The 72,089-nt window shown below is 33.3% G+C and overlaps 3 protein-coding genes across 4 annotated transcripts; 1 reads left to right on the top strand and 2 right to left on the bottom strand.

Moving 5' to 3' along the window:
• Positions 1-18,722: 18,722 nt before the first annotated feature.
• On the bottom strand, positions 18,723-19,787 carry LOC115717364 (dehydration-responsive element-binding protein 1E-like). The gene has a single exon (XM_030646332.2). The coding sequence runs from the start codon at positions 19,659-19,661 to the stop codon at positions 18,957-18,959; it is 705 nt and encodes a 234-aa protein (XP_030502192.2). The 5' UTR covers positions 19,662-19,787; the 3' UTR covers positions 18,723-18,956.
• A 10,956-nt stretch (positions 19,788-30,743) lies between these two features.
• LOC115712288 (uncharacterized) lies at positions 30,744-36,201 on the bottom strand. Of its 2 annotated transcripts, none has more exons than XM_061115624.1 (3): positions 35,973-36,201; positions 34,979-35,513; positions 30,744-34,695 (listed from the first exon to the last, which is right to left on the bottom strand). In XM_061115624.1, exon 3 carries the CDS (start codon positions 34,078-34,080, stop codon positions 33,133-33,135), a length of 948 nt encoding a protein of 315 aa, XP_060971607.1. In that variant the 5' UTR covers positions 34,081-34,695; positions 34,979-35,513; positions 35,973-36,201; the 3' UTR covers positions 30,744-33,132. The 2 variants fall into 2 exon arrangements, with proteins under 2 accessions (XP_060971607.1, XP_060971608.1); XM_061115625.1 differs by having other exon boundaries at positions 35,973-36,178.
• A 29,719-nt stretch (positions 36,202-65,920) lies between these two features.
• On the top strand, positions 65,921-67,407 carry LOC115717659 (L10-interacting MYB domain-containing protein-like). Its single transcript, XM_030646641.2, has 2 exons — positions 65,921-66,590; positions 66,678-67,407. Exons 1-2 carry the CDS (start codon positions 66,537-66,539, stop codon positions 67,266-67,268), a joined length of 645 nt encoding a protein of 214 aa, XP_030502501.2. The 5' UTR covers positions 65,921-66,536; the 3' UTR covers positions 67,269-67,407.
• The last annotated feature ends 4,682 nt before the right edge of the window (positions 67,408-72,089 follow it).

Below are 72,089 nucleotides of genomic sequence, written 5' to 3'. Positions count from 1 at the left end.
TGGACTAATAAACTGTTTTCAAGAGCTGGTAAGAATTCTTCTTAAAGGAGTTATCCAAGCTATTCCCTCATATGCAATGTCCTTTTTCAGCATCCCTGTTACGGTTTGTAAAAAAATTGAACGACTTATGGCCCAATTTTGGTGGGGCTCTTTCGGGAATCAAGCAAAAGTTCATTGGAAGTCTTGGGATAAACTCTGTCAATCCAAATTTTCGGGGGGAATGGGTTTTAGGTCTTTTGTGTGTCATAATCAGGCCTTACTTGCAAAACAAGCTTGGAGGGTTTTCACACTGCCTAATTCACTTCTTGCTAAGCTTTTAAAGGCTAAATATTTTAGGCATAATTCTTTCCTTGAGGCTTCTAAGGGTCATTGTCCTTCCTTTACTTGGAGTAGTTTGCTTTGGGGTAGGGATCTTCTCAAAAGAGGTCTTATTTGGAAGGTTGGGAATGGCAGATCTATCTCTATTGACTCTTATTGGATCCCTGGTTAAAGGTTTGTATCTTTCAAAGATGGTATCACCCCCCTGAGTCTACTGTTTCTTTTTTTATTAATGCTAATGTGTAATACCCAGAGTTAAGAAAGGATTAGCAAAACCCTAATTAGATAATTATGAGTTAATTGAGGAATTATATTATTATATAGTTCAATATATGTGAAATTATATGAATTTTAATATGTTAAGACCCCATTGGTGAGCAAGGGGCATTTTGGTAATTATGACCCGAGAAGGGTAAAACGATGAGATTAATTTAATTGCGTGCTTAATAGAACTATATTATTATATAGTATGCCTGTGTTGTCTTTTCAGGTGTGTTCTGACAGGTTGGCGCGGTATACTCACAACTGGGTATTTCGGGCCGAACGGGATTCGGGCCCGAAATGCAAATTGGATTAAATTATTTGGCATTTTAATATTAGTGAATAATCTGAAATTAATTGGGTTTTAATTGTGCATGAAATGCTATTTTTGCCCTTGTATGTTAAAGTGAATGTTAATTGGCCCTAAGGGCATTTTGGTCATTTGACCTTTTTCTATTACATTTGGAAAAATGAATTTTATTAAGAAAAAAATCAAAGTAAATTCTCGGTTATTCCTCTTCTTCACCCGACCTCTCTCTCTCTCTCTAGCTCTTTGAATTTTCAAAATTTCTTTGGTGAATTGCTTGGGTTTATCTTGAAATTGAAGTGAAAGTGTTGGTGATTCTTGTGCTAGCCTTTAAAGTGATTCTTGAGGTAGCTTTTATAACTCTAATTCCTTTTATGTTGCTGGTATTAATTGTTGAAAAAGCATGTTGGGATTTTGAATTTGCATGTTCTTGATGATGATGATGATGATGATGATAGGTTTCATGATAGAGGTTTCTTTGATTGGTTTGAGCATGTTATGCTTAGATCTTTAAGGTTGTGCTTGGTTGGGCTCTAGATGGAATTTTAGGGCAATTCTCTTGTGTTTAATTCTGGTTGTTTCTTGTGATTGATTGCTGGAAATTAATTGAGAAACTTGACTTTGAAGTTCTTGAGTATGAGCTTGATGTTTGCTTAGTTTAAGCATGAGTTATGTGATTATTTGCAATCTGAATTTTTGGTTTAGTATGGGATTTTGATGCATGAAATAGGTTATTTTGACCCCTTAATAATTGCTAGCAACCTTATTTGATGATTTGAGAGTTTGGTTATGAATTGGGGTGATTTGGATGAATTTTGGGCATGAAAATCGTTGCTGGTTTTTGAGTTTTCTGGGTTTTGAACCCAGGTGCCGCGGCATGGTATTTAGCATGCCGCGGCGCGCCCATTTCTTTCTGGGCAGACCCTTTTTGTAAACTTCAAATAGCCATAACTTTGTGATCCGGACTCCGATTTGGGAGTTCTATATACCGTTGGAAAGCTCTTTTCGAGCTCTATCTGAATATGTGAATTTTAAATGCCATATGAATATTTTATGAAAATGAAATCAGGGGTTAACCCTATTTGTGAAATCCCGGATTGTGTGACTAGGATTACCGGCACCTGATCAGGAGCACCCGGGGATTTGGAATCTCTGTCATTGCGGGACATCAGGTAAGACAGTAGTTTGCACGTAGAGTATGCGCAGTGGCGCTTATGTGAATATGATATGCATGAATATTTTGTAACCTGGATTAGGGTTATTACCCTAATAGGAACGGTCTGTTAGCCTAGGGTTATTACTCTAGTGGAATATGTGTATAATGCCATGCCATGTTAAATGAAATGAAATTTAAGGATTATGCGTTCAAGGCATAATCAGGTTGGACTCGGTACTCATACCCGAGATGAACCACTTCTAAGGCCTTAATGTAATTAGACGTGTGAGAGCAACACGTGGGTCTACGTCACGTAGATTTAATTAGATGTGTGAGCGCAACACATAGGTCTACGCCACGTAGACATAAATGGGCATGTTGATATAGTGATCAGGTCTGTGCTATACAGACATATATGTGAATAAGCATAATATATGTGTTATGATTTATACTGTCTTGCTGGGCTTGGCTCACGGGTGCTCTACTGTGCAGGAAAGGGTAAGGTAATAGCTGATCAGCCATGAGTTTAAGGAGCAGACGAAGAATGTACATGTTCACGCCACTTCAGACCAAGCGGGTTATGGGTCTAGCAGCGTTGACTTTTGTATTCTGTTTTGCCGCTTAGGTCGGCTAGTAATAAAGAACTTGTAAAAATATTTTGTAAATATTTTTGGGATCCCAACTATGTTTGAAAAGTTTAAATATATTACAAGTTTATTTTCAGTCTGTTTAATATAAAAGTTTAAATTCTGCGCTATTTTTAATTAGTAATCCCGGTTAGGGGATTAGGGTTTCATAATCATTTTGGGTAGCGTGCCTAATTATTTAGGGCGTTACATAATGGGTGTTGGGATAGAGAGAAATTGGCAATATTTTTTGATAAGGAAGTAATCCAGGGTATTCTGTCTGTTCCTCTTGCTGATATTTCTTTAGATGATACTCTTGTTTGGGAACATCATTCTTCGGGTTTGTTTATTGTTAATTCAGCCTATCATTTGGCCAAATCAGCTACTTCTTTACCTTCCTCTTCTAGCAGTAATTCTCTGGTCAGGTGGTGGAAGACTATTTGGAATTTAAAAATACCTCCTAAAATGAAGCATTTTATCTGGAGGGCCTTTCACCATAGTCTTCCTACAGCTCTCAATCTTTCCCATAAGAAAATCTTGCCATCCCCTCTTTGTTCTCTCTGCTCTAAGGGTCCAGAATCTGTTACTCATTCACTAGTAGAGTGTTTCAGAGCTTCGAGAGAGTGGAAAGATTCAAGGTTTAAAGATTTCTACCGAGTTGCTAGGACTTGTGATATTAGGGAGTATCTGTTAAGAGGTTTCCATGATTTGTCTAAAGATGATTTGAGAGTTTTCATTGGAATTTTGTGGGAAATTTGGAATCGTCGAAATATTACTTTGTTTAACAAAAGAAGGATTCCTTCTCTTGTACTGAATTTCAGGTTGAAGGTATGCTTCAAGATTACGATGAGGCTCAAATTTTCAATAATCAAAGCTCATTTGAAGACTCTCAAGAAGGTTCTTGTAACAATTTCATCCCAGTTTCTCCTAAGGAGGGTTCTTTTAAGCTTCTTGTTGATGCTGCAATCAGTACTCAGTTGCAGAAAGTTGGAATTGGGGCTTCAGTTTTTGATAATAAAGGTGATATTGTCGCCACTATGTCTTCGCCATGTGATGGAGATCTTTCCCCTTTATTAGCTGAAGCGAAGGAACTACTTTGGGCGCTCAGATGGTGTATAGCTATTGAGTTTCCTTTGGATCGAGTTGAAACTGACAGCCAACTTCTTGTGAGAAAGGTGAGGCATCGTTGGAAGGACAAGTCTCCTTTGTTTGATTTGGTGAACCAGATCAAGGTCTGTCTCTCTTCTTTTCCTTCTGCAGTGGTTTCCTATGTTCCAAGAACTTACAATATTGTATCTCATAATTTGGCCAAAGCTGCATTAAGGCATGAGAGAGAGGTGCTTTGGAACGGAAAGAGTCCAAGGTCGATTGGAATATATTGTAACTTGTACTCTCTTTGTATCTGTAGTTGCAATATATTTTTCTTCAAAAAAAAAAAATTGCTAAAATGCAAAGTTAGCATCACTGATTCATTATAAATGTACTACTTTTTATATATTTTTATGTTATTTTTATTATTTTATTAATATATTTAGCTATGATATTAAGTGATGGACTATTTATATAATTTTTTATTATTTTACATAATAAAAATTAATAATAAAATTATGTTTATATGTATATTTTTAATAAAAATATTAATTAAATATTAAATTTTGTACCAAATTTCTTTGTGCATTAAGTCCAATACTGAAAATTAATTAAAATATATAATAAAGTTTTTTTTTATGCTAAATATAATACAATTTACATGGTCTAAAAATAAAGAAGCCATAAAGTTGCTTAACAGTTGAAGTTTAAAGGCTGTGGTGACACTATGGTATTGAAGGTGGGGCATGCAAATTGGCCTAATTCTGACCTAGCAAATTATAGTATCTATCATTGCAATCAACATCTCTTGAAATATTTATCAAAAAAAGAAAAAGAAAAATCTCATGATATGATTTAAAGGGTACGCTCAGTAGTTTTGAACAATTGGTTGGAGTATCGACCAGTACTCCCATCTAAGTAAAGGTAGCAAATCAATTTGTAGGTCTTACTCCATTTAAAAGGTACATTTTCTCCAATGTTTTCTTTCACGTCTTCTCCAATGGTATCATTATTTCATGTTTTGTTTTATCCTTCAAGTTGATTGTGAAAAAAATTGATACTCATACATACGTACTAAAAGAGAATGAGAATCACATCTATTCTAATGATTTTAATTTACTTGTTTACTATTATTTATTATTAGTTAGTAATGCGATAATTTTGTCCAACCTACTTAAAATGGAATGACATTTGATACTTTTTATTTCTTACTTTTCAATTATTAGAAAATAAAAAAAGAAAAAATTACTCCTTTTTTTTACACATAAAATAATAAAACAATTTCATTAAATCAACTCATCCAAAGTTATGGATGCAATAGCAAGAGGTAAAGAATCTCCAATAATAATACAATCATCCTTAATAAGAGAAGCTCGCGCCAAAAAAATGCACAATCTTATATTAGCAAACTTCTACAAAATGTAAAGATAAGGAGCTCACAATCGACATTAACACTATGTTTGGTAGGAGGGAGAAGTGGAGGGATGGAGAGGAGAGGAGGGAGAGAATTGGGAGGAGATAACAAATCTCTTTGTTTGGCATGAGGAATTGAAAGAGAGAAAGGAGATTTGAAAGGATAGCAAATCCACTCAAATCTCTAATTTGTAATCCCTTTAATAATAGAAGGATCGGAACTCTCCTTCTTCAATTATTGTAAATTACATAAATACCCTCAACAAATATTATTAAAAAATAATTATAAGGATAAAATAGTAATTTTATAATTTAATGATTATCTATCCTTCAATCACTCCATCCTTCCTACCAAACAATATAAAAGGATTATTACTCTCCTCTCTCTCCCTTATATTCTCCATCCTTCATCAACTATCCATCCATCCAGCTCTCTCTTCTTCCTACCAAACATAGCTTAAAGCCTTACAATCTAAAAGAACACGACCATAAGAAAAAGTAACGTGTTTACACTTATTCAAATCATTAACATTTGGCTGGCTCTTAGATTTAATTCAACTTAAAACTTCCTACTTATCAATGGCTTCAACAAATATGTGGCTGCATTTACTTTTAATAATCTATCTGATCATATAATAAAATAAAAATAATATTACATTTTCTAGGATGGGCAATTTAATAAATAGATCATTCTTATACTACCTCCTTATATTATGATTGAACAAAATAAAATAATTTAATTTTTTTTTTGCCTATTTAGTGTAAAAAATAATGATTTTGATTTTTTTTATATATATAATTAGCCAGGGTCTTAACCATAAATTAACTTTGGTAATTGTCTAAGATCTCGCAAAATTTAAGACCTATATTTTAAATGTAATATACATTTTTTTAAAAAAATTGGGTGATATAATTATAATTAAAATTTAATACATTTGAACATTAATATTTACTACAACATTACATTTCAACTAATTTAGAATTTTTGAACTATTAATTAATAATTAATAATTTTTATAATAAGACATTTTATATTAAATCACCTTTAAATAATATTATAATGTTTCTTTATAATTAATTGTAGTTATTTTATTGTGATTAATATATGACGGTTGGTTTGTTTTTGTATGAAAGATTTTTAAAAGAAAATAATCATAGAGTGGTGAATAATATTAATAGAATATGTAAAGAATAAAATGAAATTAATATAAAAATGAAAACTTGGCAGTAAGAATTAATTAATTGATGTGTCTTTTAACTAAAATTAAAATTTAAATTAATTTTGATATAATTAATAATTTAGTCAAAAAAATAATTAAGGTGCCGTTTGGTAACACTATTTAATCAGTTTTCTATTTTTAAAATTGAAAAAGTAAAAACATTTTTCAAAAACATGTTCTATAAAACTGTTTTTACTTTTTCAATTTTTTAATTAAGAATCAAAATTTTAAAAACAAAAAAAATCACTTTCAATATTTTTTTAAATAGTTTTTTTTAATCAATATCTTGGACTTTGATCAGACTCGAACCCAAATCCCCCACGGCTCTGGCACTAAACCCGACCTCTGACTTGAACCCAAATCCGACCCCGAACCTACACCCGACGTAAATAAAATCAAAAAATAAAAATGAAAATAATTTTTACAGAACACACTTTAGTTTTCTGTTTTTAAAATTGAAAAACAAAAGTGATTACAGAACGTATTTTTATTTTTCAAAAATAAAATTTTTGTTAAAAATTTTACTTTCATTTTGTGATTAAAAAATTAGAAAACAAAAGTGTTACCAAACGACACCTTAATTTCGCAGACCTTGTTCAAGCTTTGCCTAATATTTTGCTGTTATTACCAATACTTTATTTCAATTTTAATTACACTTTAATATTGCACTGTTAAATTCTTAACGATTTTGTTGGAATGTCATCAAATAATATTGTCGATTATTTGTAACAACTATCATATTAGATCGTAAGCATTATCATCACTTATATTTAGGTCTATAGACTCATTTATAGGCGATAATCGTGTGCAGAAATTTATTTTTTTTTTTTTGCAATGAAAAATCGTGTATAGAAACTTTTTTGTTTTTTTTTTAAAACAATCATCATCTTTATTTAAATGCACTCCATATTGATTATATGGCTTAAATCTAAAGTAACATCACTACTCCTGATCACACGATGATCAACAGCAACTAAATAGGATGTTCTAGCTAAGAAGTGAGCAACACTATTCGCAGACCGTCTAATAAAATGAACAAAAATATCACACAACTCATTCAACAATAACTTACAATAAGAAATAATATTCCCAATAAAGTAAGAAACCATTGGGATTGAACTCGGTAAAGCTTGTACCACACTGTAAGGCTATCAGTTTCAATTACCACTTTCTTCCATGACTTCTTTTTAACCCAACTCAAAGCTTCTTTCACTCCCAACGCCTCCACCATTTCAGGTTGCAGCACACCCGATCGGCAACAGCTAAAAGCTTCCACCATATCACCTGCAACATCTCTAGCCACCCCAACAAAGTTGTAGGTTGCAGCTTCAGCAAAAATGGCTGCATCTACATTAATCTTCAAGCAGTCGGCTTCAGGTTTTACCCATTTTTCCAACCCGTCTACAGCAATAAGGAAAGCTACAGTGGGGATTCGACTGTGATCTTGAGCACGGGTCCAGTCAGTAAGAAGAGCTTGCGCCAAAGAAGAAACACTTGTAACAATAGAAACTTACTATTACATATATAAGAGATAAATGTCAATCATCAAATTTTCCATTTTCTATTAAATTTTCCATTTTAGTGTCTTTTATTTAGGTTAATGTACTTGATCTTGTCTCTGTAACGTAATTTTGTTTGATTTTATTTCGTTGTTGGTTTGTCTTTTTGTTCTTCAATGTCTCGCAATCAAATTGTTGTTAGTGGTTGAAAATAACAAGTTTTCTGTGGCTGAAGGAGTTGTTAGTAGTTTAATTATGTACCTTTCACAATTAATGCAATGCTCAAGCTAAGAAGTTGAATAAACCTGCTGCAATCTTTACTGAATATATGTGTCCTTAAGGCTACAATCTTTTTCATGTAACTTTTTTTTAGAAGGAAATTAGACTCTATACCCTTTTTATATTGTCCTCTTTTACCTTCTTTTTTAAAGTCTGTCATTTTTACTTCTTTTATTAAACACTTTATCAATTTTTCCCCTGTCACTTCAATATACTTTCCATGTGACTCTCTTATGTCAGGGTATTTTGGGTATAGTACATATAAAAAAATGTGTGTTTCAATTAAATATAAATTAGAGGTAAATTTGGTTAATTGATAAATAAAAGAGGTATTTTTCAATTAACCCCTTATTTGAGTTTGCTTTGTAAAACGATCTGAGAATCAGACGGCCGATTAGTTGACTTTTTTTTTATTCTAATCTTGATTGTGTTTCCAACAAGAGAGATGTTCCGATTAAATTTGATATTAATAAAATGGCATGATTTCTTAAAATGAACAAATATCACATATATAAGATGAAGATATAACATATTCATATCATCCTTATCCAATATTCTTTGAGAAATTTTCAAAACTATTTTATGTATATATATATATATTTATTTATAATTTTACGGTCTAAAATTTTTATTTAAAAAAATACATTTGTAAAATTTTAGAATTATATCAAAATATACTTTATTCAGCAAAAAATATAAAAATAATAACAAAAAATAACGAAAAATCAACCTCATAGCAACTATAAATCAACTATAAATAAATTATTAAATATCCAAAATAATAAAAAAAAAAAAATATCATGAGAATTATAATACAACTATAAATAAATTATAAAATAAGTAAAAGAAGTTTATTATTTTTAAGGGTAAATTGAAAAATGCCTCTTTTATTAATCAATTAATCAAATTTACCTCTAATTTTTTTTAATTGAAGTATACCTCTTTTTATATGTATTGTACCCAAAATGCCCTGACATAAGGGAGTTACATGGAGGGTATTTTGAAGTGAAAGGGGTAAAATTAGTACAATATTTAAAAAAAGAGATAAAAGTAATAGATTTTAAAAAAGAGAATAAAAATAAAAGAGTACAATATAAAAAGGGTATAGAGTCTAAATATATTTATGAATAAAAATGTTCAAAACTTAGAAATGAAAAAAAAAATCCCTATTAATTTTTTTTAAAATTTCTTTTTTAAAAAAAATTGGCCAATTATATAATTTTTTCCATACATTTGTATGGTCAGTGTTAGTAGAGACATCAGAATTGGGTTGTATATTTATTATAAAGTCTTCATGATATTTCAAACTTATTACAAAAAAAAAAACCCCAAACTTTAGTAACAAAACAAAAGCATACAATCTTGTAAAAGATTCAATATATTGATTGAAGCAATATACGTAGATACTCAATATTCCTCCTTTTCACGTTGACAAAAGCAAAACCCATGGTGGGTGGAAATCTTAAACCCATAATTAATTAATTAATATCGAGTACAGTAGACTAGAGTAGTACGTATAGTAGAATTACACTACAAAATCAATAGAGATAGAGATACTGTAAAAGCTCAACCACATAATAAAGGAGTCCTGTCCTGCGAATATGATTTGAGATCACAAGTTGTCTTTAATGGGCCCCCTCAAGTGGGGAATTTAAAGCCCAAAACAAAAACAGGGCCTCCAATAAGTATTTTGTATAGAACTAGTCATTATACGTGTCAGTCTCTATTAACGTGTGATACAGTAGGGTCAGGTGTAGGTGTTGGCCGTTGGACTCCACCAATCAAAAATCGACAACCCTTTACCAGCCAGCGTGTTAGATGGGATCTCACTTCCAATACTACACTCTCTCTCACACTATGTCAGTGGGGTTCAGAGACAAAGACACAGAAACAAAATATGTTTTTCTTTTTGATTGATCATCATCACATTACAAATAAAGTTTTGTTTTTTATTCCACTTCCTTCCAAATTATTATATTATAGGATAATGCTTCTCGTCTATTAAAAATAAATAAAGAATATAGTATTTTTGTGTTAATATTATTATTAGTTTAATTAAAATATTTGGATTATATAATTTAATATAATAATTTTTAAAAAATATAATTAACTAATTAAAAAGCGACATATTTAAAATAACAATATATAAATTTATATAGAGTTTTTTATTTAATATATATCATTATTTTATTTTTATTTATATTTAATGTTATTATTTTTTTTATATATATAATTACTTATTAAAAATACAATTATTCTTCTAATCACTTCTCTTTTCTTCTTCTCCCTTATTTTTTTTTTATAAAAGTGCTCTTTAAAAGACTCAAAGTTGTAACCAAAACTAAAGGCCCATGATATTTCCTTTTAAAAGAAAAACAGAAATTCAGACTCAAAAATTCTTTGAGGGACTGTTTAGAATGGACTAATGCTACTAAGGGAATGATAATGTGAAACATTAGCTTATTTGTTTTGAAGATCTAGCTTTGAAATATTATTCCCTTAGTAATATAACTACCCTTGAGGATAATTTTGATACCTTAAAAAAGGTAGAACTGAATTATTAGCTTCTATTATATTAATTTGAATAGCATTTTTCAATTAATAAATAAATTTAAATACCAATAATATTATCATTTATTATATAAATAAAATATTACGATATATATATTTAGTCTGTGAGATCAATTTTTTTAACTGGGTTATTTTTATATTATTAGCAATAATATATAGGCTAGTTAGGATTTTTGTCCCCTGAACTTTGACATGTACCAAATCATGCCCCTGAACTAACTATAGACATTAAATATGAACATTATAACATATAGCAATGATACATATTAAAAAAAATGACTCTACATAAAATTATTTTTAATACCTTGAAGCATTATCTTATATTATATATCCATAAAATTATTATATTAAAAAATACAAAAGATTACACAAATATAAAAGTAAAATAAGTTTAGTATATAGTAGAAACTAACTATTATTCCTTAAAAGCAATACAATTACTAAAGTTAGTTCCCTTAAAATATATGATTTAATTTGATTTAATTACGGAATTTAGAGAATAATTTATTGAACCAAATATAATTAATTTCTCTAGTTTCATGTCTAAGACAAATTTAGATGTAAATCAATATTGGTTTATCATGATCTTGTCCCTCTTATTTTAAATTATATTTTCTATTAATTTGAAAGAAAATATCAATATGATAAACAAATAGTACTTTTTCTATGTTTCAAATATTATGAAATTAGATATATTAATGAGATGGGATGATTAACCTAACAAGCACTAAAAAAAATTTACTTTTAGTCACAACAAAATTTGTGATTAAAGATAAAAAAGTTGTGGCTAATTATAAATTATCATTATTGTGTTGTGACTAAAAGGTCCGTGGCAAAAAATATTAGTCACAAAAAATTACGATTTGTTGTGACTAAATGTGTTTTTTAGAAATATTGTGATTAAAACTAAATTAGTGATAACTTGTAACTAAATACTATATTTTAGTTACAAGTAACTTTTTGTTTTGACTAAAAGTCACATTTAGTCACAAAAAATTTATAATGACTAAGAGATTATCACTAAAGGTAGCAGTGTTTTGTTTTGTAGTGACGAAAATTAAAATACTTTAGTAATTTAGTATATATATCATTTGAATATTTTAGCATATTCGAACGTCCTTTAATTTTATATATATATATATAGATAGTAAATAATATATGAACTCATGCATTATTTTTATCATCACTTTTTAAGATTATTTATCTTCTTATCTTATAATCACTTATATATTATAATTTATAATATAAATATAGTACATTAAAACACAATTTGATCATAATACTGATGACTATTATGTATATATATTGTGGTCATGTTAGAAATTTTACAGTATATTATAAATCAATTTAATGATAATTAATTAATTTAATATATCAAAGTTAATATTTAATAATGACTAAATATTCTAATTAATATAGTTACTTACCTATTTAATTTTTTAATTATTGATTGTCAAATATTGTGATAGGTCATAATTATAGACGTAAACTATATATTCTCCTCACAAAAGATAAATGTGCAAATTTAGAATCTCCCTTGTCAATTTATGTACATATACAAATAATCTTAGTAATTTGTTTTAGCAAAAAACAGAAAAAAAATCTTAGTAATTTACAAATTAATGCTAAAAATTTGTACGAAAGTTACTTAAATATTTAATTTCCAACAGAAAATTTTTAGTCACGAGGCCCATAATATTTTTCAAAATATATCAACTTAATATTTTTTTAGTGTGGCATAATACTATCACTTATTCATGGTCTTTGGTTGGTAGTTGGTACCCATACCCTTTTCTTTTTTCTTAATATTTCTATGTTGAGCTCTACATTCTTTGGTGCTTTGGTTATAATTTAAACGTTTACATATTATTTTTGATTGGTTTTATGGTCGTATTTGAAAAAATTATTATGTAATTAAAATTGAGTCTAATTATAAGTAATAAAAAGGTTTGACTTCAATTAAATAATTATATAGTAACTATATAATTAGAAATAATGGAAGAATTTTAATTATACTTTCTAATTTTTATAGCTATAGTTAAAAAATATTATCATTTTTATATAATTAATAGTATTAATTAAGCTGTGTATTAATAATTATTTGTCACGATATTAGAAATTTATATATAATTATTACAGCATAACCAAATACATCTTTTATTTTAAATTAGAGTCTAATAATTATTACATATATAGAAATTACTTCGTATACTGTTTTTTTAATTTTCTATTTTTAAATTTACGGATTAGGTTTCTAAAATGTTGCAGCGCTAGTTACAATAAGAGTTTCAATATAAAATTCAGTAAAAATAAAAAAATCCCCTATAATTATTTCTAAACACACCCTAAATAACAAAATATATACAAATTTGTTATAAATATTAATAATTATGTGGATGTCCAAATCTTTTATTTATTACCATGAATTATAATCAACATTCCTCTTTTCCTTAGTTTCCCTTTTTCTTAATTTCTTAATATCTCACTCTTGTATTTGTATAAATAGGGGTTCACCCCATTGGAATAAACAACTCAGAAATTCTCATTCACTTTCTCTTTCTCTCTTCATCTTCTTCTTCTTTCTTCTCATCTACTTTATATTATTTTATATTATTTTATAACACGTTATCAGCACGAGTCTCTGCCCAAGCTTCAAGCATGAGTCTCTGCCTAAGACCCAATGTAAGTATTTTGTTAAAATTCTTGAATTGTTTCAAAGTCACGATACACTAAATATATATTTATATATATACTTATCTGACTGAAACAATTTCAAGAATCCTTTGGTTTTCTTTTTTCTTTTTATCTATATATATATATATCTATATATTATATATATATATGTATATGTTTTTATATATTTATTATTGATTCATATATATATATTACATATTATGTTCTTATGATTCATAATATTTACAATATATGTTTGCCTATGATATGATAGAGAAAATCTATATAAATTATACATATATCCAAAAGATTATGTATTATCGATAAAAATATTGCATATATCCTAAAGATTATGCATCATCGATAAAATATTGCATATATCCTGAAGATTATGCATCATCGATAAAAAATTGTATATATCCTGAAGATTATGCATCCTCGATAAAATATTGCATATATCCTGATGATTATGCGTCCTCAATAAAATCTTGCATATATACTGAAGATTATGCAAATGTAATATTCATTATATAGTTGATGGATATATAATGAAAGAGATGAATACATATTTATATATATGTTCTTGTATTCTTTGAGGACAATGAAAAGTAATCTAATATCGATATAGATTTTGTCAAACATTTCCTGAAGTAAATGTTTTATATTTGTCAAAAAAAAAAAAGATTGTATTTATGTGAATACAACTAATGAATCATTAAAAATGATTATTATTGATGCAATTTTATAGTGGGTTTTGAATATCCAAAAAGAATGTTAAGAAAATTGCATTGAAACATCAAAGTATAAGAATAACAATGATCATGACTAATGTTATTTAAATACAGAGGCATGTATTTATTGTTCATCATTCCCTGCAGAGAATGATACGAATTGAAGTCAATTACTTTTAAAGATTCCTCGTATTAGTCATGTTATTACACATTGTTATTACTTGCAATGTTAGAAATTATTGAATCTGACATATATTAAAGATTAAATTCTGCATACATCTTGGAGACTATGCAAAAATTGCATTCATATATTCTTTGAAATATCGTAAAAGAAATTGTTGAATAATTTCTTATATTTTTATGGATGAACAAGTAATAAATTTTTAAGAAATTTATAATAATGTTCTACTTGTTCAACGTCATTCCCCGAAGTGAATGTAGTGATTTTAAATAATCAATGACATTATTTACTACTCAAATATTTCCAGAAGAAAGTGGAAACAACCAAAAGATGAGATGCCACACAAAGTGCATGAAATTTATATATCATGTGTGGAATTGAATAATAGTGGTCGCGTACCTGTAGTACGGACATAATTATAATCAAGATAAAAGTATACTTGATTATTGAATAGAATGTGAATTGTACAAATTTATTGTACATTTAGAATATTTAAATATCATTCCCTAAAGAGAATGAATAGACATGAAATTCTATTTCAAAGAATATAGATTTCACATATATTGGCAATGCCAAAAGTAAATTAATATATACATATTTTATTATTTCTTGAAATCAATAGTTTCAAACTATTGTTAGTACAGGATATGTATATATATAGTTACTATATAATTCAGTTTGCATATTCCCAGAAGTGAATATATAACTTACTAACATTTGTTAGTGATCCAATATAATCAAAGTGATAAAGAATCACAAAATGATTATTTGAAAAGCTTCCTGAAGAAGTCTTACATACAATTGCTACTTGGAGTAGTAAAATATATTTGTATGTACCTAGATGTATAACTTTTATCTAGTTATAAAAGTGATAAGAAATAACTTATTATATGTACTGGTTGTACATTTAAATATATAATATATCAAGTCATGATAATTAGACTGATGAATAGTCTATTAATAAATTAGACGACTTGTTAAAAAGATACCAGGAAAAATGAATGATATATTATGGTTATATCTATTTGACCATTACAATAACATGATGAAGTTGTCATGTATCTTTTAAATTATACACATCATTGAATTGATGATAGTGATTCCTGAAGAGTGTATATGTTTTGGAGAATAATATAATTATATTATTCGTGTATATAAAAATGAAACTTATAATGATTATGTTGTAATGAATTTACATTACATTTTGAAAGTTTCATTGAAATACAAATTATAGTGAACCTGAAGTTTATGAATTGAATTATTTTGACATGATCAATCATATGCAATAAATTGTCAAAGAATTTGACTAAATTTTGTTGAAGAACCAGAAGATTCTTCTCATTGTTAATTTATAAGGCTCAAAAGAAGAATGTGCATATATTTGCACATAGAAAATATTTAAATTATATTTTCTTAACAATCTTGAGCCATTGTTAGATTTTTATTGCATAGTTTCTTATCGATGTGATAAGATTATATAATCATGCATTTACAAAATGTGTAAATTTATGTATTTCTAATTATACATGTATGACTCATTCTTAAAAATGAATTAAGTTCATAAGGATTGAACTTGAAACTGAAGTTTATTGAACCTGAAGTTCAATGTCATATAGTATATATGAGTTTAAACAAATATTGATTCATTGTGATATACTGAAATCCCTACAGGTATATTAATATTATTAGATATCACAATTTTTAAAATTTCTCTCGATCAGGGGGAGAGAAGCAGTTGGGATCGATGATAATTTTTGAAAAATGATCCTTGCACAAAGTATATAAGAACAATATAGTTCAAAATGATATATACCAACTGCAAATCAATATTATTCAAAGTTGAGATAGAATGAGTTGAAAACGCCTGAAGCGTAAATGAACAATGTAGAAATTATTAATAAATGTTCATTTGATTTGCCCTGAAGTTGTTAAATCTAGAGGTACTCATGGAGATACCTTAATGTTATAAAGTATTAAAATGATAACCGTGATGAAAACGGTACTCGAAAAGACTCCCAAGAAAAGTTAGACATAACACATTTGATCATAATTGAATCCCTGAAGTGATTCTATATAGGTACCTATAAATGATAAACATATTTGAAAAATATGTAATTTAAAGAGATCTCTATAAGTTATGTCAATATGGGAGGAAATTATCATATAATGAAATTTTTGTCGACAATAGATGTTGAATGTTTGCATATGCAATAAACTAACATGAGATAGCAAGGATCATGGTATTAGATTTGTCGAGAATTATCGACATACATTTTGATTTTTGGCCAAAATATTATGACGCGGATCCGAGGGCAAGTTTACTCGCATAAAGTGAAGTAAGACCTGTAGGGTGTGCAAATAAATATTTCTAATGAGAAATTTGCATATATATATTTGTACATAATGAATTGCTGTACAAAGTTTGCATAGACATGAGATTGATTGAAGTAAGGCTTAAATATTGATAAAATATAATCATAATTTGATTATAGCCTGGAATATATTTTATAAGGATTTATAAGCGTCACATAAATGTTGCAACAAAAGGTTATTTATTTGGAGCTCCTAATATAGTGAGAATTTGAAATAAGCCTTATCTAAAAATTCTAGAAGAATTTAATACATGTCTTAAGTGATATAAATTCAAAGTCGCGCGCACTATATGACAAAGATCTTTGTATGAAATAAAGACATGTAAGTAAATTATTATTTGAAAAATACCTATGGTTGTCTATGCAATATAAATACGTAAATTATACGTTGTGATAGACTCTTGAAGAGTTTTTGATTAATTGAAGAACAAACTTTTATTTCTTTTGTATTTCGAGAAATATTAATGTATAAAGTTTGTTCATTAGTATTGAAGTCCTGAAGTACTTCATATGTATCAAGAATTATAGATATATGATCATTTGATATAGAAATTAAGATCATAAAACAAGATGGAATATATATATGGTATTGGAGTACCATCATTGTCACAAATGAAATTTATATTATCATTAATGTGTTATGTTCATATCTACTTGAAATTTTAAATTTTCGTATGAACAAAATTGTGTACACACATGAATGATACAATTAGTTGGATAAAGACTAATGTTCCACGAACCCCTCATCTATAATTTAGAAAGTCCATACATACTCTGGAAGAGTTATAGAAAATATATGATCAAAGATTATATATGGTGATATTTTAAAAGTGATAACAATAATCTTATGAGATATATTATCACCAAAAGAATTATGGATCATATGTGCATGAGGGGGAGACATATTCATGTTGCACTCTTTTTTCCTTAGTTCAGGTTTTGTCCCTATGGGTTTTCCTGGCAAGGTTTTTAACGAGGCAACTTGCAAATAGTTATGAATATGAAATATATATTGTACTCTTTTTCCCTTTGCTCAGATTTTGTCCCACTGGGTTTTTCTGGCAAGGTTTTTAACGAGTCAACTATAAATCATGTTAACATACTTGCATTTTATGAAGCAAGTAGAGAATGTGTGTGAGTGAGATCATTGGCATAGCATATTCGGGAAACATATGGATTGCACTCAATAAAGAAGTATCAACCCAAGCAATTCTCTATGGATAATACTGCTTGCATCGTTCAACTAAAAGGAGGTACATTGAAGGAGATAGAGTTAGAACACATTTCACGAAATTCTTCTTTATACGCTTTAAGAAAATGCATATTGGTGTTCAACATATTCAATCAAGTGTCAATCTTACAAACTTATTCACAAAGTTATTACCAACATCAACATTTGAGAAGACGGCAGACAAGATCGAAATTCGTCGATTAGAAGATCTCCACAAATGCCTAAATGAGGGGGAGGGAGTTAGTTTACACTATACTTTTTTTTTCCTTTGACCAAGTTTTCAGCAAGATTTTTAATAAGGCAGCTATTATGGACATCCAAGGGGGAGTGTTATAAATATTAATAATTATGTGGATGTCCAAATCTTTTATTTATTACCATGAATTATAATCAACATTCCTCTTTTCCTTAGTTTCCCTTTTTCTTAATTTCTTAATATCTCACTCTTGTATTTGTATAAATAGGGGTTCACCCCATTGGAATAAACAACTCAGAAATTCTCATTCACTTTCTCTTTCTCTCTTCATCTTCTTCTTCTTTCTTCTCATCTACTTTATATTATTTTATATTATTTTATAACAAAATTATATTTCTTTTATTTTAACAGATTTCCTTACGCAAACAAAAGAATCATTATGTATATATTCTTTTAATTAATTCTTTGTAATGTTTGCTGTGAATGAATTTCATTTTAAGATATATTATATATATATATTCCGTTTTTTAATAGTTAATTATTGATCATACATAACTTATTATAGTAGAAGAAGATAACAGAAATTATTAGAAGGACGATAATATAAAATTTCTATATACATTGATCAAAGTGATATAATAATAAAAATTATTTTTACATATTAAATTCATTCCAAATCTATGTCATACTCATTAGACTTAGATTTGAAAAAATGAATAAAGGTTTTATGCTAAAAGACGAAGCAAGGAAGAAACAGAGAAAAAAAAGTCCTTCAAGCAATAATAAATAAATAAAAAAAAGGGAAAAAGCTAATACTACACTCTCGAAGAGTATCAGAACGAATAATTCCACAACGACACATCATCCTCGAATCTTTCCACGTCATCCGCGCTGAAATAATTGCTTGGCGGAGGAAGAAGCAGACCTTCTGCCAAGTCAGCAAAAAAGCCTGGCATGTCCAGCGTGGCATCCTCATCCACATAAAACGCTCTTTCACCATTTTTTTCTTCCTCACCACCACCATGACTCTCATCAACCGATTCCATCTGTTTCATCTCCATCGAAACGCCGCCGTATTCAACCGGCCTAAACGACTCGGCTCCCTCAGTCGCAGCGGCGCGTATGTCCTTGGCATCAAGCGAGACCGGCCTGGGAAGCCGCCAAGCCGAATCAGCGAAGTTAAGACAAGCGGACTTACCACGCAAAGCTATGGCTGCCACGTCATGAGCCCGGGCTGCCATCTCAGCCGTTGGATAAGTCCCTAGCCAAATTCTGGTCTTCTTATTTGGCTCGCGAAGCTCGCAAACCCATTTGTCGTTGTTCCTTCTCCTCACTCCTCGATAAACAGGGTGCCTGGTCTCTTTAAAAATCCTTCTACCAGCTCGCTTCTTGGGCCTGCTCGAGGCCAGAATCACTTCCTCGTCGGAGAGAGAAGCTCGTCGAGAAGCTTCATCTGATGAAAGAGGGGATAATGAGTTTTCCGGTTGCTTGTAACCCTCTGAGTTACTGCTTTCTACGACGTAGTGATACGTGTCCATTATAAGTTGAGTTCGAGTTTCGGAAGAAGAAGAAGAAGCTGAAGTAGTTACTGTGTTAGAGATTATGTTTTGAGTTCTGTCTCTGAGTTTTTGTTTTGGAAATAAGTTTGTTTGAGTTGAGTTTGTGTGAGTGAGTGAGAGTATTTGGGGGTATTTATAGGTTGGCCTAATAGATAAAGGGGAGACACGTGCGAATTCGACACGCCTTCGAAGAAGTGTGAAAAGGGTTTATTGTGCCAGTTATGCTCGAATATCCCACGGTTCCCACTTGTGATTGTTTTGTTTTGGAAAAAGACAAACTAAGCCCTCAACCAATGATATCATATATCCTTAATTAGTAAGTTTTGTTAATTGTTTTTGACTTTTTTGTTTTGTTTTTTAATTTTGACTCTCTACTACTCTTCTACTACTTCAGAGCTTTAAGTGTGTCCCAGCTATCCATACTTGTCGGGCCCACCCTATCCACGTGTCGCCTTTTCCATACAATTTTAACACGTTTGTTATTTTGGAGTGGATGATGTGGCCGCCAGCTCATCTCCCAACCTATATATTTCATTATTTTTATGTTTTATCTTTTTGTTGCTCCAACAGTCGTTTTTATAGTTGGATTTTCATTTGTGTATGTAACAATTGTATATGACTGCCTATATGACTAAAGTGGCCCTTGTCGAACTTTCAGAGACCAAATGTATTTTGAGGAATTTTAAAAATTATTTAATAATAATTAGTGTTTTTTTTTGTACTCGTGGATGGCTGATCTCAAATACTTTTTTAAATGTTTGATCTCAGTCGTTGGATTTCATTCTTAGCGTTACTGGAATCCGATATTCTCTCGATCTTTTTATTGGCCATGGATTTACACATTATCATATTATATTCATCAATTTATTTAATTTATAACTATTTAAATAGACAACAGTTAATAACATTTATATTTCCTCATGTTAAACATTTTCCTTTCAGGAGATTTCTCTATATAGGCCATCACTATCAAACAAAAGAATAAGCTTTCCCACTGGGAATTTAAATGAATATACACCAAAACATTACAACAAAAAATACATTCTTAAAGCTTGCACATAGGGACTTGGATAGGAAATCAATATATATTTATGATCGTTGTGTGAAGCCTCATTATTTTTATTATTTTATTTAAAATAAGTGATTGACTGTGGTTATCAATATATACGTACACTCCTCATTTTATTCCTTTTAGTTATTTAAATATTGGAAATAAAAGGCCTTGGTGCATGTGAAGTGAACTTTATTTTGCCGACTCATGGCTCACAATATGAATCTCTTGTAATATAATTCATGTCACATCTACTAATATTTTTCATAATGGAATTAACATTCGTAACAAAATTATAATAATTCATGGAGGGAGCCAACTTTATAATCTGTATTCTCAGGGAGAATTGAATTATTAAATTGCATTACATATTATATATTTTTATGAGGAGAATGGGCCGGTTTTACCTTTTATAAATTAATTATTTGTGTTGATTAATAAGTTTCTCTACTGACACTTTTTTAGCAAGGATGTAAAATTTAAGTAAAATGTATTCATGAATCATGCTTGGTAAGGGAACCTAAGCTACAATTAATTAGTTCGAGTTAGTTATTTCTGTTAGCGGTAGGTTTAGTTGATTGTAACAACTTTCTATTACTTTTGTTTCCTGGACATAGTATATTGAACTCGTTTTTCATCAATCAATGAAACAATTCTTTCTCTCTTTCTCTTTTTCTCTTCGTTCTGCTTCTTTCTTTGAACAATAAGTATCAGAGCAATAATCGTTCATCAATGATGCATTTTTCAGCTGTTAACAATGATGGTTCGTCGATCCCCCCAAGTTCGTCTCAACAAATTACTTTACCTAAAACTAATTTCGTTTCTTTCTCTCACTCTCTCTCTTTGTTCGATTGGACGAGTTCAACTACCTTCTATGGAAGCATCAAGTCTTGGCAGCAATCAAAGGTAGTTGCCTGGAAAAATATCTTGAACCGAATCAAGCTCCATCGCAATTTCTCACAGTGGAAGATCACATTGCAAACATAGTCAGTCTTGAGTTTGAAGACTGGGAACAGTAGGAAAACATTCTTGTTTCTTGGCTCCTTTCGTCTATGCCCAAGAAAGTACTCACAATGATGGTTGGATCTAATTCAGCTGCTCAGATCTGGACCAATCTTCGTGAATATTACACATCCCTCAATTGAGCCAATGTTTGACAATGCAAGACTCTGCTTCGAAATACGAAAATGCAAGCATTCTTAAATGACTATTTACTCAAAATAAAGAATATAATCGACACTCTGACATCGTTTGGTCACCCTACTTCAGCTCAGGATCACATTGAAGCTATCATCAATGGTCTTCCTGCTGATTACAATGTTTTCATCACCTCTGTCAACACAAGAACTGAAGCCTACAGTGTTGCTGAGATTGAAGCACTGTTAATGGCTCAAGAAGTTCATCTGGATAAGGCTGTCAAAGATCTTAATGTTGCCAAGATTGAAGCCAATCTTGCTCATGCAAAATCTCAGGCTGGTCGTGGTTCTTTTCCTTACTTAACAAATCCAACAGGTTATGGATCTGGTCAATCTCAAAGAGGCTCTGCCCCACCCTTCTCTATGAACAATGCTCCAAATCCTGGGTACTTTCCTCCTGGTTCAAGATCTGGTGCACCTTCCGATCGAGGCCAATTTGGAAATTTCAGGGGAGGATTATCTCGAGGTCGTGGCATTAATACCAGCTATGCCACAAGCTTGGACATATAGTGCATCAGTGTTTCTACAGGTTCGATAACACCTATACTGGACTTGAATCTTTTCAGACCACTCAAGGCAATAACATCACCAACATTGCTGAAGTCCAAGCCTACTATGCTTCACCAAAAGTGCTTAATGATCCAGATTGGTACCCTAATTCAGGTGCCACAAATCATCTTACACCTAATGAAACATAGGCACATAGTAGAGAGTGGTTTAACCCTCCTAGCACAAGCTAGCATGCCTCTAAAATTTTGGGATGAAGCATATAGGTCAGTTGTCTTTCTTATTAACAGAATGTCCTCACCCCAACTAAATCATCTATCACCAATAGAGGTTCTGTTTAATGTCGAACCAGTCTATTCAACTCTAAAGGTCTTTGGATGCTTATGTTATCCCAACTTGAGATCCTATAATAAAGTCAAATTACAATATAAGTCTCAGCCTTGCACATTCATAATTTATAGTCTTTCTCATAAATGCTAAAAATGCCTATCCAAGGAAGAAAGAGTGTATATCTCTAGAGATGTTCTCTTTGATGAACTCATTTTCCCATATGCTACTGAGGCAGCTCAAAATTAAGGTCAATACAACATGCCTAAACATCTTTCTGCAGCTATCCCCACTGCAAATTCATCTCAGAGAACCACTTTATCTTTCCCTCCTGGTTTTCATCATCCTACCCCTATTGCTCCTACTCCTGTTTCACAAGCACCCGTGCCCCTAATTCTCAACCTGTGCTAACTCAGACCAATGATCCTCCAAGTCATTTACCTGCTGCCATTGCTCCTATCACTATTTCTACTGTTGCTTCAAATAGCTCTTCACTTGAACATGCAGGCACCAACACTACACATGCACAATTAAATTCAAATGCTCAACAACTTGCTCACAGAACTACTGCTGTTGCATTTGATTTTACTACTGCAGAAATTCCAATTCTACCTGATGTTGCTCCTACTACTAGCCATATTGATGTAGGGACATCTCATACAACTCCTGTTATTGTCAATAAGCACTCCATGACAACTAGAGAAAAATCAAGTGTTCGAAAACCCAAGGTACTTATGGCGTCTCTAAATCATGCTTCTGTAAAAAGTGCTTTAAAAGATGCAAAATGGTTTACTACTATGCTTGAAGAGAACAATGCATTGAGAAAAAAACAAGACCTATACCCTTGTCAGTTTGCTTCCCAACAGAGAACCTGTAGGTTGCAAATGGGTTTTTAGAGTGAAAGAAAACAAAGATGGATCAGTTGATAGGTTAAAGGCTCGATTAGTTGCCAAGGAGTTTCAACAACAAGTTGGTTTTGATTTTCATGAGACTTTCAGTCTAGTGGTTGAGCGTGTAACAGTTGGTGTTGTGCTCACAATAGCTCTATCCAAAGGATGGACTATAAGACAATTGGATGTCAATAATGCATTCCTCAATGGTGACCTTCATGAGGAAATTTATATGGTGCAACCACTAGGGTTTGTTGATCCTGAGCATCCAAACAAAGTTTGCAAGTTACATAAGGCAATCTATGGCCTCAAACAAGCTCCTTGAGCTTGGTTTGAAAAGCTATCATTAGTTCTACTACAACCTGGATTCACTTCAGCAAAAACAGATCATTCCCACCAACATGTGTCATCTACATTCTCATCTATGTTGATGGCATCCTCATAACTAGTAGTGATTCACAACAAGTCTCAAAGCTCATCCAAGCTCTCAGCTCCAAATTTGCCTTAAAAGATCTTGGTGTCATTGATTTTTTCCTTGGAATTCAGATAATTCACACACCAGAGGGTATCATTCTGTCTCAACAAAAATATATCCAAGATTTACTTTGCAAAGCTGAGGGTGTCATTTTGTACTAATGCACATATATAACTATAAACACTAATTAAATCACCAATAAGCTACTAATATCTATGTCTAAATATGCGATCATTACAGATGCCTTCAAGAAAGTCATCTATGCATTGTAAATTAATGCTAAAATATAGTAATGCATTGTAAATTTAACATTTTATTAGAAATACTGTTAGTTAATTAAATATTAGATCGATATTGTGTTAAAATTAATTATGAAAGAAAAGTCCCGTTTTAAATTTCACCCTAGGCCCCTCACCAGCTTGAGATGACCTTGATCTCAACCATGCTCACCAAGTGACCATCTCGGCCAAGTTCATGCAAGCACCATCTCGGTAGTGTATGGAAGCACCATCTCGACCAAGTGCATGCATGCATCTCGTTGACGAGAATCAACCGTCAACAATGCCATGCTTATTCTTCTCTCCATTCTTGTCTTGAACATTCACTCTTCTTTAAGCTTTCTAACCCTCATCATTCTTTCTAATTTTAACTCAGGTTATTCTGACTTTGATTTTGTTAACAAGAATCAGCTATCAACAACACAACTGGACGAACTTAGGGTTAGGAGTAGCGGGTCAGAGACCATTTGAGCGGGAGCTTTCAAGAAAGTCATCCATGTGTGTGTGCCATATGAGAAAATCGATTCGGTCTAATTTGACAGAAAGGAAGTAATTCAAATTTCAAGGCATAAGATAAAGCCAAAAATTTTTGTTGTTTAGCTGTAAGTTTAAAGTAGAAGAGGGAGTCGTCATTATAGAACCAAAGAAAACTTCTAGAAGAATAATAGGGTTGAAGATCGAAATGGTCTAATACCAAATTAACACTTGAGAAATGAGAATGTAATGGTGTTGATTAATATGATCAGATGCACCAGCTGAATTTTGTATTTATAGAAATAGGAAATATAAGAAAAAGGTATCTACATATAGAGCGGAAAACAAGAAAAGAAAACTAACTAATGCAACTATTTAACAAAAACAGTTAGCTAACAAAGTTTCCTAATTATATTGGTTAGCAAATAGTATTAATGTGAATAATAACATTGTAATATTAGTGAATAGTACTTATTTTAATTAATAACTGATATTATTACAAAAATGTGAATGAACTCAAATAATATTGTTCTTAGTTATGCTAAATAACATCAAGTGAATAAGTAAGTAGTGTTGGCATACTACTATTATTTATCTGTTCACATGTGGAAGATTCTAAATTGTGAGGTCATGGTTACTACGTAATAAAATGGAAAAAAGAGAAGAAATGTTGGACTCATTCTTGGTTTTACAAAACAAAACATTGACAAGCTAAAGAAAATTACAGTAGAAAGTAGTAGTTGATGACAGGCCATAAATAATGGTTTAAAACGTGTAATATTAGAAAGAATAGTACATCAATTTAGTGTTAAGTCTACATTATAATATTTTAATTTTGGTGTAACAACTCTAATAATTTAAACTAAATATCACATCAAATATCCTACAAAATAAATATTTTTCACTTAAAAGCTCTCACATTTTATATTAATTATTTATATTAATAATCTAAAATAATTAATTTATAATATAATTATATCATGACTAATAGTAAGAATTTAAAATCTTAAAATAAATTAGTAAAATAAAATTTTATTATAGAATAAATAAAACACAAACATAAAATATTAAAATACTATAATTGATCTTAATATACGTCACCACTTTCTAAATGAGCAATTGTTAAAAAAAAAAATCACCAACAATATCAAGCATTTCATAAATATTAAAATTCTCAAAATACTTTAAATCTATATAGCTAATATTTTGATATTTTTCTAGACTAAGATTCTCAAGTAATCAATTTGACAATTAAATTATTAATTTTTTAATATTTATTTTCATTTATGTTCTTTTTAATTTTACAATTATATAGTTTTTATTTTATTAACTTTTATAATTATATTTTTTTTAGTATTTTCTTATTGTTATTTTATACTTTTAAATATGTTAGTGTTTTAAAATAATTATTTTTATAACAAATTTTAATTTGAGAGTTAAAATATAAAATTATTTTTTAAAATACAATAAAATAAGGGTTCAAATGCAAATATACACTTCTGGTGTAGATTTAAAATCTAATACCATTAATCGTGTAAAACAATTTGATGCATAATTTAGTGTGCCTAGGGTAAAATGGGGTAGAAATTCTACACTAATTCTCTTAGCTAGTTCCTTAATCGTGGATTTAGATATTTATTTGATTAAGCCCAAATATGATATTGGGATTGGCCTATTGGGCTACTTGTCAAGCATTGCTTACTGCCACCTTACAACTAACCGAGTAAAACCAATGGACTACGGAAGGCCACGATGACACTTTTCGTTTATTAGTTTTTAATTTTACAATTATCAATCATCATTCGTCACGATAAATAATTAAATATATTTTAATTCATCCCCTAAAAAAATGTGATAATAATAATAATAATAATAATAATAATAATAATAATAATAATAATAATAAGAACACTAGAAACACTAATAATATAATTTGTGTAAATCAAAATAGCATAATATTAAGAGTGTCACTAATATAATTTACTGAATGACTTAATATCTATAATAGCTAGCAGTTTATTTTTGTCACAGTTTGTAGAGTGTGAAACAGAATCAAAATATATCTTACTCATTACATGAAATGGAGTATAGAAGGTTGTGAATTGTGATGTAATGGGTTGATACGTAAGAGATTAGTCAGTCCAAAATAGAAGAAGAAGAAGAAGAGTTGAAAATTCCTTACGTAGACAAAGAAAAAAGAGAGTGGTTGATGACAACCTTTGCAAACGTGATATTTTTTGTTTAAAAGAAAAAAAAAAGCAAAAAACAAAAAAACTTAATAGAATTGTGTAATGATGTAATAATCCATATAGAAAAAGGTATGGACCGTGACACTTAACATAGTTATGGGTCGTAATCATATGTCATATTTTCCAGGCTGGACCGCGTACGTTTATGTCTCTACTTTTGGGCTCTTTTTTAGTTAGCCCAAGTCTTTAAGTTACTTAGTATAATGGGCTACTCGTTTACATCGCTTCTGCAACCGAGTAAAACAATTGGACTCAAATCACTCCAATCCACTACACGCACAGACAACTATACTGTTTTAAGAGACATGGCTCTTGCTCCAGTACACAGTACAATATATTACTGTAATAATAATAATAATAATATGTATTTAATTTAAAAAAATATATAAAAATAAAAAAATATTATAAAAATAGAAATTTTTGATATTTTTACCGTTTTTTAAATTTTATTTATATAAAATACAGTATTTTAGTATATTTTTATGTTGTAATTTTGTTATTTTATTGTTATTTGTATATTATTTTTATGTTGTTTTGATATTATTTTAATATTATTTATTATTATTTTTATGTTAATTTTTTGTATTTTTATAAAATACTGTTAAAATATAAAAAAAAAATCTTGAACATAAAAATGTAAAAAATTTACGTATTTTATATAACTATTTCTTTAATTAATACAAGAAATAATTATATAAGAAACTATTTTTCTTTTTCTTTTTTTAGGAGCAACTATTTTGATTTTTTTTTTTTAAAAAAAAAAAAATCAAGAATTTAGACGTGTATAAAACTAGATACCTCTATGATACTTTTTACTAAATTTTTTTATTACTTCGGTTTAATGTATGTATAGACTAATTTTCTACAAGTATTACTTCATAGTTATTACAAAAATTAATAACGCGGTAACATGGTGACTTGTTATAACAAGTATAAAAAAAAGATTTCAATCAATCAATAAATCAATTTTTTTTTTTTTAAAAAAATCAATCAATAAATTAATTGGAAAATTAATTAACTTTCCTTTATAAATTAAAACTCAGAGAATCAAAAAAGTATACTAAATTTAGTGTCAAAAATTATTTTCACTCCAACTACAATACTAAAAATTACACTAAACAAATATTCTTTATTATTATATTAATTTTAATAAAATAAAAAAAATATAGTATTCATATTTAAATTTAAATACAATAAATTTAAAAGTATTTTTACAATGCACCCCTCCAAATAAAAGAGTCACGCATGCAATAGACAATTTAAACTTTATTTTCAGCGTATTAAATTTTTTTGAATTTTTTGAAATTTTACAGGATGTCTTAAAAAACTATAATGTACACAACTATAAAAAATCTCTCGAATAACGAAACATGTAGGACTACATTAATGCACAGGTACATTATTTTCAGCGTGTTAAATTTTTTTTCTGAATTTTTTAAAATTTTGCAGGATATCTTAAATAATTATAATATACACGATTACAAAAAAAAAAAAAAAGGCTAAAAAAGTCTATCGGACGTCGAAACAAATAGAAATATATCAGTACATTATTTTTAGAAAGATGCATTGTAAAATTTTCAAAAATTAAATTCTTAATTTCATAAATACATCTAATAAAATAAATATATATAAACATTAATTAAAAAAAAAGACTAATACCGTCTCTACTGTAATATTAATTTCAAAATAGTGTGCAAAATGGTGTGTCTTTAGAGAAGAAATCTACGACATATATAAAATTGCTGTCTCCTTGGAGTTGGCCTAAGAGCATCTCTAATGGAGATGAAAATACAAAATATATTTTATTTTGTTAAAAATTAAAAATTTACTCTAATAGTGTGCTAAATTATTATGCAAACAGGGTCGGCCTTGAATTGAAATGGGCCATAGACAATTTTTTTTTGAGCCCTTACTATAAAGATAAATGGAATTTTTAAAAATTATTAAAAAATTATGTTTATTTTTTAAAAGATATTTTTTTGGTTTTCTCGAAATCAACGAGTGGACTTGAAATCATAGATCCATTTTGTGATCCACGCAACTCATACAAGAATCCTATTTCTTATTCACCCAGTGCTGTTCTGATTGAATTTCAAAGATCTCGCTCGCTGTCAAAGCGCATTTTGTGAAGTGTTCTCCTGCTCCTGTCACCTAAGAAAAAAATCAACTAGAAACTGTGATCGGAGTCGTGGTTTGAAGATCCATTCGACAGAGAAGGGCGTCTTGGTTGTTGATACCGAGGTTGATTATTTGGGCTCCTAAAATAAGTGGGCCCTAGGCTCAGGCCTAGCCTGCCTATGCCTAGGGCCGACCTTGGATGTAAATATATTACATAATAAAAAAGGATCCAAATTTAGATCTTAATACATCAAGATGCCCGAGAGTTTGGTCCCTATTGGATGCTGCCTGTATGGCTACTGTGGTGATGGTGTGTGCCTCCTTGTGGACAGCAAGAAATGATCTGGTTTGACGTAAGAAGCAAACGTCGATTGAAGAAATTATTGTGTCTTCTAATCTCTCCCTTGATCATTGGTTACATGCTCAAAATAATCCTCTCATTCCGTGGCTGAGTTTTCTTACTCTTGAAGATGGAGCTAAGCATTGGACTAAACCTGTTGATAATTTGATTAAGGTAAAAATGGACACAACTATTTTTTATAATCGTGACTGTCATAGCTTTGCTTGTGTGGCCAAAAATAGCAGTTCTCTTCTTTTAAGTGTTATTTCTAGTTGTTGGCTTTGTGTTTTTCAACTAGGTCTTGTTGAAGCAATAGGCGTGAAGGAAGCTTTAAGTTGGATCAAGAGGAACAATTGGAAAAAGGTTGTAGGAAAAACATATTGTCTTGTGTTGGTGCACGCTATTCGTAATCCTCATCCTTTGAATTCTTATTTCGGTGCTATTGTCAAAGATTGTCAAATGTTGTTATCTACTTTAAGGCATTGTTCAATTATTTTTGTTAAACAATCTTCAAATAGGGCAACTCATTATATTGCTAGAGCTTCTTATTTTCCAGTTGATCGTATTTTTTTTCTGAACTTTCTATTAGTTTTGCTTTTAGAGATGTACTTCTAAATGATCTTATCTAATGAAGTTTTCTCTTTTTTATATAAAAAAAAAGAAAAAATACATCATGATGCAAAATTTATATCACAATAAATACTACATTTTTATATTTACCATTATGTAATTTTTAATATTTTATTATTAATTTTTTGTTAACATTCTCTTTCACATTAAATGACATGTATTATTACTATTATTTCTTATCAAATTTTATATTGATCTTTGTATTATTATTATTATTTTATATTTTTTTAATAAATTATTAAGTTAGCGTTAGATAATATATTAAATTTTGGGGTAATTTGCGGCAAAACCCCTTTATGTTTTATTTTGTGTACAGTTAACCCCCTTTTGTTTTTTTTTTGGTGGCAATACCCCTTTTAGTTTTATTCCGTTTGCAATGTTACTGTTCACTTGGTTTAATCCCGTTATGTGCTAAGTGTTATATCCAACTCAGCAAAAAAAATGCCACATGTTAAATTAAATTATTTGTATCAATTAATATTAAATAATAAAAATATAATAAATAAAACATTAATCATTCAAAAGGAAAAAAAAACCCTTAATCAGATCCAAAAAAAAAACTATCGTGCAAATCTAATAAGAATTGGAGAGGGAAGCTCCATTCCATCAGTAAGAAGAAGGGAATGCAACAGATGGTTGAAATTTCACCCAGCAACTTTCGTTGGAGAGAGATTTGAGAAACTCGATAGGGAAGCTCCTTCCATCGGTTTTAATGGAGAATTTAGGGCATTTCGAATGTCGATGTAAGCCCCCAAAATCAGTGGTGGTGAAGACCTCTTGGACAACTTCAAATCCAGGAAGGAGATTTATAACTTGCTGGAAGTATCATGTGACTTTTTATTTTTTATATACATTTATATATCTACTACTATAATTTTTTTTAGCTCTACTGCTAATATAAATGGAGATGATGGGTTTTGTCAGGGTCCAGGGTCATGTAATTTCTGGCGTTGGTTGGATCCTAAGATGTGTGATCGATCAAGACAAGTGATACCTGGTCTTCTTAGGAAGATTAAGCAGTTAGAGAGTGAAATATCATCCATTACAGAGAATGAAGAAGAATCAAGTCGTAAGAGCTCAATGAAAAACCATACCTGGGCTTCATCAAAGAATGAGTCAATTCATAAGAGCATTCCAAGCTACAAAAAGCCTGTTGTCATCATTTGTGTAGTATTAGTTATGATAGTATTGTATTTCAAATAGTAAGTAATTTAGAACTATTTTGGTAAGAGAATTGAGAGTTGTATTTTGGATAGAGAATTGATTAATATTTTGTTAGATATTGTAATTTTCTGATTTTGAATGTGAGATTGGATATTATATTAGGTCCCTCTATGGAATCAGTAGTATTTTGAAATGGAATTTGGCATGGCTTTCTATTGATGACTGTTCTTCATTTTTTGTTTTTTTTTGGTTATATAAGCATCATGGAGCTAGTGTTCCATTGCTTTTATTTATCTGTCAACTTATGCAACTCTATAATCACCATTACACTTGCTTTTCAGCTCAATATAATTTGCTTGTAATCTAATTTTGGATGTTGAAGATCTTAGGAGACTTGTATTGAGTTGTATCTTTAATTATGTGCCTAAAATTTAAAGTTTTCAGCTCACAATCTAGCCAAACATAGGCTAGTTTCACAAGCAACTTTTGGGATTTGGTAATGCAGAGGCACTTGGAATAATTATATAGTCTTCAATGTCTATTGAAAAAGCTTTAGCTCCTTGACTTAAACCATGTCTAAAACTTATTAGGGAAGGAATCACAAATTCATAGTAAAGTGAAAAAAGAAAAGATACAAAAAGAGTAAATCATTAATACTTATGGTGCTAATTGTATGAATGGTCATGCAACAGGAAGATTATTGTGGAGCCTAAATAATTAGTTAAAAATTTGAGTGCTTAAAGGAAAGAGAATATATTCTTTATTTTATTCAATGGAGAATGTAAATAAAGATAAGCTATATACACAGTAGAATAATATATTGATTGTTTAGATCTATATACAGATAAGCTTTGCAAAAGTCAAGTACATGTATGTGAGAAAAACAAAAAGTCTAACAATAACAACAGAATGCTCATAAATAATAGTTCTCACTCACACAATTTTCCTACTATGTCATTATTTTTTAAACACTCACAAACTACAATGATAAACCTTATTCTTAGAGTAATCATAAGCACTTGGAATTAACATCAAAAAGTCAAAGAGAACTAAATAAGAACATGAACAATCTAAAGGAATGTGAGTACTGCAACCATAAACCATACCAGGTTGCAAGTTGCAGAGGACTGGTTTTGACAATCAGTCCCATTACAACAGCTAAGAAAAAACATACAATCAGTCCCATATTTTTCTCAAATATTTGCAACTAAAGATAATAAATCTGAAAAAAAAAATAAGAAAACAAAGATAATATATCTGCAACTGAGAAACCAAATGAGTTTACTACAGTAAGTAACATGTTGTCAAAGCTTACAGACTACAAACAGTTACTGTAACATGCTGTCAAATTATCTAACTGTTTTCAAAAAAAAAGCCCAACAGACCACAATAGCAAAATATTGTTTAAGGGCTGTACATCGAAAGGTAAAACACTGTACTAAATTCCTATTCCTTAAGTATTTTGCGCAGTAGAGTCTCGTACAATATTTGAGGTCCCTGCATCATGTGTATTTGAGCTGCCAACCCCATCTGCATGTTCTCTTGCTTGTTGTCTTTCTTTTCTTTTCTTTCGCTTTATTGTTTGTAGAGTAGGGTTCTTCAATGGTGGGCGACCTCCCTTTTTCTTTTCCACCTAAACGATAATAATGACAATTTTATTTCACACTAAGGAAATTAATCAAATCAATTCACAGAAGGAAATTAATCAAATCAATTCATAGAAGGAAATTAATCAAATCAATTATTGAAGTTCAATTAAATACTTGTGGTGCAGCCATATTTTTACATGTTCTCCTGCTATGTCCAACTTGCCCACAATTACCACACCGATTGATTTGTCCTTTCTTACTGTGCCTAGATGCATTAGCAGGGGGTGGCTCATCGGCATCCCTCTTTCTTTTCTTCTTTGGCCTACCTGGTAGGATGTTATCACTAGGAGGAAATGTGGGATTAAGTCCTTTGTTTGGCCAATTATCTGGGCTAGGCATTGGCTCCACAGAACCTTCATAAGCTGCTTTATATGCCTGTATATGGTACCATTGATGAATATAACCCCACTCTTGGTGCCTCGCAAACCAAATGGTGGCCAACGCATGTCCACATGGGATCCCCGTCAGCTGAAATCTCCTACATGTGCATGTATGTTTGTCCAAATCAACAGATAAACGCTTTCCATCGTTCATGGATACTTGAAATGTTGAAGCATTGGCACGTTCCACACAACAATATTTAGCAATCTCCTTTTGCTTCTTTAATATTTTTAATATATTGATATGCACTGCATAATTCCAATTCTGAACAGACACCTTATTTTTGGTAAACCTACGCATCAACCATTGCCTCAATGACTCCAACATTGTCACAATTGGCTTGTCCCTAGCTTCCATGATTGCATGATTGAATGATTCACAACAATTGTTAAGCAACATGTCACACTTTACTCCTTCTTTGAAGTGTGATTTACTCCACTCTGATGGGGTCTTTGCAGCAAGCCAGTTATAGGCCCTCTCATTTACTTCTTTCAAATCTTTCATTCTCCTCTCAAACTCAGCTGGTGTTGTGGCTCTTGCTGTAGCCCATAATAACTGCTTCAAAAGAAGGCCAGGGTAATCCTTCTTGAAATTACTATGCATGTGTCTTACACAAAAACGAGTATCAGCACCAATAAAAATCTTTTCAACAGCATTCTGCAACCCCATCACTAATCACAGTGTAAATGCAAACCTCTGTTGGATGTAAATCTTCCTTCAGCAACTCCAAAAACCAAGTCCAACTCTCTGTATTTTCTTTCCCAACCACTGCATATGCAATGGGAAAGATTGAATTAGATCCATCAACCCCAATGGCAGCTAGTAGTATTCCTTTACAGTATCCTTTTAAGTGACATCCATCTAACCCAATCAGCCTCCTGCATCCTCTGATAAATCCATCCTTACATGCCTTGAAACAAATGTAAACCTTCTCAAACACCCTTTTCTCATCAATTAGTTGAGTTTGTAGCTTTACAGTACTACCAGGGTTGGTTGCTAATAGTTGTTTGCAATAATCTTCTAAGATTGCATATTGATCAAGAACAGACCCCTCTAAAATTTCCCTTGCAGTTGCTCGAGCCCGGTAAAATTGCCAGTTTGTCACTTCTGAAAACTTTGAATTTTGTGTCATAGTCTTGAATGCTGAGTACTCCATGTTGGGGTGCATCCTAAACTGGTCAAGAAAATGCTTTGCCAACCATTGTGCATCAATGTGCTTATTATTCAAGACTAAACCACATGTATGAGTGTCCTTAAGACGATTGATTCGAAAGGTTTTTCCATCTGCAAGAACCAAAACAAACAAGACAATATTAACATTAGTAAACTATAATTACAACATGATGCCAACTATTGAAATAGAAGATATCCAAGTTACAACTTTTCTATTGAAATAAGAGATATGTTGTATATCCAAGTTACTGTACTTGTTTATTTATAATGATTTGATATGGCCTTCAGTATATAAACAAAATATATATTGTGATTTTTTTTTTGCTTAAATAAAAATATTCTACACAGCTATACAAAAACAATAACAAGAAATTAAATTAGAATAAATATATACCTCCTTTAACATGTCCATATACAAAGAAAGGACACCCCGGCTCTACACTTAGCCCTAAATTTTTCTAAATCATTCGCTAGCAATTTATATTCTGCATTAATGTGTATGAAGTACTCCTTTACGGCAGTCCTAAGTAATTGTACATTCCCAAATTCCAAGCCAATGTCCCACTTGAAGTCAGCTATGTTGGTGCTTGGATTATATTCTAACTTTGTCTTACTCGAACTATCCTCATCACTATCTCCACTTGCTAAATCAGATTCAGATTCGAGCCCTTCATCTTCCGCATCATTGTCGATATGCAAATCTGTTATAGCTGCCCACCAGCTGCAAACTTCTGGCTCCCGAGTATTCTGCTTCTCAACTTCTGGTTCACCAAAAAACTCTTCCTCTTCAAGCTCAAAGTCATCTGCAATAGGTTGTTCTTCACCAACCTCTTTTTCAGCCCGATGTACAATAACTGCATCAGTTTGGATGTTCAGTTGAGTAGTAGGTGCATCACCTTCAATTTCTTGGCTTTCTTGTTCATTATTTCCTGTACCATTTAAAAATTTATAATATTATAAGAAAAACATACCTCAACTTGAGTCAAAATATAAAAAAAATAAACAAAGCATATGTCATAGGTAAAATTCCCATAACTTTTTACCCTATCCCATCACATACAGACAACAAAAGAAATACATGTGAATATGTACCCCACTTAACAGATGACATCTCACTTAGATTCTCAAATATTCAAATGTAATTTAATACAAATGGACCAACCACATCAAAATTTTCCATAAAATAAATCCAAACAAAACCCACTACCTACTACCCACAGCCTAAAAAATTAAATTCCTACAATAATTATTTACATATTTATGAGAACCATCTTCTTCTTCAGACAAAGTAATAACGAACAAATGCCAAACAACTTTTTTTTTTCGAAGATGAAGCTCAAACATCTTTGAAACCACAAAATCGTTCAAACAAAGTAACAAATCCTTACCGTAATCAGGTGGACCATCATCTTCTCCATGTGCCTTCGACATTCTAATGGAGTCTTCGACCTTGTGTTGCGTTCCCTTCTTCTTAACGATGGGATGGAGCTTCCCTCTCCAACACTTATTAGATTTGCACGATAGGGTTTTTTTTCCTTTTGGGATCTGATATTTTTTTTTTTTTGAAATCAATTGGGATTTGATTAAGGGTTTACTTTTTTTAACCATTCATTTTTCATTTATTTTTTTTATTATTTAATATTAATTGACACATAAATAATTTAGTTTAACATGTGGCATTTTTTTGCTGAGTTTTTTTTTTTTTTTTTTTTTTGACGTTTGTAACATTGAGGGGGAGAAACAATAAGCTCAAGTTACAAAGAGAAAGCTTGGACAATTGTTTTTCCAAACTAATTCCTCATCAAGCCCTAAAGCTCCTTTTGCCATTTGGTGAGCATGTATGTTGTTGTCCCTTGGAGTGTAGGAAACTGAGGCATTAGGGAAGTGTGATAAGGAATTCTTGATGTCCCACACGACATCTGCCAGAGCCGAGAGGTCCTTCTTTCGGCTGGAAACTTTCCCAACCAACTGTTGGCAATCTGAGAAAATGTTGGAGAGGGGAAACTTGACACTGCTACACCAGTCTAAGGCTAGCCTAAGTGCCCAAGCCTCTGCCAAAACAGGTTGGATGTTGGCTGCCATAGGCACGGAGAACCCAGCAATAACCTGCCCATTCCAATCCTTAACTACTGCACCAAGCCCAATCTTACCATTTCTATTTTGAACAGCTGCATCTGTATACAATTGGTAAGCTCCTTCTCTTACTTGGGGGGCTGGAGTTGGAACATTCGGCTGATAGGCTGAATCCATGTCAATTCTGTTGAGCTGTGCTTCCTTGTACTGAAACAAAAAGGCATTGGCCCACTGAACAACATCACCTGCATTTGGGTTAGCATTCCTGAAAAGTTTTTTATTCCTGAACTCCCAAATAGACCAAAGTGTGCATATAAGTAAAGAGAAATCATCACTGGACAGATCAGTATATGCAGATAGTATTAAATCTTTAACATCAGAGTTCCTATGCAAAAGATAAAAATGATATAAAGGAGAGAGTTTCCAAACCTGTCTCGCCCTGGAACAGTCTAACAGTGCATGTGTTATAGTTTCTAAAGAGCAACCACAGAAGGAGCAAGAAGGAGAGGGAACAACTTTCCTCCTAAAAAGATTAAATGCATTAGGCAAAATGTGGTAGAAGGTTCTCCAACCAAAGTTTTTAACTTTGGGAGGAATACTTTGATGCCAAAAAAATTTCCACCAGCGATTGTAAAAGCTTGTATTAGAGGAAGATGGTGGTAAGGTGGAAGTGTTAGAGAGATGATAGGCTGATTTGACAGTGAGAAGACCAGAAGGATCTCCTTTCCAGATCAAGCAGTCATCTTTGTCATGACCTCCAATGGGAACTTTTAGAATGCAAGCAACAAGGTCATGATCAAAGTACTGAGCTAATCGGTTTAAATCCCAGGAGCCATTAGAGTTAATGAAGAAACTGACTTTATCTGAAGGAGGAGAGGAGTTATTCTTAAACCTAAGAGTCCTAAGATCAGGGATCCAGGAATCCTGCAGAGTTCGAATAGTCTGACCATTTCCCACTTTCCAAATAAGCCCTTCCTTGAGAAGTTCCCTACCCCAAAGAAGACTAGACCAGGAGAAGGAGGGAGAGTGACCTTTACTAGCTTGAAGGAAAGAGGACTGCCGAAAGTACCTAGCCTTAAGGATTTGAGAAGCAATAGAATCAGGGGTGGTTAGGACCCTCCAAGCTTGCTTGGCCAGTAAAGCTTGGTTATGATGAATTAAAGATCGAAAGCCAAGCCCCCCAAAGAACTTTGATTGACAAAGAGAAGACCAGGACTTCCAATGAGCTTTAGAGTGATTCCCAAAAGAACCCCACCAAAATTGTGCCATGAGTTTCTCAATTTTGTGACAGATAGAGACTGGAAGTTTATAGCAGGACATGGCATAAGAGGGTATAACTTGGATAACAGACTTTAAGAGGACTTCTTTTCCACCTTTCGAGAAGAATTTGTGACTCCAAACCCTGAGATTGGAACTGACACGGTCAAGAATGAAGCTGAAACTGTTCTTTTTAGATCTACCAAAACACTGGGGGACTTAAAGATACTTTGACATGAACGGCCTATTAGAAATCCCAAGAGTTTGATAGAAATGATTCGAGATTTGGGAGGAGGTATTTGGGGAGAAAAGAATGGAGGATTTACCAAAGTTAACACATTGATATGTGGCTTGATTATAAAACTGAAGGGCTGCTTGAAGAGCATTGCAAGAAGAGAAGGTAGCCTTGGCAAAGATAAGTGTATCATCAGCAAAGAGTAAGTGGGAAACAGCAGGGGCAGATCTGGCAATTGAAATGCCATCAAAATTCCCAAGCTGTTTTTGGATGCAAAGGGCAGCAGCAAGACCCTCAGAGCACAACAAGAAAAGGTAGGGAGAAAGAGGATCTCCTTGCCTCAAGCCACGAGTAGGGAAGATTTCCTTAGAAATGTTTCCATTAATACTAAACTTGATGGATACAGAGGAAAGGCACTGATGAATGAGAGTGACAATTTTGTTAGGGAAATTAAGATGGTTAAGGATTGCTGAAAGGAAATTCCATTCTACACGGTCAAAAGCTTTCTCCATATCAAGCTTGATTCCCACCCACCCAATTTTCCCCGTTTTCCTGTGATTAATGGCATGAATCATCTCCTGAGCAATGAGGATGTTGTCAAAAATAAGACGGTCAGAGAGGAATGCACTTTGAGTAGGGGAAATTACATCCTCCATTATAGGTTTGAGCCTATTAGCAATAGTTTTAGAAACAATTTTATAGAGGGTTGTACAGAGGCTAATAGGACGAAAGTCTTTTAAAGCCGAAGCATTTTGCTTTTTGGGGATAAGTACGATGAGAGTTTTGTTGATAGAATCTATGTTAGCATTATTATTGAGAACATTCAGGATTGCATCACTTAAGTCATTTCCTAAAATGCTCCAGTTCTTTTGATAAAAATAAGCATTCAGCCCATCAGAGCCAGGAGCTTTGTCCCCAGAGAGTTGAAATAAAGCAGACTTAACTTCCTCCACAGTGAAAGGGGCATCAAGAAAGGCAAACTGTTGAGGAGTTAGCCTTGAATTGATAGTGGAGAGGAGCAGATTAACAGCATCAATACTGCTGCCTTGAGACTGAAAGAGATTGGAGAAAAAACGGCAGACTTCAGCTTCAATGGCAGAATGATTGGAGATGATGGTGCCATCTTCAAGGGTGAGCTTCCTAATAAAGTTGGTTTTCTTTCTGGAGGAAGCTTTCTGATGGAAAAACTTGGTGTTCTTATCACCAGCTCGAAGCCAATGGACTTTGGATCGCTGCTTCCAGAAAATCTCCTGTTTATAGAGAAGGCTATCAAGTTGGGATTGGAGATTAGAAATCTCAAGCAACTGATCAGGGGAAGCAGGGAGAGAGGAAGAAAGGCTGCTAAGTTGACCATCAATTTCATTGATCCTATAAGATAAACTATTGTAGGATTTGTTCCAATTCTTAATGGCATGTATGCAGTTGCTCTGATTCTTAAGAAAATTCGATATAGGGTCAGTCCTAGGATTGTGATTGACAGAAGACCAGGAATTAGCAACCGTGGAGTAGAAGGAGGGCTCAGTGAGCCAATGGTTTTCAAAAAGAAACCTTTTATTTTTAACTTTATGCATACTATCATCAGATAGGACAATCTTTAAAACCCTATGGTCCGAACCATAAAAACCAAGGTGGTGGAGGAGAGCCTGAGGATAGTGATGAAACCATTTATCATTAGCTATCCCCCAATCCAACCGCTCATAAGTTGAACCATGTTTCCAGGTGTATTTATTACCAACAAAGTGAATAGGAACTAAAGAATGCTTATTGACAAAAGCCTGAAAATTTACCATAGCATAATAAGGAATATTAGAGGTACTACTTCTGTCATTAGCAGAAAGGTAGTCATTAAAATCGCCTAAAACTAACCAAGGAAGATGAGGAGCATTATCAAAAAGCCTATCAATGAGAGTCCATGTATGAGTTTTATCATGAGCATAAGGAGAACCATAAAAGCAAGAAAGGTGAGTAGCTATATTATCCTCAAAGGTAATAGTACAGTCAATGTGGCTGGAGGAGTAATTTAAAATATTTACATTAACATCATTAGTCCAAAATAACAGAAGTCCACCACTAAGACCACACCGAGGGACTTCAAAAGCATTATCAAAAGAGAGTCTAATTCTAAAGCTGTCACAGTGACCAGCTAAAAGCTTAGACTCCATAACAAAAAGTAAACTAGGCCTATGATTCTTAACTACAAGGGAGAGATTACGGAATGCCCGGGAACTCCCTAACCCACGGGCATTCCAACTCATAAGACTCATTTTTCTGGGCGGGTGTTGCTGATGAAAAGGAGAGTCAGCATCAGTGGAAGCTTCATTGATCACAGGTCCAGCACGTGCTCTTTTGAGGATGTTTCTGAGAGAATCCCCCACCATAACAGAGTGAGGAAGAAAAGCAGACCTTTTGGCTCTAGCAACAGCTTTGCCCTTGGACTTCTCAGTGATCCTTTCTATATCCTGAACAGTCTCAGGATCAGGTTCAGCATTGGTGTGCACAGCTATGGCTGTCGTAGGGAAAGCAGCTTGGTTAGCCTCACAGAAGGCATCCACAGGAGCAGGGCAAGTAAAGCCAGGGTTGAAAGTTGGGGCAATGGTATGTCTCTCAAAAGTTGAGAGTTCAGGAGGAGGAACAGGGTTGTTTCCAACAAAGCCAGAGGAAACAGTCTCATCAGTCCTAGGGATGGCACCAGAGGAAGAAGAGTCAGCCCCTGCATCTTGGGTGGTGAGAAACTGGTTCACGGCAGCAGCAAGACTTTGATCAACATTTCCTTGAGAGATTGGCAATTCATCTAAAGGATGAGAATTGGAGAGGTCAAACGGATTTCGCTTGAAATTGGTTTTGGCAGGAGCTTTCAAAGGGATTTTGTAGTGTAAAGGAGGTGGGTAGGCAAATTCATCACATTTCTTAAGGTAAGAGACACACTTTGTGAGGGTGTGATCAAACATACCACAGTGAAAACAGATATTGGGGAGATTTTCATACTTAAAGTTAAGCCATTTTTCCTTATGAATGTTTCGAAAATCAATTAAGATACCTCTAGGAATAGGCTTAGAGACATCAAGCAAGACACGGATTCGAAGGAATAAACCAGAAGCTTTAAGGAGGGTCATTTTGTCAGCCTCAAGGAAATCACCAACTTCATCCCCAATCATTTTGGCCAGTTTGTAAGACTTCATGCCAAAAGGAATGGAGTGAACTTGGATCCAAAAGGGAGAATATCTGATTTGGTTAGGAAGAAGAGTATCAAGTCCAGCAGGATTGGCACTAGTGACAAGAGAGTGATCAAAGTGCCACGGCTGGCCTTCAATGACTCTCTTCATGTCCCCTTCGCATCCAAATTCAACCATGAACATTCCATTTCCATATTCAGAGAAAATGATAGGAGCACGAGTGATCCAAGCATTTCTCATAGCTTCCTCAAACCATTCAATCTTAATAGTCCTAGTGGTGAAGACCCTAAAAACTAAGCAGAAAGCTCTCCCAAGTTCAACACCCCCTCCCACATCATCAATATGCTCATGAACAACAGCTTCTCTCTCAGTGAGAGAAAGCACATTTGCCATGTTATCTGCTATACCCTCCATGACCCAAGACAATAAAGATAAACAGAACTCCCAGTAATACTCAGAGAAAGATAAAAGAATCAAGCAAAAAAGTAAAGAGCGCCAGAGAACCCAGACCCTTAAATAGATAAATTTAGAGAAATACCTGCATGAATAAACCTTAACAGAGAAGGAAACATCTGCAATGATCGACCTACTCTGCAGAAATCCTAGCCCAAATCCAAAGCTCGTAGGTGTAATCATCGAACTCCTCCTTGAGAAAGCCAAAACGACGGCTTCAATTTATGAGGATGGGATATACGAAGAGAGAGAGCAGAAAAATCCAAGGAAAGAAATCCCTGGAGTTTGATTCTCTGAGAAATGCAATTAAGAGCGAAGAAGGAGAAAGGGGAAAAGGCAAAAAGAAGGAAGCAGAGGATTAAATGAGGGTTAAATCACATTAAATGAGGTAAGAGAAAGTATATACAACAAACAGATTATTGATGAAGGATTAAGCACCACACGGGAGAGATCAAGCTGGAAGCACCAGAAACGGGATGCAACCCTTAGAAGGTTCCAGAGAGAGAACTTCACATATTACTTGTTCTTGCTGAGTTGGATATAGTACTTAGGCACATAACGGGATTAAATCAAGTGAACAGTAACGTTGCAAACATAATAAGACTTGAGGGGGTATTACCACCAAAAAAAATCAAAAGGGGGTTAACTGTATACAAAATGAAACATAAGGGGGTTTCGCCGCCAATTAGCCTAAATTTTGTAAAAAAATTTATAATTATATTTTGAAGCACAAAAGTAAAAATTAATGTAAAAATATTGTAAAACTACTTGTTACCAAATATAACATAAATTACTGTGATGAATAGCGTTTATTATCTTTAGGTTCTATTTTTTTAATAATCCATATAGTTGCACCCACAAAATTAAATGTGGTATTATTCCTTAAACTCCCAACCAAGATTCGGTTAGTTAGTTAGTCTTTAGCTAACTTAACTGTCAATATGACAGCTAGCATTATTGGGTCCATTGGCCTATATAAAGTGAACTACTCCTCTTATTTCACAAGTGAAAAATAAGTCAAACACAAGAAGAAGAAAGTAGAGAGACACAATACAGTAGAGAGAAGTTAGAGAGAGAGAGAGAGAGAGAGAGAGAGAGAGAGAGAGAGAGAGAGAGAGAGAGAGAGAGAGAGAGAGAGAGAGAGAGAGAGAGAGAGAGAGAGAGCTGGGATTGGGACATTGTATTGAGCAACATTGTTGATTATGTTGGCTCATAACTAGTGAGTTGATGAGTGTTGAGGGATTACACCATGGATGACTTGATGTGATTATTTCCTTGTAGCTTCCTGAGATTGATATCTCTTATTCTCATTATCAATAAAGATTGGTGGCAATACTTTCAAACTAGGGTATGACCAAGTTCACATTGAACTTAGGATTGAAACCAGTATAAATCTTTATGTTATTGTGTCTGAAAACCATTTAGATTCATCTGTGTTATATTTTTCTGGTTTAATGTGTTTGCTGGTTTTTTGTTCTTGATTTGTTTATTTTGATTTAACTTTTGTTTGTTTAAGTGTGATCTTGAAGTTGGAATTACAAAGGTTAATTCTTATGTGTTAGAGTTAAATTTCCTACAAATCAGATTTTGGTTCTTCGATCATTAAAGGAGATTCAAAGATCACTTGCTTCCTCACCAAGAACTCATCAATGATTCATCAAGAAATTCTACAAGAACACAGATTGAAGGAGAATGTCGATGGCAAGGTTTGAACTAGAGAAGTTCGATGGAGCAACGGATTTCACACTGGCGAGAAAGTTTGAAGGGTATACTTGTACACTAAAAGGTGGCAAAGGTACTTGGAGATGAAAAGTTGTTGGCTGAGAAGAAGCCAGAGGAAATTGCAGAGATGGAGGAGATGGCATACTACACCATCATCATGTACCTATCCAATGGAGTTAGAAGAAAGCTAATCCAAGAAAAGACCGCAAAAAGATTGTGGAGCAAACTAGAGCAACTGTACATGGCACCATCAATATCGAGCAAGATTAATCTTCTTGAAAGATTATACGGATTTAGAATGAACTCTTCTCTTTCCTTAGATGATAATATTGATAAATTTAATGAAATAATTGTTGGTTTAGCTAACATTGATCATAAGGTAGACGAAGAAAATCAAGCAATCATATTGCTCAGATCATTGCCAATTAGGGGTGTTCGCGGTGCGGGTGGTGCGGTTTTTGACCAATTTTTGAAACAACCCGCACATGTAGTTTTTCTAATTTTCCAAACCGCACCTACACTGCAAAACTAAAAAACCGTAGAAACCACATCGTAAAAAATAGTGCGATGCGGTGCGGTTTAGACTATAACCAATAATTAAACTATCACAAATACAACAAAACTTGAGCAACACTTGTCAAAAATACCATAAACTTGAAAATAAATATGAAAAAAACATTTAAGTTTCATTAATACAATAATTAGTGGGTTTTAGGTTGAACATTCACATATTGGACCTAAATAAATATAAAAATTAGTATTTTTATAATGTGCGGTGTGGTGCGATTTGAACTGCATACGAACAATTTAAAACCGCAAACCGCACCGCACTGCGCAGTTTAGAAAAAATTGAAACCGCAACTGCACCGCAAATAATTTCAAACCGCATTTTTTTGTTGTGGAGTGCGGTGCGAGCAGTTTGAGTGGTTCGATGAACACCCCTATTGCCAATGGCATATCAAGAAGTTAAAGCAGCAATCAAGTATGGAAGGGATGTAATCTCTTTGGAGGGTGTTCATGTAGCATTAAAATCAAAGGACTTTGAATTGCAATTCTAGAAGGAGACTAGGAAAGAAGAAGTCTATCTTGCAAGAGGAAGAAGTCCAAAGAGAGGATCATCAAGGAACAACCAGTCACCATCAAGATCAAAGTAAAAGATCAAAGACAATCAACAATGTTATCAATGTGGAAAGATTGAACACATTAAAAGATTTTGCATTCAATTGAAGATGCAATCTGGTTTCAGATCAAACTACGAAGACAAAAGATGCAACAGAAACCCGAATCAGTACTCAAAATCTAATGATCATGGAAATTAAAGAAAAGACTGTGCAGCTGTGGCTGAGAGTAGTGGAGATGGAAGTTTAGATGGGGAATTATTCTCTATTTTAGAAAATAATTGTTGACTGGATTTTTAGCCAACCGTTACTTTTTTCACATTTAACAACATATCCCAATGATAATTTTTCCCTTTACAAGCAAAATTAAATTACAAGAAAAAATAAATTATTTTCAAAAGAAATAATCTAAATATTTACAAAGAAAAAATTATAATAATCCTTGGAAGCTTTGAGGTTTTCATCTTCATATAGGCTCTCCACACTACTCTTGCAAACTTCTTACTTGAAATTTGAAATTTGATGAAATTTTTAGCACTTCTTTTTGGTAGTTTCCTCCATGGCCGGAAATGGCATTGAATCCTTGGGATTTTTGAGTTTTTGATAAAATGTGAGTGTTTGACAATTGAATTTTTTAGCATAGGCTATGGTAATGTGTTTTTGGCTCTGGTCTAGTGTAATTTGGTGAGAAAATGAATAACTTTGAAACTTTTGGGTGATTGTGTTCTTGAATATTGAAGAGCATTATGAACATGCATAATTTCGAATTCCCTCCATTTTCCCCACTTTAATTTTCATGAAATTGGTAAAAAGGTATTTGTGGGGGTGTGATAAACTTGTATGATTTGTAGACTTGAACACACTTTGTGTTTAGAAGAGAACATGGAGCTCGCCCCCCCTTTTTGTTAACCATCAACCCTACACCTTATGAAGGGTCATGGGTGTACCCCGAGCTTGGACACTTGGGGGTCGGGGTGGCACCCATAGCTTGGACCCTTGAGGGTCGGGGTGGTACCCCTAGCTTGGACCCTTGGGGGTGGGGAGTACTCCTAGCTTGGACCCTTGAGGGTCGGGGAGTACCCCTAGCTTAGACCCTTGAGGGTCGGGGGGGTACCCCTAGCTTGGACCCCTGAGAGTCGGGGTGGTACCCCTAGCTTGGACCCCTGAGGGTCGGGGTGGTACCCCTAGCTTGGACCCTTAAGGGTCTATGAATGTCATAGATGTATGCCTTCTTTTTTACTTTGGAGCTATGTGACTCTATTACTATATGCTACTATGTGTTAACTTGTCTGGCATGTACCACACTATGCGTAAGCATTTTTTTTTTATAGTTAACCATGTACAACATATAGGTTGCTCAAGACATTGAGCAATGCACAAACACTTTAGAATTTGAAAAGAAAGTTTCAAAATTGCAAAATCTATTTAAATGAGTGTGTTTTATGCTTACTAGTCCATGTATGAGCATGGTTTCCCCCCAAGTGACTAAGTAGGTTCACCTCATGATCACTTGTTAAGTAACCAGGGCTTTCACATAGGAACTGTTATTGTCACGGGTTTTCCACTATAATTTCATACACTCTTGACCTTAGTTAGGCTTGCAATTTGATTCAATAACAATCATACAAGCTGCGTCGTTATATGAAAAATAACTTGCAATTTTTTCTTGATGAATAAAATGGGCAAATATGCCTTATTACATCAAAAGTGGGCAATTTGTGCCTTTACATTATCAAACTTTGTCGGTAGGTATGACGACCAGCTATAAAAATACACTTTGTAGGTACACCAACCAGCTTAAGTCATTGCTGAAAAGCAACTTATATTGGTAGTACTTTTGTAAGTACTTTTGTGTTGGCACTGTAACATGCTAACTTGTATATTCCAGGTGGGATGATCCCAACTACTCCATACTCGGTGGTAAGTCACCCTTTGGCAGGATGATGGGTTATCATACCCATAGGTAAGGACAAAGGGAATGTCGCACGTGGCTGAAGATTGTATCGACTAGAAGGACATAGTCATTCATGAGGATGCTTTGTTTGGCTTTTTGTTGTTAATAAAGTTGTTTTCACCATTATCGTTGGTTGTCCTCTTTCCATTGTTAAAGCCATTTTTATTATTACTCTCCTGACCATGGGAGCCTTCGCCACTAGTGCTTGCTCTGTTCTTGTTTCCCTTAGCTTGGTTGAGGCCTTTGGCGTTCCATTCAGCCTCTTCTAGTTTAATAAACTCATCAGCTCTGTCAAGGAAGTCTCTCATAGTATGGGTTCCACAGCCGACTTCCCACCAGAATGCCCACCATGATGGCGGCCCGCTTGCCATCATCGCTCAAATTTTTTACTTTGGTTGCCTCATGCATAAAGCGTTGAATGTAGTCTTTTAGTGGCTCATCGGGCTTCTGCTTGATGGCGACCAAGTCACCCAACTCCGCTGGTATTTATCGGGCTGAAGAGAATTGGGTATAGAATAACCCTTCAAACTCATCCCAAGAAGTGATTCTCCTTGGGGGTAGTTTAGTAAACTATTGTTGCGCCGTGTCCGTGAGGGTTGCAGGGAAGATTCGACACCTAAGGTCATCCCTGATTCCTTGAAGGTCCATTTGGATTTTGAAGTTCTCCACATGAGTTAGTGGGACTTCACTACCCATGTACTTGCAAGTGGGCATCTTAAACTTTGTTGGAATAGGGAGGTCATTGATCATTTGGGAAAAAGCAGACGCTCTCCTCCTTTCCAGATCCAAGCCAGTGGGTTTTGGTGCAGTAAGGTTCTTGACCAATCGGGTTAACTCGTCCAACCGAGCTTGGATCACCAGATTTGTGACTGTTTGAGGTTGAGCAATATTGACACCAACATTTGCTTGGTCTCTTTGGACCGGCTCAGGTGGGTTCACTATGTTGGAACCACGACTATCTCTATTTCTATTGAGGGCGTCTCGCAAGTCTCTACCCCCTCGGGGGCCTACCTGTTCAAAAACTGACCCGGTTCTTGGCCTTCCTCCGACATTCTGACTGTCAGCCCTTCCATTAGCCGGGGGTGGTACTTGGTCATTCCTACCCCTTTGGGGTGGATTTCCAGGTTGATGTTGCCTATTAGGGGCATACGGCCCTCTGGCTTGATAACCCCTATATCAGGATTTGGTTGGTTGTTAGCCCGACTTTCAGCTTCATCATCACCATGACCGTCATGGTAGTTTGGATGGTAGTCACTGTTGACCTCAGGGTCTTCTCTTCTCCCCCTGGACCTACTATTTCTTGGGAAATCATTGCCATTTCGTGGTTGGCCACGTTGATCGCGGGGTTGCCACTCCCTACGTTGGGGCGTCCTTCCACTGTTTCTGCCACGGTCACCATTGTTGTTTCTAGAGTTTCCTCCACCACTCCGCCTTAGACGGACATTGTGGGAGTCATCGCGTCCCATATGATGACCGGGTAGGACTTGCTCATCGGCCGGGGGTGGTCGATTATTATTGCGGGGAACCTTGTTGGAGGGGTGACTCCTAGTCCTCTCTTGGTTCCTTGGGCGCTCTTCAGGTCCATAGACCACCCTCTCCCTCTGGTTCTTTGGGGTAGGGACCTCCCGAGGATAGGTTTGAGGTATCTGTTGATTGTGGACATCAGTACCCATCCCTTGAGTGTTTTGGTTGAAGTAGCTTCGTATTAAGTCGGCAACCTCTTGTGTGCGACGATCTAGGTCGTCTTGGCGCCTCCTCATCTCACGAGCATTATCTTCCAGCCAAGATTGGAATTCTCTCCTTTGGTTAGTGAGACTTTCAGTCAAAGCCACTCGAGCTTGATTTTGCTCTTAGTGCACAGTTTGGAACTGGTCCTGCATCTGGCCTATTGTGTCTCGCAACTGATCCATCTCGGGGTCAATTCCATCAATGTCAACATGGGGTTCGTTCCGCGGCGTAAAGACGCCATGGCCACGACCAGTCTGAGCTTGGCCCACACCGTCTGTAGGAGGGACAAAATTTCTAGTATTACGTCTTTTGGTGGCGCCATCAGTAGCGCCGCCTCCTGCGGCAGTGGTGTTGGTGGTACGCCCAGTAGTTGTCTGTCTAGCAGCTGTAGTTTGACCGGTGGTGGCCGTGCCGCCGTTCCCGGGACGCAGGGGTCGTTCTCCATTGTTTCCAGCGAGGTTGCTTGCTGATGGAACTTGGTGGGCACTTTCCATCTCTTCGTCATGTCGCTCTTGACATCTTCGGGTTAACACCATTTTTTCTGGTGAAAAACTTAAAGATTTTGGCTAAAGCTCTCAATGAAAGCACCAAAATGTTGACTGGATTTTTAGCCAACTGACGCGGAGTCGTAATAAATGAGATTTAAACCAAAATCACAATAATAAATGCAATTAATAACACCGGAACTCGCAATAAATGTAAATAAAAGACATCAAAATTTAAAGAGGTTTGGCCCCGGATGTCGGTAATAGCCTACTCCCCTTGAGTTTTATTGATCTGAGTTGCAAAAGTCAAGAACAGGCTCTTGATTGCAAAGAATGAGAAGAGTTAATTTTTCTAAGTGTTTCCAATTGTGGATCCCCCTCCCAGGTCATGGGTGACCCCATATATAGGGGGGGGTCGGTGCTTCTCGCTTCAGGAGACGCGAGCAACGCGGAGCTATCTCAACCGTCTCCTTAATTTTCGGAGGCGGTTGGAGTCTGATTTTTAGGATAATATCCCGCTATTTTTGTGGGTTAACAATTGTCTTTGAGCCTTTCGTGGGATTCGAACATTTGAAGGAGATATTGATGACGAGGGTGCCTTATGGGGGTGACATGGTCGTCAACCATCCTCGTTAGGTGACCCCCCAAGACCCAACTTAAGGGGGGGGGGGGGGTGACAACCTCCACCGTTGGGTGACCCCCCAAGACCCAAGTTGAGGGGGGGCCCCCCCAAGACCCAAGTTGGGGGGGGGGGGGGAAATCACCCAAGTTGGGTGGGGGGCCCTCCCAAGACCCAAGTTGGGCACCCCCCCCCCCAAATCCAAGTTGGGGGGGGGGGTGTTGGAAATTATTTTACCAGGATCTAGATTTACTAACAAATATGTTTGATTAACACCCTAATATGAATTCTAAAACAATGAAAATAAACACATATAAATTTAAGAAAACCTTACAGTGGGTGCAGCGGAATAATATGACTCATTCCAATCAGATCTCTAGCCCTTGATTCCTTTCTGTAGCAGAGCATAATCAAGATCTGAATCTGGATCTTCTTTTCTCCTTCTTTGATGCAGAATTTCCATAGTCTTACATACTATGATTGAGATACCACTTGATGTGTGTGGGCACTACTCATCACTCAAAGGAATTCGAAAACAGAGAAGAAAGAATGAGAGAGAGTGGCGGCTTCATAGTGTTTGAGAAAATAAACAGTAAAGTGTCTGTCAAACCTGAAGCCTTTACCTTCTATTTATAGAATACCACATAGGGTTAAAGTTGAATTATTTGGAATTTAAAAATGAAAAATAAAATGAGAAATAGAAGCATAGGTGGCCGGCCATACATAGAGGAAACAAGCCTTCCACTTTTCCAACTTTCCTATTTCATCATTTCTAGTTTTCCATTTTCTCAAAGATTGCCAATTTTTCTCTTTCAACTACATAAATGTCAAATCTAATTATTTAATAACTATAATTAATTATTAAATAATATATTGTCATTTATTTTTATTTATTAATAAAACTAATCAAAGTTTCCCAATTAATAAATATACCCTTTAAACTCTCTATTTACTGTTTTACCCTTGCTTAGTGAAAATTCATAAAGCAGACATAGTCTAACTTTTAGAATTATAATTGATTAATTAAAAATCAATTAACTGAGTCTTACAAGCAGTATGATCTCAACTAGTATGGGGACCATGGGTCTATATAACCGAGCTTCCAATAAGTCGAACCGAATTTACCAAGTAAATTTCCTAACATATTAATTCCTCATTGAATCCACACTTAGAACTTGGAATTGCACTCTCAGTCATATAGAACGTTCTATATGTTCCATGATATAGACACGTCATTAGTTATTCATTGTTATAACCCTAATGTGATCAATGATCCTGTATATAGATGATCCACATTGAAAAGGCACTACTGTTACCGCTACACCTTCAATGTATTTTATCCTTAAAACACTTAACCCTGTATAAATGATATTTCAGCTAAGTGAAATGAGATCTCCACCATTTATTTTCGTTTGGTTAAGCTCGAAGGAAATCATCCTTTACTTTCTATTTGCCAGATAAAAGCTATAGATTCCATATTTATGTTAGCGCTCCCACTCAATTGCACTACCGTGTTCCCAAAATGTACGTATCACCCTGACCAAAAGTAGGCTTAACTAACAAATCAAAGAACACGAATAACACTCTTGAGATTGAACCTAACCATATCAGGATTAAGATCATTTGATCTAGGATCAACAGGTGATATTGAATTGAATATATATTACGGTAAGTTTTAATATATCTAATCAAAGTTCAATATCGGTCCCTTCCGATGTATATTCCATACATCCGATACTGGTAAACTTTTCCAATGTCTTGGAAAGGACATAAAACTTTTCCAAGGTGTAAGAATACCTATCGCTGATTATACCATGCCACTCTAAATCCAGTGTTCTGACAAATTAGGGAATAAACTTTTGAACATATAATTAAGATTATATTCCACTGTGCTGACAACACTACAATCTTTAACAAACTCATATGTTCTGGACTTAAAAAGAATTCATACATTATATACATATAATCATGAAATAAATCATGTGAACCATGCAACATAAAATGTTATTTCTGATCTTTATTAATAAGTAAATCTGATTATATGAAATGAGTTTTATTTAGAGCATAAAACCCAACAAACTCCCACTTGCACTAATATAAAACAAAAAGTGCATTTCAAACAATCATTAACACCTTGATATACCAATCAAGTGTAATAGTAGTAAACTCCTCGTAATAGGATCTGACAGGTTGAATTAAACACAACCTCTTCTCCACCATTACTCTTCTTTAATCACAAAATCCTTGATAATGTGAAATTCCTCTCTATATGTCTACTCTCTTGGGATACTGGATTCTATACTTTTGGCAACTACTTCTTGGTTATTCAGGAAGTAACCCTAGTAGTTAAGGCAAGTTGGAACGGTGCCACAAAAGTATAGAACTTTCCTTAGACTAAATAAGTATCTTTCCTGCAACTTTTAACATTCAGTCTCTCTCTGGTAGACTAAGAGATTTCAGATAGGTTTTTACACTTCTCCAAAATCACTACTCCACCCCCAGAGTAATCACCATCTTATCAGCAGACTTTCTAGCACAAAGGCAAGTCTCGAAATCTGATGTGGTGTAGTCTAAGAGTTTCAAAACCACCCTTATTAAGTAACATATAGTTCCTCTTCTTAATCTTAAAATTTACTTGATTGTCTTCCAATGTTCTTCTCCTGGATTAATCTGATACTTACTCATTACTCCCACTCAACAGCAGGTGTCTGGTCTAAGGCATACTAAAGCATATCTGAGACCTCTCACTGTTAATTTAAGAAATGGCTTTATCTTCTCTGGAATAGTTGAGACTTTTCCTTAGATAAATAAAATCTATGTCTAAGAAGTTGTGAAGCTTCTATAGATTACCATTGGAAAGAAAATACTTCAGCATCTCATGCTTGCATTAGAGGAAGTAATTACCAGGTATACCACAAGCCATAGGTTTAGATAAACTCAAACCTATAATACTAGGAACAGGAAGTTTTGTTAAGTCCATTGAATAGACTTATTAACGAAAATTTTCTTTCATGTCCTTGTAATAGAAAACTTTAGGTTACTCCATGTGAATGGATCAAACCATAGTTCTCTTGGCTTTCTTCTTAGTTTCTTATCTTGACAATCCATTACTTGTTTAAACTCACAATGGATTTTAATCACTAGTGTTTTCCAAGTCATAAGAAGGAGAAGTTCCTTGAAACTCTCCCACTACGACAAGGTACCGTGAATTATGTCTAAGAAAACTAAATGGTATTGACCTCTTCGGTTGTGTTAAGACAACAGAGGCAGTGGGATCATCTTGTAACGAATAAGATGATGGAACACTTATGGAATCAAGAAAAAATTATTTCCTTTATTTGCTACTTTATTTTCAGACTTAGTCATTTTCTTAGAAAAGTAGTATTTGTTTAAACAAACACTTTCTTATCTAATGACTATGGGATGCTCCACCCCTAATCACTTAGAATAGCTAACAAACATGCAAACCAAGGTTAGCATTTCTAGCTTTTCTTAAGATTTCGATTAGGTCATCCATGAATCTAGTAATGATTTACATTAAGTAACCAACCATTACATCATTCTGAAATTGTATTACCATAGAAGGATTTAGGCAACGACTAGTAACTAATCATCAATATGCAACTCGAATTTTTGGGGAGGTAAGTTTGGATATAATTCAAAATCAAATTAATGATCTTTGAACTGCATATCTACTAACTTTTTCTCCACCCCTATCAGTTCGCAAGATCTTTAACCACTTACCATTGCTAGAAATTCATGAAATTTGTCAAACATTTCTAATTTCTTTTGCATAAGATAAAATCTAGAGTGATCGTTTTAAGAATATAACGAAAACTCATATCCACCCCTGAATGTACATCCATCTGCGAATAAGATGAACTTAATTTCAGTGAATATAGGCATATTAGCTCTTTGCAGAGAATGATCTTGTCAAAACCACTATGAACAAGATAGAAAATGCCATAGATTTATAAAATATGTGGTTGAATCTTTTGATGACTTAAGTTTAGCTACATCAAAGAGTTCTTAGAATAGTGCAAGTGGATTTTGGCCACAGAATACTAAACTCATACAGTTTGAATCCATTGATAGAAAATGGTTATGAAACACTTGTGAAAGTGTAACTGTATAATTAGTAATTCTTTCTTGGACCACCACTACTAATCTAACTCTATGATTTGCCCATACAAGTAGGAGATTTCTAAGATTGAGGATTTATATCATTTTGGGATAGAATTTCGGAAATATAATCATATGCGTCATTTAATTTCTTAAGAGAAAATATTGAATGACTTTAAATGATTTATAGACCATTCATCCAATGATATATTGTTAAGCTGATTCGAAATGAATAAGCTAAGAGGAATTAGGATAATTTTGTTTTAAATAAGAATCCAACGATGCTCCGATTAGCGAGAGTCAAAGTAATCTTACTTATACAATCTTCTTGTTTCATATTGTAAAATACTAGTCTAAGGTGTCATCAATTGATGAACAGCTAGATGTTGCATATACAATATTTATCTTTCGAGATCTAACACTATTATGTTAGTCTAATGGTGAAAATCCATTAGGGATTTATCTCATTAGAAAAACAAACCAAGTTAGACCAACAATGGAGATTCGAAATTAAACTACAATTTAATAACAGAAGAAAAAACATGGTTCAATACAAATTCATACACAATTCAGAAATTATGAAGCATATAGCAAGTAGGAATGACAAGTGAAAATACTAAAACATACAATCCTAAATAATTTCAAAGGTTTTCAACAAACTGATATCAATGTCCCGTTTAGGCGAGAGTCAAAGCTACCATTCATTGAATAGAGTTGTCAGCTCATCTAAAATGTCAAACATTCTAGCAACCTTTTATTCGATCAAGATTGGAATCCGTGTTGTCCCATTTAGGCGAGAGTCAAGGCTATTCTATCTTATGAGCTTCCTCCATTATTTCATATTCTTGCAAGTCTTATACAGTCGCCACCATTAGGGTGATCAAAACTATATAAAAAGCTTACAAGATTACTTATCTTTCGAGATTAAACGGTGCTAACTTGCTAATGAACGTTCCTCCATTAGGGAGGATTACTCACTAAAACAATAGCTATGTAAAACCAACAATGGAGATCGAATATCCTAATAATAATAAAGCTCATTATTTAATGAAAGTTGTATTTTCTTCTAATATTTATTTTAATCAATTTATTTTAAATATATATTTATTTAATTAAAATTTCCAATTTAGAATGAAAAATTCCAAATATAAATTATAATTTAATATTTATAAATTATACTTAGATGGATATGAAAATAACATGAATTATTTCCATCTTAGTAATAATTTCCATAAATATTTAGAAAATTATTCAATTTAAGTTGTTTCAAAATTAATTTAAATTAATTTACAACTTCAAATTTAATTTTCTATAAATATATATTGCATTTCGAAAAATGAAGTGTATAGGAATACTACTTTCGAAAATGCTTTAAAATAAAATAAAAATAAATCCTGGAAAATTACTCTAATTTTATGTTGGCCCAAAATTAATAAAAATTAATTTTCAACAAAAATATAATTTTTCTATTTAATTAAATATCTAAGAAAATTTCAAATATTTAAGTATCATGATTAAAAAATCAACATAAATATTAATTTTCTATTTAATTAAATACACTAGAAAAATACTTCAAGCAAAACAGATAATAACTATCTAGACTTTCATACACTAATTAATTTAATTTCTAGTTATTATATATTTTAGTTCATTTATTTTAATTAATCATTAAATGAAAAAATCATTGATTTAAGTTGGTGAAAAATTAATCTATTTTTCAAATAAAATTCGAAATTTCTGCATTAAAAAAATGCAATTTCGAAATTTTGGGAAATGATTAATAATATAAAATAAAATAAATTTTGAAAATTATTCAAACTTAAGTTATTCTTAATTAAGATTCCAAACTTAAAATAATTTTCAACTTTAATTAAATAACATGAAAATAACAATATTTAAGTATCATGATGAAAATCAACTTAGATATTGAATTTTCAATTTAATTAAATGTATTAAATTCAAGAAATAAATAATTAAGTATAGAGGAAACTTAATTATTAATTCTAGTTTAATACTAGGAAAATTTACTAAACTTAGATTGTACCAAAATTAATTATGAAACAATTAATTTCACAATCAATGATATTTTCTTATTTAATATTAGAAATAATAACTAGTACTAGAAATAACTATCTAGAATATATATCATTAACTAAGTGTTTTTATAAAATTAACTTTAAAATATTAAAATGAAAAATAAATTTCATATATTTTAAAAGTTAATTATGTTGCTAATTCAATTTTAATTAGGTTAGACTAATATAATTAACCTAATACAATTATTTAAATAAGGCAAATGGGCCTTCACAATTGGGGTAGTTCATGTGAGGGGGAGCTGGGTTCAGTATGTCGTACCCACTTCTATTGGCCCCCAACTCTCACACAAGGCCCAAAAGAGAGGAATTTAACCTTTAAATAAATAATTGTTATTCATTGAATAAGCCCAAATCTAATTGGACCTAAGTAAATTTACTTATGTCAAAATTTATTTTAGCAACCTAGTCCATTTACTTAGTAAAAATTTAAATGGGCTTCCTATATGCAACTAAGCCCAAAAACAAACATATAGGCTCACACAGGTCAAATGATTTGGATGGGCCCTATCATGTTACTAGGTTTACACATATGAAAGAAGTACAAAATTTACCTGTTACAAATTATTTATAAGATCTATCGTCAATTGGACCATGATTAAAATCAGATCATTGGATCTGTCAACAAGTTAATCATAGCAATTTAGATCAGATAGATAATATGTTTGTAAATTTTTTTTTGAATAAACAATATTAATAAATAAACATTGTCCATGTAACATATGTGAAACAAGATATTAATATAATTAAATTATTATTCTTAAACTAACCAAAATAAAGGAAACTAATTTTAAAATATCTAGGTTTATTTGAATCAAATAAAGTAAATATCTAATAAGATCAATGATTTAAAAGGAAAGAATCTTCAATATCACTTTCAGATCTTATAATTTAATAAAATAAACTAATTTTAAAATAAATTTGGTTAGATAATTAGTATTTTAGGAATAAAATAATAAATGAATAATAATTACCATAATTATATGTCAAAATATCTCAAATTAAGTAATATTCAAATTTCTACAAAAATATCTATGTTATTCAAATATTTAAGATATGATTTATAAATTTCTAATATGAAAAAAATGATATATATAGAAAAAATATCATTTTTAAACTTATAATTTATAAATAATTAAATATTCAACAAAATAACAAATTTTGAATTTGAAAATATTATGGTAACTATATCTATAAAAATATCTATGTCAATTTCAAATTTATTAATTATTTGATTTGTCATGTAAGATAATTTTAATATAATATTTTAAATAAAAAGACAAAGTTATCTTTTAATGTAAAATATCTTAAATATCAAAATATCTAATCTTATAATTAAATAATAAATAAATATTAAAGAAGTTAACAAATTTTTAAATCTGATCATAATAGGAAATTATTTTACCAGGATCTAGATTTATGCCCAGAATGCCCCCCATGATGGCGGCCCGCTTGCCATCATTGCTCAAAATTTTTACTTTGGTTGCCTCCTGCATAAAGCGTTGAATGTAGTCTTTTAGTGGCTCATCGGGCTTCTGCTTGATGGCGACCAAGTCACCCAACTCCGCTGGTATTTATCGGGCTGAAGAGAATTGGGTATAGAATAACCCTTCAAACTTATCCCAAGAAGTGATTCTCCTTGGGGGTAGTTTAGTAAACCATTGTTGCGCTGTGTCCGTGAGGGTTGCAGGGAAGATTCGACACCTAAGGTCATCCCTGATTCCTTGAAGGTCCATTTGGATTTTGAAGTTCTCCACATGAGTTAGTGGGTCTTCACTACCCGTGTACTTGCAAGTGGGCATCTTAAACTTTGTTGGAATAGGGAGGTCATTGATCATTTGGGAAAAAGCAGACGCTCTCCTCCTTTCCAGATCCAAGCCAGTGGGTTTTGGTGCAGTAAGGTCCTTGACCAATCAGGTTAACTCGTCCAACCGAGCTTGGATCACCGGATTTGTGACTGTTTGAGGTTGAGCAATATTGACACCAACATTTGCTTGGTCTCTTTGGACCGGCTCAGGTGGGTTCACTATGTTGGAACCACGACTATCTCTATTTCTATTGAGGGCGTCCCGCAAGTCTCTATTGGGTTTTATGCCCTAAATAAAACTCATTTCATATAATCAGATTTACTTATTAATAAAGATCAGAAATAACATTTTATGTTGCATGGTTCACATGATTTATTTCATGATTATATGTATATAATGTATGAATTCTTTTTAAGTCCAGAACATATGAGTTGGTTAAAGATTATAGTGTTGTCAGCACAGTGGAATATAATCTTAATCATATGTTCAAAAGTTTATTCCCTGATTTGTCAGAACACTGGATTTAGACTGACATGGTATAATAAGCGATAGGTATTCTTACACCTTGGAAAAGTGTTATGTCCTTTCCAGGACATTGGCAAAGTTTACCAGTATCGGATGTATGGAGTATACATCAGAAGGGACCGATATTGAACTTTGATTAGATATGTTAAAACTTACCGTAATATCTATTCAATTCAATCTCAACTGTTGATATGGTTAGGCTCAATTTCAAGAGTGTTCCTCGTGTTCTTTGATTTGTTAATTAAGCCTAGTTTTGTATCAGGGTGATACGTACATTTTGGGAACACGGTAGTGCAATTGAGTGGGAGCGCTAACATAAATATGGAATCTATAGCTTCTATTTGGTAAATAGAAGTAAAGTATGATTTCCTTCGAGCTTAACCAAACGAAGATAAATGGTGGAGATCTCATTTCACTTAGGTGAAATATCATTTATACAGGGTTAAGTGTTTTAAGGATAAAATACATTGTAGGGTGTTACGGTAATTTAATCCCTGTACAGTGTAAATCCTCTATATAGAGGATCATTGATCACATTAGGGTTATAACAATGGATAACTAATGACGTGTCTATATCGTGGAACATATAGAGCGTTTCTATATGACTGAGAGTGCAATTCCAAGTTCTAAGTGTGGATTCAATGAGGAATTAATAAGTTAGGGAATTTACTTGGTAAATTCGGTTCGACTTATTGGAAGCTCGGTTATATAGACCCATGGTCCCCATACTAGTTGAGACCATACTGCTTGTAAGACTCAGTTAATTGATTTTAATTAATCAATTATAATTCTAAAAGTTAGACTATGTCTACTTTATGAATTCTCACGGTTTAAGGATGAAATCGTAAAGAAAAGAGTTTCTAGGTTTAATTATTAATTAAGAGACTTTGTATAATTATTTTAAATGACAATATTATTTAATAATCTATTTTAGTTATTAAATAATTAGTTTTGGCATTTAAATGATTAGAATTGGAAAAATGACATTTTTGGAGAAATTGAAATAAAATTGAGGAAACTGCAAAATCCAAGTGAGGCCCATATCACCCTATGGCCGACACCTCTTTGTGTGTTTCCCAATTATTATTTTCAATTTTAATTGCCATGTAATTGCTAATCAAAGCCTAGCAAAAATAGGAAAGTGGTGGATCACACTAAATAAGGCAGTTAATTGATTACACAGTAATTAAGGAAACTGTTTTATTTGGAAAGTTGTGCTCTCCCTTCTCCCTATATAAAGCAACCTTTGTTCTCTTCTCTTGTAAGCCATAAGCCACGAAATTCAAGAGAGAAAAAGAGAGAAAAATTCGAAATCCTTGTGAGATGAGTAGTGCCCACACACATCAAGTGGTATCTCAATCATAGTATGTAAGACTATGGAAAATCTGCATCAAAGAAGGAGAAAAGAAGATCCAGGTTCAGATCTTGGTGATGCTCTGCTACAGAAAGGAATCAAGGGCTAGAGATCTGAACGGAAGGAGTCATATTATTCCGCTGCACCCACTGTAAGGTTTTCTAACTTTATATGTGTTTATTTTCATTGTTTTAGAATTCATATTAGGTTGTTAATCCAACATACTTTTAGTAAATCTAGATCCTGGTAAAATAATATCTAACAGTCTCTACCCCCTCGGGGGCCCACCTGTTCAAAAACTGACCCGGTTCTTGGCCTTCCTCTGGCATTCTGACTGTCAGCCCCTCCATTAGTCGGGGGTGGTATTTGGTCATTCCTACCCCTTTGGGGTGGATTTCCAGGTTGATGTTGCCTATTAGGGGCATACGGCCCTCTAGCTTGATAACCCCCTAGCTAGGGATTTGGTTGGTTGTTAGCCCAACTTTCAGCTTCATCATCACCATGACCGTCATGGTAGTTTGGATGGTAGTCACTGTTGACCTCAGGGTCTTCTCTTCTCCCCCTAGACCTACTATTTCTTTGGCGATCATTGCCATTTCGTGGTTGGCCACATTGATCGCGGGGTTGCCACTCCCTACGTTGGGGCGTCCTTCCACTGTTTCTGCCACGGTCACCATTGTTGTTTCTAGAGTTTCCTCCACCACTCTGCCTTAGACGGACATTGTGGGAGTCATCTCGTCCCATATGATGACCGGGTAGGACTTGCTCATCGGCTGGGGGTGGTCGATTATTATTGCGGGGAACCCTGTTGGAGGGGTGACTCCTAGTCCTCTCTTGGTTCCTTGGGCACTCTTCAAGTCCATAGACCACCCTCTCCCTCTGGTTCTTTGGGGTAGGGACCTCCCGAGGATAGGTTTGAGGTATCTGTTGATTGTGGACATCAGTACCCATCCCTTGAGTGTTTTGGTTGAAGTAGCTTCGTATTAAGTCGGCAACCTCTTGGGTACGACGATCTTGGTCGTCTTGGCGCCTCCTCATCTCACGAGCATGATCTTCTAGCCAAGATTGGAATTCTCTCCTTTGGTTAGTGAGACTTTCAGTCAAAGCCACTCGAGCTTGATTTTGCTCTTGGTGCACAGTTTGGAACTGGCCCTGCATCTGGCCTATTGCGTCTCGCAACTGATCCATATCGGGGTCAATTCCATCAATGTCAACATGGGGTTCGTTCTGCGGCGTAAAGACGCCAGGGCCGCGGCCAGTCTGAGCTTGGCCCGCACCGTCAGTAGGAGGGACAAAATTTCTAGTATTACCTCTTTCAGTGGCACCATCAGTAGCGCCGCCTCCTGCGGCAGTCGTGTTGGTGGTACGCCCAGTAGTTGTCTGTCCAGCGGCTGTAGTTTGACCGGTGGTGGCCGTACCGCCGTTCCCGGGACGCGGGGGTCGTTCTCCATTGTTTCCATCGAGGTTGCTTGCTGATGGAGCTTGGTGGGCACTTTCCATCTCTTCTCACATCGCTCTTGACATCTTTAGGTTAACACCATTTTTTCTGGTGAAAAACTTAAAGATTTTGGCTAAAGCTCTCAATGAAAGCACCAAAATGTTGACTGGATTTTTAGCCAACTGACGCGGAGTCGTAATAAATGAGATTTAAACCAAAATCACAATAATAAATGCAATTAATAACACCGGAACTTGCAATAAATGTAAATAAAAGACATTGAAATTTAAAGAGGTTCGACCTCGGATGTCGGTAATAGCCTACTCCCCTTGAGTTTTATTGATCTGAGTTGCAAAAGTCAAGAACAGGCTCTTGATTGGAAAGAATGAGAAGAGTTAATTTTTCTAAGTGTTTCCAATTGTGGATCCCCCTCCCAGGTCATGGGTGACCCCATATATAGGGGGAGGGGTCGGTGCTTCTCGCTTCAGGAGACGCGACCAACGCGGTGCTATCTCAACCGTCTCCTTGATTTTTGGAGGCGGTTGGAGTCTGATTTTTAGGATAATATCCCGCTATTTTTGTGGGTTGACAACTGTCTTTGAGCCTTTCGTGGGATTTGAACATTTGAAGGAGCTACTGATGACGAGGGTGCCTTATGGGGGTGACATGGTCGTCAACCATCCTCGTTAGGTGACCCCCCCAAGACCCAACTTGAGAGGGGGGTGACAACCACCACCGTTGGGTGACCCCCCAAGACCCAAGTTGAGGGGTGGCCCCCCCAAGACCCAAGTTGGGGAGGGGGGGACAATCACCCAAGTTTGGTGGGGGGGCCCTCCCAAGACCCAAGTTGGGCAGCCCCCCCCCAAACCCAAGTTGGGGGGGGGGGGGGGGCTCCCCCCAATACCCATTAAAGGCCACTACTTTGTGCATTATCATTTTTATTGGACAAATAACTCAATTGGATGTGATGCTTGGGATACCAACTATCAAACCTATAGGAAATAAGATCTACACAATTCTCTAGATATAGAAATTATATCACCTATCCCTAAATTTAACTAGTGTTGTTTGCTCAGCTCTAAGAACAGTTGGGGACCATCCACAAATACCAAAATTATTACCTCATCAGGCATCATCTTCAGCTTCTTGAGGGGTCACATTCTTCATATAATGGTTACGCGCCACATAATCCCTATCTTCCTCGTCGGCAGGTACTAGAACTTGTCGCCCGTCTAAAAACTTTGGGACCTTGAAGTCATTAGTGGATTGATCTTTTCCGAGAAGGGCGCAAACCTTCAGGTTGTTCTCATGAAGCAAAACTCCAGCTGTTCATAACTCAAAGGGAAGGCCAAGAAGAATCTTGTGCCTTTTCTCGATCTCAGGAGTTGGAACAGGTCTCCTAGTAATCGCTGTTAGCATAACAAAAACAAAATTAGTAAAGTATGGCCAATATGCATTGAATTAAAACTCAAAACAATTTTTCTGAGAAAAGTTATACTTACGTATAATTTGAAATTTTGTGGTGTTGGCGGGGAAAAGACCCGTGGTCCAAAAGAAGTCATCCTTGAACTCCTTTTTATTGGAAAGCCTCACAACAATCTTGTGGTCATTGGTATGAGTCCCAAGGTAGTAGAAATCACCTGCACCTCGCTTCCTTCCGGGCAGGCTTTGACGGAATAAAAACAAAGAATCTCAAGTGGAGTCGAGCACTCCCACTTCAGAATATGATATAAGGACTTTAAACATGCCAGTATCCTATATGAGTTTGGTCAACTAGAATGGAGCAATGCCAAGGTAGTTGCAGAAGTCCTTAAAATAGTCCCTAAGAGGGAGAACTTCCCCAACTCTTATATGTTATAGGCTCCAAGCGCCTATTCGAGAGGGCTCGCTGGTGTTGTAGCCTTCATCTTGGGCTATACGTTCAGGAGGGTAACAGTTGAACTCTCCCTCAGCAACAGACCTAATGCGGCATCCTTGTTCATTCTTGATGCCGCATGACCTTAAGACTTCCCCAACATAAGATCCTATGGATTTGATTTTGGACTCAGTTAACTCAGCCTCAAATGTGATAGTAAGATCTTGAGGAGTCTTTGATTTATGAGCTTTCTGAGCTATTATTTCAAAATCTAAGTCACCTGGAGAAAGAGTAACAGTGACTAGGGGTAAAAACATTGGCCTTGCTAAGGGAATATCAATTAAGCTAGAAGGTTCAGGCCAAGAAGCTTCTTGCAAATAGCGACGCCTACCCTCGATAATCTCTTGCAAGAATCGCCTATAGAGACTAGAAGTTTCATCTTGACTAAACTTAACGAGGTGATCCCTAATTTTCTCATCATTTAATTCAAGAATAGTTTGAGGTCTTCGATTTTTGGGCTTAAATTTTATGGTAGAAAGTTGAAGACAAACAGATTCTAAGGATTCTGGGATTGTAATTTCTGAGATAAATTGGGACATGGTTATATATAATAATGTCCCAATTTCTGGAAAAACAAGACACAAATAAAACCTAAAATTCTTCGAATTGTATAACCTTAAACTTTGCTAACCCTAAATTTATGCAAACATTCAAAATCAAAATATCCAAACAACAAAGCAATGTAGATAAGAAAAACACTTACCAAGAAGTAGACATTGTAAGAACAGAAGGAAATATCAATGAAAAAGAGTGTGTCACTCTGGGCTTTGTGCCCTAAATAAAATTTTATTTCAATGTAATTTTTTCTACTCAATTATCAATAAAGAAACATATTTATTTTCATTACTTATTTAATGTGTTATTTGGTTCATGTGATCATTTATTTGTTTATTTGATTTATAAATTCATCGAAATCCTTATCACATTGATATTCTTGTTTATTGCATTGTCAACACAGTAGAAAGTAATCAAGATTGTGTGATTAAATCTATTCCTATGATTTATTAGTACACATGGTTTAACTGATAGGATAATCTACAACGTAGTTTACTTTCACCTTGGATAAGTACTATGTCCTTTCCAGGACATTGGTTAAAGTAAGCTTGGGTTGAATGTATGGAGTATGCATTGGAAGGGACCGATATTTAACTTGATCAAATACAATAAATTTACCGTAATATCTATTCAATTCAATATCACATAGCTGATCTTAGATCAAGTGATCTCAATCCTGAGCTAGTTAGGTTCTGTTTCAGTTGCATTATTGTATTCTTAAATCTATTCGTTAAAGTCGACCAAATGGTTCTTCTCGTGCATGGCATATAGATTAAGGACATGGTAGTTCAATTAAGTGAGAGCGCTAATTATAGATACGAAATCTATAGCTTCGATCCAGATATAGAAGTCAAACGATGATTTCCTTCGAGCTTGGCTGAACATAGATAAAAGGTTGAGTATTCATTTCATTAATTATATTAGTTCACTGAAATATCATTTATAGATAGCTAAGTGTTTTAAGGATAAAATACATTGAAGAGTGTCACGGTAAATTTTTTCCTACTCAATGTAGATCATCTATAGAGGATAATTGATCATTAGGATTATAACAAATAGATAATCTCTTAGCATATCTATATCGTGAAACATATAGAGCGTTCTATATAATTGAGAGTGCAATTCTAAATCTATAGTGGTGCAAGGAGGAATAATAAGTTGGGGAATTTACTTGGTAAATTCTACATCTGCTTATTGCAAGCTCGGTTATATAGGCCCATGGTCCCCATACTAGTTGAGACAAACTGCTTGTAAGACCCAGTTAATTGATTTTAGTTAATCAATTATAATTCTAAAATTAGACCATGGACCATGGCCCCGTTTGGGGTAGCTTTTAAAAAAGTTAAAAGTGATTTTTGAGAAAGTTATTGTTTAAAAAGTGTTTGGCGAAATAAAAAAAAATAGTTTTTTTAAAAATTTAAGTTAAAATTATAGCTTTTAGCTAAAGTTGGCCCACACCAACTTTTAGATTTTAGCTTTTAAGGGAAGCTGAAATTTGAGTTTAATGAATTTTTTAGTTGACCCAATTACCCTCATTTAAATTAAAAAAAAATTGTCATTTTACTTATGGTTTTATTCTCATTCGTAAAAATCAACGCAGAGGGAGAAACATCGGCTCCTCACCTTCGATCGCAGGAGTCTTCTCCATCACCGATCACCCACGCCGCCGCTCGTCAATATCGTCGTCAATAGTTCCTGTACAATCAAGGTTTATCACTTAACTCTTCTTTTGAATGCCATGAAAATATTTTTTTTATTTTCCCTTTTTTTTTTTTTTTTTCTGTTGATCACAGCAGGAGTCTTCTTTTATTGTTTTTTTTTTGATTTTTTTTTATTTACAAATGAGAGATAGTAAACAATAGGGGACAAAACACTTTCATCACCAGTGTTAAATTTCAAGAGGTTTTATTTGATATTTTTTAATTTGCACACAACTCCCACCGATGTGTTCTTAAATCCCATGAAGATAGCTTCCCCTGAGGATCTACCAACGATTGCCCAATCCCCTGTAAATACCTCACATCATCTTCTGCAACTCTGGAATAATACCCAGGAAAACTCAATACAAAAATCACAACCCATATAAGATTAAGAAGAGCTTCTAATCCTTTTATGGGGAAAATAAAAACCCCCCCTCAATTTTTTTTTTTTGGGTCGTTTAAAAATTTAAAGTTTGGGTCTTTTATTTTTGTTTGGGTAGTAAAGAAGGATCAAAGAAAGAAAGTGTCTTTTACTTTGGGCGTAGCAGTACCATTACCATGGTTGAAGATGGGGTTTAAAGATGGTGGTGGGAGAGGGTTGAACAGAATAGCCCCCATTGACTTTGGATTATTGAGAGAAATTACCAGACAATATTATTAATATTAATATTATCTTTTAGGGATTTTTTTTGTGATTTAATGAAATGTTTTTCTAAAAGTATTTTTGGTTTAATTAATAACTTTAGACTGTTTGGTTGAATAGATTGTATCATTGTATGAGACTGGAAAAAAAAATTAAGGTTCTTTTAATAATTTTAAGCTTAGTTTTTTTAAGCTTCTAGGATTATAAAAAGTTCATATGAGAATGATAAGATAAAAAATAAAAAAAATATTTTTTTTAATACGAGTAATTTGAGGTATAGATATTCAAGTTTAACTCTAGTTGCATTGTAAATAAATATTATAGATTAGGGGGGGGGGCAAAAAAATTTCTACTTTAAATTAGGATAAAATATTATAGATTTTATTAAAATAAAAATAAATATATGTGAGGATATAAATTAAAAATATACATTTTATAAAAATAAATATAAAAAATATGTGAGAATAAAAATAAAAATGATTAATTTACAGGAACAAAAATACAAAAAATTGATTTTATAAGGGTAAAATTAAAATTATTAATTTTTGGTTTATGTATAAAACTGCAATTTTTTCATTATAGTTATTATGTGTTTTTTGTGTAGGATTAGTCTTTAGCTTTATAACTCATTATTAAACTTTTTATTTTTTTTTGATAAAACTTATTATTTTAATTTAATTAGATGGAGAAAGAAAAAAATATTGGTATTAAAGGTGATGTAGCGGTACCACAAGGTAAAGTAATATGAAATCCCGAGAGTGTAAATTTTTTCTTAGAATTCTGTATTAAAGAGGTTGATGATGGGCATCGTCCTACTACTTATTTAGATAAAATTGGATATCAAAACTTGATTACAAATTTGAAAAAAGCAACTGAAAGAGATTACACTAGAGGCCATCTGAAAAATAAGTGGGATTGATTAAAAAATGAATGGAAGCTTTGGAAGGACCTCAAGGGAAAAGAAACTGGTTTAGGATGGAGTATGCAAAAGAATACAATTGATGCAACTGAAGATTGGTGGAATAGTAAATTACAGGTACATTATAATCTTGTTAAATATTTATATAAAACTAAAAGACTTTTTTATAAATAGTACATTTAATTAACAAAATTTTTTTTGTAGACTCACCCTGATGCTGCAAAGTTTCGTATTCGAGGAATTGAACCAGAAGTAAAGGAAAAATTAGATAGGATTTTTATGAACACTGTTGCTATAGGAGAGCATGCTTGGACACCTTCATCTGAAATAATTCCATCTGAGTCTGAAAAGCCTTTTAATGATACTGAAACCTTACATGAACAACTTGAGAGTAGTGATGATGATCTAGAGACGCCTAATATTGATAGACTTTCTAAAGAGAAAATTAGCAAGAGATCAACCGAGCCACTTGAGAAACAAAATAAAAAGGTGAAAAATGAAAAAGGGAAAATGACGAAGACTGGGCTTGTAATGATATTTGAACAAATTGGTCGTCTTGCTGATGCCGTGGAGACAAGAAGTAGAAATGTTGAAATAGCTAGAAAGAAGAATAGTATTGCCGAAGTTTTGAAAATATTAAATTCTTTGCCTGAAATCGAAAAAGGGAGCAGCTTGTATTTATTTGCAACTCGCTTGTTTATCATGAAAGAGAAGAGAGAGATGTTTGCTTCATTGGAAGAACCTGAGTTGATGCTTACTTGGTTCAAGAATGAGTATACTTTAGAGTACTTATAATGCTTAAATCGCTTAGAATAGTAGTATTTATTTTCTAAACTTTGTGTTATGACTTTAATATATGCTTGTTATGTTATTTCTTCAATTGTATTTGCTCTTAAGACTTGGTGTTATCACTATTTAAAATAAATATGCTTTATTATTTTTTTTACTTCTATTTGCTATGAAGACTCTATGGCTATTTGATATCTATTTCACATATATATATATTTTAATATTTACAGGTTTATTTTAAATTAAAAATAATGGTAGACACCGATGACGAGATTGAGTTAGAATGGGTGTATGTAGCTACATACCTTGTCAACATTATTATACAACATACATTGAAAAGACTCCTTGTATGAATTCTTCTCAAACTGGTCATATGTGGTTGATGGAAATATTATAAGAAAATGAAAGTAGATGTTATAAAATGTTTAGGATGGAGAAATATGTTTTTATTAAATTATGCAATGAATTGGAAGCTAATTATGGATTTGAGGGTTCAAAAAGGATCTGCACTCTTGAAATATTAGGCATGTTTTGTTGGGTTTTATGCCCTAAATAAAACTCATTTCAATATAATCAGATTTACTTATTAATAAAGATCAGAAACAACATTTTTTGTTGCATGGTACACATGATTTATTTTATGATTATATATAATGTATGAATTCTATTTAAGTCCAGAACATATGAATTTGTTAATGATTATAGTGTTGTCAGCACAGTGGAATATAATCTTGATTATATGTTCGAAAGTTTATTCCCTGATTTGTCAGTTCACTGGATTTAGACTTACATGATAATCAGCGATAAGTATTCTTACACCTTGGATAAGTGTTATGTCCTTTCCAGGACATTGGCAAAGTTTACCAGTATCGGATGTACGGAGTATACATCGAAAGGGACCGATATTGAACTTTGATTAGATATATTAAAATTTACCGTAATATCTATTCAATTCAATATCACCTGTTGATCCTAGATCAAATAATCTTAATCCTAATATGATTAGGTTCGATCTTAAGAGTATTATACATGTTCTTTGATTTGTTAGTTAAGCCTACTTTGGGGTCAGGGTGATACGTACACTTTGGGAACATGATAGTATAATTGAGTGGGAGCGCTAACATAAATATGGAATCTATAACTTCTATAGGAATTTAGAAGTGAAACGATGATATCCTTCGAGCTTGGCTAAACAGAGATAAATGGTGGAGATCTCATTTCACTTCGCTGAAATATCATTTAGACGGAGCTAAGTGTTTTAAGGATAAAATACATTGAAGGTGTAACGGTAACTTAGTGCCTATTCAATGTAGATCATCTATTAGAGGATCATTGATCAAATTAGGATTATAACAATGGATAACTAATGACGTATCTATATCGTGGAACATATAGAGCGTTCTATATACTGAGAGTGCAATTCTAAGTTCTATGCATGGATTCAATGAAGAATTAATAAGTCAGTGAATTTAAGATATAAATTCTTGATCTGCTTATTGGAAGCTTGGTTATATATGTTGGAAATTATTTTACCAGGATCTAGATTTACTAACAAGTATGTTGGATTAACAACCTAATATGAATTCTAAAACAATGAAAATAAACACATATAAAGTTAGAAAACCTTACAGTGGGTGCAGCGGAATAATATGACTCCTTCCGTTCAGATCTCTAGCCCTTGATTCCTTTCTGTAGCAGAGCATCACCAAGATCTGAACCTGGATCTTCTTTTCTCCTTCTTTGATGCAAAAATTCCATAGTCTTCCATACTATGATTGAGATACCACTTGATGTGTGTGGGCACTACTCATTCACTCAAAGTTTCGAAATTTCAAAGAAGAAAAGAGAGAGAGAAGGTGGCGTGTGAGGGTTTTTCTGAGAGAAACAAAGTGATCAAAGATGTGTGTCTTAGTTTCCTCAAGCCAACACTTTCTATTTATAGAAAACCCTCTAGGTTTATGTTAGAATTGCATGGCATTAAAATAATGGAAACTACAAATGGAATTTCCTATGCAAGGGCCGGCCATACAAAGGGTATTGGGCCTCACTTTTCAACTTTCTCATTTTGTTATTTTCCATTTCCATTTTCTCAAAAATGCCAATTTTCCAATTTAACCTTTTAAATGCCAATTCTAATTATTTAATAACTTGGAAATAATTATCAAATAATATTGCCATTTAATATATTTATTAATTTAGACATATAAAATATCTTAATTAATAAATAAACCTAAAATCTCTTTTCTTTACAATTTCGCCCTTGCTTAGTGAAAATTCATAAAGTAGACATAGTCTAACTTTTAGAATTTTAATTGATTAATTAAAATCAATTAACTGAGTCTTACAAGCAGTATGGCCTCAACTAGTATGGGGACCATGGGTCTATATAACTGAGCTTCTAATAAGTCGAACAGAATTTACCAAGTAAATTCCCTAACTTATTAATTCCTCATTGAATCCACACTTAGAACTTGAAATTGCACTCTCAGTCATATAGAAACGCTCTACATGTTCCACGATATAGACACGTCATTAGTTATCCATTGTTATAACCCTAATGTGATCAATGATCCTCTATATAGATGATTTACACTGTACAAGATTAAATTACCGTAACACCCTACAATGTATTTTATCCTTAAAACACTTAACCCTGTATAAATGATATTTCACCTAAGTGAAATGAGATCTCCACCATTTATCTTCGTTTGGTTAAGCTCGAAGGAAATCATCCTTTACTTCTATTTGCCAAATAGAAGCTATAGATTCCATATTTATGTTAGCGCTCCCCCACTCAATTGCATTACCGTGTTCCCAAAATGTATGTATTACCCTGATACAAAACTGGGCTTAACTAACAAATCAAAGAACACGAGTAACACTCTTGAAATTGAGCCTAACCATATCAGGATTTCGATCATGTGATCTAGGATCAACTTATGATATTGAATTGAATGGATGTTTACGGTAAGTTTCAAAATCTAATTCAAAGTTCAATATCGGTCCATTCCAATGCATACTCCATGCATCCGATACTGGTAAACTTTGCCAATGTCCTGGAAAGGACATACCACTTTTCCAAGGTGTAAGAATACCTATCGCTGATTATACCATGTCAGTCTAAATCCAGTGTTCTGACAAATCAGGGAATCTACTTGTGAACATATAATAAAGATTATATTCCACTGTGCTGACAACACTATAATCTTTAACCAACTCATATGTTCTGGACTTAAAAAGAATTCATACATTATATACATATAATCATGAAATAAATCATGTGAACCATGCAACATAAAATGTTATTTCTGATCTTTATTAATAAGTAAATCTGATTATATGAAATGAGTTTTATTTAGGGCATAAAACCCAACAATATAGACCCATGGTCCCCATACTAGTTGAGACCATACTGCTTGTAAGACTCAGTTAATTGATTTGATTAATCAATTATAATTCTAAAGTTAGACTATGTCCACTTTGAGAATTTTCACTAAGCAAGGGCGAAATTGTAAAGAAATGAGATTCTAGGTTTATTTATTAATTAAGAGACTTTATATGTCTAATTAATAAATATATTAAATAACAATATTATTTAATAATTAATTTTTAGTTATTAAGTAATTAGAATTGGCATTTAAATGGTTGAATTGGAAAATTGGCGTTTTTAAGAAAATTAGATACAGGAATGATAAAACAGCAAAATTGCATAAGTGAGGCCCATTATCCAAAGCCCATGGCCGGCCACACTTATAGGGTTTTATCATTTAGTTTTTCATTATTTTATGCCAAATAATTTTAACTTAAACCTAGGTGGTTACCTATAAATAGATAGTGATGGCTCTCATTCACACTTGAATTCTGTCAGATGAAAATTGAGCCTCCTATTCTTTTCTCTATAGGCCGAACCACTTCCCTTCTTCTTTTCTTCTCTAAATTTCGAATTCCTTGAGTGAATGAGTGAGTGCCCACAAACATCAAGTGGTATCTCAATCATAGTGTGTAAGACTGTGGAAAATCAACCAACAAGAAGGAGATTCAACATCAAAGGAAGGAGAGAAAGAGATCCAGGTTCAGGTCTTGGTGATGCTCTGCTACATAAAGGAATCAAGGGCTAGAGATCAAAATGGAAGGAGTCATTATATTCCGCTGCACCCAATGTCATGTTTCCTAAATTTATATGTGTTTATTTCATTGTTTTAGAATTCATATTAGGATGTTAATGAAACATACTTGTTAGTAAATCTAGATCCTGGTAAAATATATCCAACAACTGGCCTCAAAGCCATGGTAATGATTTACTTTCATGAAGTATGAATTAAAACGATTGTTATATGTTGATTTGGATGGTTTCATGTGGTTTATGTGCTTATTTGATGATAGTTTAGAAATCGCAATATATGTTACTGAAATATATTTTATTTCGATCTGAAATTATTTTTTGTGAAAAGTAGACGAAAAATTAATAAATTTAAGCTTTTACAGAACCTAATTTGGGTTTTTTTTATGAATTAGTTATGATTTTTTTGAATTTGAACGAAAATATCGGGATTTGAATGTCACACGCGCGCGCACGAGCCTCGGATCCGCTCGGACACGCTGCTGTCTGAAGGGCAGCTCGCGCCCAAGATCCTCGGTCAAATGGGGCTGCTTGCAGCCTCTATCCTCAGCCACACCCTTGCTTCCGCGCGCGCAGGGGTATGCATTGGTATGCAATGCATATCCCTGTGCCTCAAACTTGTTTTCGTCATAACTTTTGATTCAAAAATCGTTTTTCATCGAAACAAAAGCCAAATTTTGGTAGAATTTTGTGTAGAATCTAAATTT

This window comes from Cannabis sativa, chromosome 5, assembly GCF_029168945.1.
Source record: "Cannabis sativa cultivar Pink pepper isolate KNU-18-1 chromosome 5, ASM2916894v1, whole genome shotgun sequence".
Classification (NCBI taxonomy): domain Eukaryota; kingdom Viridiplantae; phylum Streptophyta; class Magnoliopsida; order Rosales; family Cannabaceae; genus Cannabis; species Cannabis sativa.
The sequence above is the reverse complement of the archived record's forward strand: the minus strand, read 5'-3'. Positions and strand labels throughout refer to the sequence as shown.

Coding starts and splice junctions, on each gene's coding strand:
- LOC115717364 (XM_030646332.2), bottom strand. CDS start 19,661: ATGGACACGTATCACTACGTCGTAGAAAGCAGTAACTCAGAGGGTTAC.
- LOC115712288 (XM_061115624.1), bottom strand. CDS start 34,080: ATGGGGTTGCAGAATGCTGTTGAAAAGATTTTTATTGGTGCTGATACT.
- LOC115717659 (XM_030646641.2), top strand. CDS start 66,537: ATGCAAAAGAATACAATTGATGCAACTGAAGATTGGTGGAATAGTAAA. Junction 66,591..66,677: donor GGTGGAATAGTAAATTACAG/GTACATTATAAT, acceptor TTTTTTTTGTAG/ACTCACCCTGATGCTGCAAA.